Source organism: Staurois parvus, unplaced genomic scaffold (assembly GCF_062004578.1).
Source record: "Staurois parvus isolate SC_StPar_1 unplaced genomic scaffold, SC_StPar_1.0 ptg001138l, whole genome shotgun sequence".
NCBI lineage: Eukaryota > Metazoa > Chordata > Amphibia > Anura > Ranidae > Staurois > Staurois parvus.
The window spans coordinates 172,360-244,268 of NW_028318934.1; positions in this window are offsets into that span (position 1 = coordinate 172,360).

A 71,909-nucleotide genomic window follows, 5' to 3' on the forward strand; every position below is an offset into this window, starting at 1 on the left:
TAACTTCATTTCCAGGGACCTCCAGCACGGCAGTAATTATAAGGCATTCCAAATACCAGATGAAAGGTCCAATCCCCCCCTCCCCCCCACCCAAACACAACCTCATACACCAAATTCCTCTATAGCATTAAGCAATTCACTTACTAATGCCATAAGCAGGGGAAAGATACATGCCTTTAATCAGCTGGGTTACAAAAAAAAAAGTCTGCTGAGCTATTTATGACACCTTCCGCATGCGCGCGCGGCTGTTTCCATGCATTTTGGTCCATGTTATTAAATGTACTGAGGATAAGTTTGCTTAAAGCTGCCCTTTAAGACCGAACAAACAATGTAAAGATATACGCCTTCAATCAGCTGGGTTGCAAAGAAAAAAAGTCTGCTGAGCTATTTATGACACCTTCCGCCAGCGCGCGCACCACTGCTTGCCCTGTCATAAATAGCTCAGCAGAATTTTATCTCCCATACATTTTGGTCCATGTTACTAAATGTACTAAGAATAAGTTTGCTTAAAGCTGCCTTTTAAGACCGAACAAATGATATAAATATATACGCCTTTACTCAGCTGGGTTGCTGAAAAAAAAAAAGTCTGCTGAGCTATTTATGACACCTTCCGCCAGCGCGCGTGGCTGTTTGCATGCATTTCGGTCCATGTTACTAAATGCATTAAGATTAAGTTTGCTTAAAGCTTCCTTTTAAGACCAAACAAATTATATTAAGATATACGCTTTTTATCAGCTGGGCGCGCGCTGGCGGAAGGTGTCATAAATAGCTCAGCAGACTTTTTTTCCATACAGTTCAGTCCATGTTACCAAATGTACTAAAGGATACATTTGCTTAAAGCTTCCTTTTATGACCAAGCAAACAATAAAAAGATATACGCCTTTAATCAGCTGGGTTGCAAAAAAAAAAAAGTCTGCTGAGTTATTTACGACACCTTCCGCCAGCGTGCGTGGCTGTTTCCATGTATTTCGGTCCATGTTACTAAATGTACTAAGGATAAGTTTGCTTAAAGCTGCCCTTTAAAACCGAACAAACGATTATAAAGATATACGCCTTTAATCAGCTGGGTTGCAAAAAAAAAAAAGGAAAAAATTCTGCTGAACTATTTATGACACCTTACGCCAGCGCGCGTGGCTGTTTCCATGCATTTCAGTCCACCTTACTAAATGTACTAAGGATCAGTTTGCTTAAAGTTGCCTTTTCAGACCAAACAAATGATATAAAGATATGCGCCTTTAATCAGCTGGGCGCGAGCTGGTGGAAGGTGTCATAAATAGCTCAGCAGACTTTTTTTTTCCATACATTTCGGTCCATGTTACTAATTGTACTAAGGATAAGTTTGCTTAAACCTGCCCTTTAGGACCGAACAAACGATATAAAGATATACTCCTTTAATCAGCTGGGTTGCATAAAAAAAAGGTTTGCTGAGCTATTTGTGACACCTTCCGCCAGCGCGCGGCTGGCAGAAGGTGTCATAAATAGCTTAGCAGACTTTTTTTTTACATACATTTCGGTCCATATTACTAATTGTACTAAGGATCAGTTTGCTTAAAGCTGCCTTTTAAGACCGAACAAACGATATAAAGATATACGCCTTTAATCAGCTGGGTTGCAAAAAAAAAGTCTGGTGAGCTACTTATGACACCTTCCACCAGCGCGAGCACAGCTGCGCACGCTGGCAGAAGGTGTCATAAATAGCTCAGCAGACTTTTTTTCCCATACATTTCGGTCCACGTTACTAATTGTACTATGGATAAGTTTGCTTAAAGTCGCCCTTTAAGACCAAATAAACGGTATAAAGATATACCCCTTTAATGAGCTGGGTTGCAAAAAAAAAAAAAAGTCTGCTGAGCTATTTATGACACTTTCCGCCAGTGCGCTCGGTTGTTTCCATGCATTTCGGTCCACCTTACTAAATGTACTAAGGATCAGTTTGCCTAAAGCTGCCCTTTAAGGCCGAACAAACGATATAAAGATATACGCCTTTAATCAGCTGGGTTGCAAAAAACAAAAAAACTCTGCTGAGCTATTTATGACACCTTCCGCCAGCGCGCGGAGCTGTTTCCATGCATTTCAGTCCACGTTACTAAATGTACTAAAGGATAAGTTTTAAGACCGAACAAATGATATAAAGATATACGCCTTTAATCAGCTGGGTTGCAAAAAACAAAAAAAGTCTGCTGAGCTATTTATGACACCTTCTGCCAGCGCGCGGCTGTTTCCATGCATTTCGGTCCATGTTACTAAATGTACAAAGGATACGTTTGCTTAAAGCTGCCCTTTAAGACAACAAATGATGGTTTCAAAAAAAAAAGTCTGCTGAGCTATTTATGACACCTTCCGCCAGCGCGCGCACAGCGCACGCACAGTCGCGCGTGCTGGTGGAAGGTGTCATAAATAGCTCAGCAGACTTTTTTTCCCATACATTTCGGTCCATATTACTAAATGTATTACGGATCAGTTTGCTTAAAGCTGTCCTTTAGGATGATATAAAGATATACGCCTTTAATCAGCTTGGTAACAAAAAAAAGGTCTGCTGAGCTATTTATGACACCTTCCGCTAGCGCGCGCGGCTGTTTCCATGCATTTCAGTCCATGTTCCTAAATGTACTAAGGATAAGTTTCCTTAAAGCTGCCCTTTAGGACCGAACAAACGATATAAAGATATATGCCTTTAATCAGCTGGGTTGCAAAAAAAAAATTCTGCTGAGCTATTTAGGACACTTTCCACCAGCATGCACTGCTGTGCGCGCGCTGGCGGAAGGTGTCATAAATAGCTCAGCAGACTTTTTTTCCCATACATTTCGGTCCATGTTACCAAATGTACTATAGGATAAGTTTGCTTGAAGTTTCCATTTAAGACCAAACAAACGATATAAAGATATACGCCTTTAATCAGCTGAGTTGCAAAAAAAAAAAAAGTACAATTAGTAACGTGGACCGAAATGTATGTAAAAAAAAGTCTGCTGAGCTATTTATGACACCCTCCACCAGCGCGCGTGCCTGTTTCCATACATTTCGGTCCACGTTACTAAATGTACTAAGGATACATTTGCATAAAGCTGTCCTTTGAGACAACAAATGATGGTTGCAAAAAAAAAAAAAGTCTGCTGAGCTATTCACGACACCTTCCGCCAGTGCGCGCATAGCGCACGCACAGTCGCGCGCGCTGACGAAAGATGTCATAAATAGCTCAGCAGACTTTTTCCATGCATTTTGGTCCATTGTACTAAATGTACTAAGGATAAGTTTGCTTAAAGCTGTCCTTTAGGATGTTATAAAGATATATGCCTTTAATCAGCTTGGTAACAAAAAAAAGTCTGCTGAGCTATTTATGACACCTTCTGCCAGCGCGCGCGGCTGTTTCCATGCATTTCGGTCCACGTTACTAAATATACTAAGGATCAGTTTTCTTAAAGCTGCCTTTTAAGATTGAACAAACGATAAAAAGATATACCCCTTTAATCAGTTGGGTTGCAAGAAAAAAAAAAAAGTCTGCTGAGCTATTTATGACACCTTCCGCTAGCGCGCGCTGCCGGAAAGTGTCACAAATATCTCAGCAGACTTTTTTTTCCATACATTTCAGTCCATATTACTAAATGTGCTAAGGATAAGTTTGCTTAAAGTTGCCTTTTAAGACCGATCAAACGATAGAAAGATATACGCCTTTAATCAGCTGGGTTGCAAAAAAAAAAGTCTACTGAGCTATTTATGACACCTTCCGCCAGCGTGCGCTGCCGGAAAGTGTCACAAATATCTCAGCAGACTTTTTTTTCAATACATTTCAGTCCATATTACTAAATGTACTAAGGATAAGTTTGCTTAAAGTTGCCTTTTAAGACCGAACAAACGATATAAAGATATACGTCTTTAATCAGCTGGGTTGCAAAAAAAAAAAGTACAATTAGTAACGTGGACCGAAATGTATGTAAAAAAAAAGTCTGCTGAGCTATTTATGACACCCTCCGCCAGCGCGCGTGCCTGTTTCCATACATTTCAGTTCATGTTACTAAATGGACTAAGGATACGTTTGCGTAAAGTCGCCCTTTAAGACCGAACAAACGATATAAAGATACACGCCTTTAATCAGCTGGGTTGCAAAAAAAAAAAAAGTACAATTAGTAACGTGGACCGAAATGTATGTAAAAAAAAAGTCTGCTGAGCTATTTATGACACCCTCCGCCAGCGCGCGTCTTTGTTTCCATACATTTCGGTCCATGTTACTAAATGTACTGAGGATACGTTTGCTTAAAGTCGCCCTTTAAGACCGAACAAACGATATAAAGATATACGCCTTTAATCAGCTGGGTTGCAAAAAAAAAAAAGAAGTCTGCTGAGCTATTTATGACACCTTCCGCCATTGCTGTTTCCACGCATTTCGGTCCACGTTACTAAATGTACTAAAAGATAAGTTTTAAACCTAACAAATGAAGACGGAGGAATTTTACAAAAAGAAAATCACTTGAAAAGCGATGAAAAATTCCGTGTGCGCGGTGCAAACAAGGCGATGGCTATGTAGGTGACAGTACAAAGGCGCCGCGAGTTGACATGAACAAGGAGCGATTTAGTCTGCGGATATAATAGAACGCACGCGGCAGCACCCACTTAATGCAGTCATTTCGCAGCACTTTGGTAACAGTTATCGCACACTCTCCGCTGTGATCAATCAGGTTAAGGTAATGGAGCCTATGTATGGAAGGTTCTGCAAATGCACGGCGCGGAGACTGCGGCGCGGCCTAAGTGGAGCGACTCGGCAGCGGCTGACTAAGATTTCATTATAGGAGATCGCTTCTAATTTCTAAAATAAGCATTCAGCGCAAAAACGGAGAAACCTCGAGTAGTCCTGAAGCCTCCCAATTTTTTATTACATCTACATCCCTCTCTCCACCTAATAATCGCCTTCCAGTTAGAGCGGAACTGAAAACTCGCTCAATCAGCGCTGATTATTTGTAATCCTTAGGCTCCGCGCACACTGGGGGCGCTTTAACCGTTTCCATACCGGGCACTTTTACCCCCCTTCCTGCCCAGGCCATTTTTCAGGTCTCAGCGCTCTCACACTTTGAATGACAATTGCGCGGTCATGCAACGCTGTACCCAAACTAAAATGTTATCATTTTCTTCACACAACTTTCTTTTGGTGGTATTTAATCACCGCTGGGGTTTTTATTTTTTTGTTAAATTAACAAAAAAAGACCGAAAGTTTTGAAAAAAAACTCACGTCTTTCTTTGTTTCTGTTATAAAAGTTTACAAATAAATAATTGTTCTTCATAAATTTATTCCGAGATGTATTCTGCTACATGTCTTTGGTGAAAATAACCCAAATTAGGATGTATTATTTAGTTTGTAGGAAAGTTATAGAGTTCACAAACTATGGTATAGATCTGAAAATTGATCAATCCTGAAGTACTGACGACCAATCTAATTTCTTGAGGTCCAAGAATGTCAGAACAGTACAGATATCCCCCAAATGTCAGGACAGTACAGATATCCCCCAAATGTCAGGACAGTACAGATATCCCCCAAATGTCAGGAGAGTACAGATATCCCCCAAATGTCAGAACAGTACAGATATCCCCCAAACGTCAGGATGGTACAGATATCCCCCAAATGTCAGGACAAGACAGATATCCCCCAAATGTCAGGACAAGACAGATATCCCCCAAACGTCAGGACAGATATTCCCCAAATGTCAGGGCGGTACAGATATCCTCCAAATGTCAGGACAGTACAGATATTCCCCAAATGTCAGAACGGTACAGATATCCCCCAAATGTCAGGACAAGACAGATATCCCCCAAAAGTCAGGACAGTACAGACATCCCCCCAATGTCAGGACAGTACAGATATCCCCCAAATGTCAGGACAGTACAGATCCCCCCCAAATGCCAGGACAGTACAGATCCCCCCCAAATGTCAGAACAGTACAGATATCCCCCAAATGTCAGAACAGTACAGATATCCCCCAAATGTCAGGACAGTACAGATATCCCCCAAATGTCAGGAGACTACAGATATCCCCGAAATGTCAGGACGGTACGGATATCCCCCAAATATCAGGACGGTATGGATATCCCCCCAAATGTCAGGACGGTACAGATATCTCCCCAAATGTCAGGACAGTACAGATATCCCACAAATGTCAGAACAGTACAGATATCCCCCAAATGTCAGAACAGTACAGATATCCCCCCAAATGTCAGGACAGTACAGATATCCCCCCAAATGTCAGGACAGTACAGATATTACCCCAAATGTCAGAACAGTACAGATATCCCCCAAATGTCAGAACAGTACAGATATCCCCCAAATGTCAGGATAGTACAGATATCCCCCAAATGTCAGGACAGTACAGATATCCCCCAAATGTCAGGACAGTACAGATATCCCCCAAATGTCAGGACAGGACAGATATTTCCCCAAATGTCAGGACGGTACGGATATCCCCCAAATGTCAGGACAGTACATATATCCCCCAAATGTCAGGAGAGTACCGATATCCCCCAAATGTCAGGACAGTACAGATCCCCCCCAAATGTCAGAACAGTACAGATATCCCCCAAATGTCAGGACAGTACAGATATCCCCCAAATGTCAGAACAGGACAGATATCCCCCAAATGTCAGGGCAGTACAGATATCCCCCAAATGTCAGGACAGTACAGATATCCCCCCCAAATGTCAGGACAGTACAGATATCCCCCAAATGTCAGAACAGGACAGATATCCCCCAAATGTCAGGACAGTACAGATATCCCCCACATGTCAGGACAGTACAGATATCCCCCCAAATGTCAGAACAGTACAGATATCCCCCAAATGTCAGGACAGGACAGATATCCCCCAAATGTCAGGACAGTACAGATATCCTCCAAATGACCCCTTTTTGCAGAGTAGACAGTCCGACGTACTTCATAAGAGGAATGGCGAGTTGTTTGAAGTTGTATTTTTTTTGTCATAATTTTTCGGAAAATAAAAAAATGAAAAAAATTATTTTCACAATTGTTTTTACATATTGTCACCAGTGCAGTACAGCGTCATCATATAACTGGCATGGCGGTGATCAGGGACACTGACTGGTGACAGTATGAAAAAAAAAAAAAATTTTTTTAAAAACATTTTTATTTTTAATTTTTTATTACATTTTTTTTTTTTTTTTTAAGATTTTTTTCATATTTCACTTTGACCAAAGTAGTACAATGTTACCATAGTAACATTGTACTACTCTGGGGAAGTGATCAGTATTTTTTTTTTTTTTTTACACAATTTGCTTACAGCAAAGAATTACTCTGCTATAAGCAAGCATTTACCTGAATGACATCAATTTTTTTTTTTTTTTGTGCTTAGCTGTGATTTGGCCATGGCTAATAACATGGCACAACTGGGCTGTGATTGGCCCAGCTTGTGCATGTGATCGCTGTGACCATTCACAGCTACACACACTAGTATACAATGGATGGCATGAATGAAGCCATCCATTGTATACAACTGTCATGTGACCTGCTGTGATTGGTCACAGCAGGTCACATGGTACCGGCAATGGGGCCGGTATTCAGATCTGTCATCGGCCGTGTCTGAGGTACACGGCCGATGACAGATCGCGCCGCTGCGCGGCTCTGCAGGTGCGCAAACTGCGCATGTGCGGGAGGATGCCATATGGTGTCCACCCGGAACGCTGAGGGATTTTGCCGGCCGCCATTCGGCCATAGGGCGAGCGGCAAGAGGTTAATAATGCCGGTGGTGCTAGCTGTGTAATATCATGTTACAAATGCAAGTTTTTCAGATTTTTTTTGTGTTTTTGTATTAGTGTTTTCCCACGTTTGCCACTTTTGCGTTTTTTTACACACAAAAAAAATGTTTGCCCCAAAAAAGTCCAAAAATGCCGGTTTACCGCATCTTACCGTTAGAGCGTTTTTACAGTTAAAAAGCTCCTCTAGAAACCTGCTAATTCTGGGGGTTTTTTCCATTTGAAAACTTGGCCACTGCTTGAGGGCCCGGGGTCAGTAGGGGGCCCCATGAGATGCCCCTGGTACCTTTTTCATAGGCTTTTTTGAGTTTGAGCAAGGACACAGGGGCCCCATGATCCCCTATTGCCCGGGGGACCCATGAGTTGTCAGTTCACCCCTGGCAAGGGGTTAATTATAGAGGAGTAAGCCGGCCATAGAGTGATCGAAATTTGTCTGGTTCTGCAGGGGCCGGCTGGATTCAGATCCAAGTACGGGCAGGCTGGTTGTACAGAAGTCGATCTACTGATTGACTGTCAGGTTTTTTTCCAATGGATCGGTGCTGTAGGCTATAGCCAGCAGCACTGATCAGTGTATTCTGATGGCAGGGAAGTCTGCGCGCTGTCAGAGTACAATTGCCCAATGGGAGTGATTTCCCCATCCACATTGAATGTATGGATGGGGGAATCGGGTCGATTTTTTTTTTTATACAATCCACTGGTATTATCATGTTTTAACTTTGCATTATATCTATGCTGCATGTTGTATTTTTAGCCATCTGAATTACATGCACCCCATACACATAGCTACCAACTTTCTCTGATTTCGAGGGACTGTCCCTGATTTGGAACAAAGTCCCTCTGTCCCTCTTTCCTCCTCAATTGTCCCTCATTTTGGTCTGATCCATACACACTATATTGCCAGAAGTCCCCGCCCTCCAAATCATGTGATTCAATCCATATGAATTTTTTAGCATTTTTTGAGACAGATAAAGCTTTATTTTGGTGGTATTTATTCACCGCTGGGATTTTTATTTTTTTTGCTATATAAATGAAAAAGTCCAAAAATTTTGAAAAAAGTGTTTTATAAAATTTTGCAAATAAATAATATTTCAGCATAAATCTTGGCCAAAATGTAATCCGTTATCTTTTTAGTAAAAAAAAAAAATAACCCAAATTAGTTTATAACCAAAACTTGTAATTGTTAAACATTTTTTTTACATTTTTATTTTTTTTTTTATATTATTTATGTTTTTTTTTTCTACATACTGTCACCCTAGCAGTGCAGTGTTACCATGGTGACACTGTACTACTTGTGGGGGGTGATGAAGATTTTTTTTTTTTTTACACGGATTGCTTTTACATCCATAAAGGCTGTAAATCAATAATTTCTCCTTCTCTCTGGCTGCATTCTTGCAGCCATTGAGAAATACTGAGTGAGCTGTGATTGGTCACAGCTTGTCACATGGTACAAGGCTGTTGTGAATAGCCCTGTACCATGTGATCTCTGTGATCATTCACAGATTTCACAAGTAGTAAGCAATGATGTCAGAAGTGACATCTTGCTTACTACTCTGCATGTGATCACTGATTGGCCAATTAGTGATCACATGATTGGAACCTCACACAGAGGTCCCGTACGTCGATCGGTGTTCCATTGTGTCTGGAGGACACAGCGGTCACCGGATTGCGGTGCTGCGCACTCCCAGGGCGTTTATGCGTGTTTGCGTTTTGCAGCGTTTTTTAGCCATTAGGTTAGGTTTCCTCCGGGTACTCTGGTTTCCTCCCACTTTCCAAAGACATGCTGATAGGTCTCCTGTCTAAATTGTCCCTATTATGTGTATGTATGAATGCGAGTTAGGGACCTTAGATTGTACGCTCCTCGGGGGCGGGGACTGATGTGAATGTACAATATACAGTGGGGATCAAAAGTTTGGGCACCCCAGCTAAAAATGTGTATTAATGTGCATAAAGAAGCCAAGGAAAGATGGAAAAATCTCCAAAAGGCATCAAATTACAGATTAGACATTCTTATAATATGTCAACAAAAGTTAGATTTTATTTCCATCATTTACACTTTCAAAATAACAGAAAACAAAAAAATGGCATCTGCAAAAGTTTGGGCCCCCTGCAGAGTTAATATCTTGTACTGCCCCCTTTGGCAAGTATCACAGCTTGTAAACGCTTTTTGTAGCCAGCCAAGAGTCTTTCAGTTCTTCTTTGAGGTATCTTTGCCCATTCTTCCTTACAAAAGTCTTCCAGTTCTTTGAGATTTCTGGGCTGTCTGTCACGCACGGCTCTTTTAAGGTCTATCCATAGATTTTCAATTATGTTGAGGTCAGGAGATTGTGAAGGCCATGGCAAAACCTTCAGTTTACGCCTCTTGATGTAATCCCCCGTGGATTTCGAGGTGTGTTTAGGATCATTATCCATTTGTAGAAGCCATCCTCTCTTTAACTTCAGCTTTTTCACAGATGGCATGAAGTTACCATCCAAAATTTGCTGAAATTTTATTGAATCCATTTTTCCTTCTACTCGTGAGATGTTCCCTGTGCCACTGGCTGCAACACAACCCCAAAGCATGATTGATCCAACCCCATGCTTCACAGTTGGACAGAGGTTCTTTTCATTAAATTCTGTGCCCCTTCTTCTCCAAACGTACCTTTGCTCATTCCGGCCAAAAAGTTAAATTTTAACCTCATCGGTCCACAGAACTTGTTTCCAAAATGCATCAGGCTTGTCTATATGTTCATTTGCAAAGTTCAAACGATGATTTTTGTGGTGAGGACATAGAAGAGGTTTTCTTCTGATGACTTTTCCATGAAGACCATATTTGTACAAGTATCTCTTTATAGTGGAATAGTGACCACAACTCCAGTGTCTGCCAGATCTTTCTGGAGGGATCGTGCAGTCAAACGTGGGTTTTGAATTGTTTTTCTCACAATCCTGCGAGCTGTTCTGTCTGATATTTTTCTTGGTCTTCCAGATCTTGCTTTAACTTCCACTGTTCCTGATGACTGCCATTTCTTAATGACATTCCGAACAGAGGATATTGACATCTGAAAACGCTTTGCTATCTTCTTATAGCCTTCTCCAGCTTTGTGAGCGTCAATTATTTTCAGTTTCAGTTTTCTAGACAACTGCTTAGAAGAACCCATGGTGCTGATTGTTGGGGCAAGGTCAGATGAGTCGGGGCATTTAAAACCTTTGAGATTGACATCACCTGGTCTTCCCAGACGATGATTGAGAACAATCCATGACACTGGCAGGTCTCAGCTTGGCAAAGGGGGCAGTGCATGCTATAAATTCTGCAGGGGGCCCAAACTTTTGCAGACGCCATTTTTTTGTTTTCTGTTATTTTGAAAGTGTAAATGATGGAAATAAAATCTAACTTTTGTTGACATATTATAAGAATGTCTAATCTGTAATTTGATGCCTTTTGGAGATTTTTCCATCTTTCCTTGGCTTCTTTATGCACATTAATACACATTTTTAGCTGGGGTGCCCAAACCTTCGATCCCCACTGTATATGTAAAGCGCGGCGTAAATTGACGGCGCTATATAAGTACCTGAAATAAATAAATAAATACTCCTGAATGCAAGTTTGGTGCGTTCAAAAAAACGACTGTAAACTCAACTGCATGTAAAGGACGATGTGTACACGGACCAGGGGCGGACTGACAACTCATGGGGCCCCCGGGCAATAGGGGATCATGGGGCCCCTGTGTCCTTGCCCAAACTCAAAAAAGCCTATGAAAAAGGTACCAGGGGCATCTCATGGGGCCCCCTACTGACCGAGTTTCCAAATGGTCAGTCTGCCCCTGACACATAGGAGAACATTAGGGAGAGTTCAGGGTCTGCTGAAAAAGGCGCAGAAAAGCTCCCGAATGTCCATTTATCAGCCGCAGTGTTCACGGAGCCCTAACTCCATGCGATTGTGTTCAGGACCCTCATAATTGGCTAGGAGGGGCGCTAGGCTTCCTTTTATTTTTCACGTCCTCAGCACAGGCTAGAAGCCGCTTAGGTGCCTTCAGTATTCCTTCCCCGGCGCTGGGCCGCGCGGCCGCTTGCGAGGTATAATTGCGAGTCGTGTTAAGAAACATCTGATAACATACTGTTATGAATTCACCATGAGCCCCTCGGAAATATAACTAGAAGGATATACAAGGCAGGGAAGTCGGAGACATAAGTAGAGGCATGCATGCGGAATGGGAATGAGGTGCGGCGAGGGTTTCTTTCTTTTTCTTTTTTTTTTCCCTCCTCTAGAAAGGTACTTTACTACATCTCTACGAAATGGAAATAACATCTCCCCGCTGACTCCGAGGCGCATTCACATGGCTGAAGAATATAAAATCTGTCTAAACATATTGATTAGAGTTTTATGCCGCGGATTTGTGCTGTGATTTTTAGAAGCCCGATCCATCCAGCGGGAGGGTGAGGAGGACGGAGATTCCTAAAGCGCGTTGTTTTGTCAAGGAAATGTTATTTATTTATTGCTCCTTAAAGCATGTATCGGCGCGGCCTTGCGTTAGGTTTGGACGCATTTCCTCATGTGTAGAACGGTAGAGGAAAGCGCAGAATTTACGGCCTTAAACACCATCACGCACGCCCCCACCCCGCGCAGAATATCGGAAAGCCGTCAGGCCGCCCTCATAACAACGCGCTTTAATATTTAACACGACCTTCTGTGTTTCGTCCCAAACCGCCTAAGATCTACGCAAATATCAAAAAGGTTGTTATTATACAAAGCAGGAACATCTTTCACGGCGGTCTGTACAGAACGAGGCGTAGGGGTGACTCCGCTGTATCTGCACATCTGTTTTAGTAAAGGTCTGTGCCGGCTGGGATATTCATCATAGAGATCTAAACACGCGATAGCGCCCGGGTTCGGCTTACCGTCCACCCTTCGGTTTTCCTTGCACGTGACGACGAGAATGAGGATAAAAAGCAAAATAAAGCCGCCGGAAAAAAAAAAAAAGGAACTCCAATCTGAAGGAACAAAATCGCAATTACGGACAGAACTGATGGGCCGCGTGCGGGAAATGTCAGAGAGAAATGAGCCGTGACAACAAGCACTCTGATGTGAGGGTTCTCAAAGTGACACGTGTCAACGAACTACTTCTAAAGAGGCCAAATGGATATCTGACTTACGGAAAATTTAAACGTGGAGGTGAAGAAATATTTAGGCCCAAAAAGGTCCATCAGGTTGTAGGAAGAACAAAGTAGCTCACTTTGTTCTGTAGCGCAATGGTGTACACCGATCAGCTATAGCCTCATGTGGAGTAGGTCCCCATTTGGCGGCCAAAGCAGCCCTGATCCATCAAGGCATGGGCCCCACTAGACTTCTGAGGGTATGCTGTGGTATCTGGCACCAAGTCATCAGTAGCAGGTCCTTTAGGTTGGGAGGTGGAACCTCCATGAATTGGACTTGTTTTTCCAGCACATCCCGCAGATACTCATTTGGATTGAGATCTGGGAAATTGAGGCATGGTCAACATCTCAAAGACGTTGTTGTGTTCCTCAAACCATCCCTGAACTGTTCTTGCAGTGTGGCAGGGCCAGGGGCGGACTGACCATTTGGAAACTCGGGCACTGCCCGAGGGCCCGGGGTCAGTAGGGGGCCCCATGAGATGCCCCTGGTACAGTTGTGTCCAAAATTATTCAACCCCCACTGAAATTGAGTGTTTTGGCCAGTTTGACATTGCTTTTGATCATTCAGTCATCTTGCTTACATTTACATTAAAGAGGCACTTGTAGGTCAGACAAATATAACATAACAGTTATAATGAAATAACCACAAATGTCTTTTCTGTGCTCACAGCATTATCAGTTTTATTCAACCCCCAAGTGACATTCAATCTTAGTACTTAGTACAGCATCCTTTTACAGTTATAACAGCTTTTAAACGTGAAGCATAGCTTGACACAAGTGTCTTGCAGCGATCTACGGGTATCTTCGCCCATTCTTCATGGGCAAAGGCCTCCAGTTCAGTCACATTCTTAGGCTTGCGCACTGCAACTGCTTTCTTTAAGTCCCACCAGAGGTTCTCAATCGGATTTAAGTCTGGTGACTGCGATGGCCACTCCAAAATGTTCCAGCCTTTCCTCTGCAACCATGCTCTAGTGGACTTGGAGGTATGCTTGGGATCATTGTCCTGTTGAAAGGTCCAACGTCTCCCAAGCCTCAGGTGTGTGACGGACTGCATCACGTTTCCATCCAATATCTCCTGGTACTGAAGAGAATTCATGGTACCTTGCACACGCTGAAGCTTCCCTGTACCTGCAGAAGCAAAACAGCCCCAAAGCATGATTGACCCTCCACCATGCTTCACAGTAGGCAAGGTGTTCTTTTCATCATAGGCCTTGTTCTTCCTCCTCCAAACATAGCGTTGATCCATGGGCCCAAACAGTTCTAATTTTGTTTCATCAGTCCACAGAACACTATCCCACAACTTTTGTGGTTTGTCCACATGGCTTTTGGCATACTGCAGTCGACTCTTCTTATTCTTTGGAGACAGCAAGGGGGTACGCCTGGGAGTTCTGGCACGGAGGCCTTCATTACGCAGTGTGCGTCTTATTGTCTGGGCTGAAACTTCTGTACCCACATCTGACAAATCTTTTCTCAGTTCCTCAGCAGTCACACGGGGACTTCTCTCCACTCTACGCTTCAGGTAGCGCACAGCAGTCGAAGTCAGCATCTTCTTTCTGCCACGACCAGGTAGCGTTTCAACAGTGCCCTTTGCCTTGAATTTGCGAATGATGCTTCCTAAGGTGTCTCTTGGTATGTTTAACATCTTTGCAATCTTCTTATAGCCATTGCCCTTCCTGTGAAGAGAAATCACCTCTTCTCTTGTCTTCCTGGACCATTCTCTTGCCTTCACCATGTTTGTAACCACACCAGTAAATGTCTAGAAGGAGCTGAGTATCACAGTCATTTTAAAGCTGCCTAATTGGTGCTTATTATGCTTGATTGCTGCTCGGTGACATCCACAGGTGTTTTCAATACCTGATGGAAAGCACCTGTATGAACCTCTGTTCTTCAGAGTGGTAGTCTTTAAGGGGTTGAATAATTGTGGCAATGAAGAAACCACATAAGAACCATTTACTACTGTATTACATAAACAATTGATGTCATTTTAGTTGCATTTGGGTAGTTACAACGTCCTTGTAGGATTTGATTCTGAATACAATTCCAAATGTACACTATAGTCCCTAAACCCCTTTACAGCATTGGGGGTTGAATAATTTTGGACACAACTGTACCTTTTTCATAGGCTTTTGAGTTTGGGCAAGGACAAAGGGGCCCCATGATCCCCATGAGTTGTCAGTCTGCCACTGGGCAGGGCGCATTACCCTGCTGGAAGAGGCCACTGTCATCAGGGAATACCGTTTCCATGAAAGGTCGCATTTGGTCACCAACAATGTTTAGGTAGGTGGTGCATGTCGGAGTGCTGGGGCGAGGTCATCTAGAGCCCAGGGTATGCTGTGGTATCTGGCACCAAGCCATCAGTAGCAGATCCTTTAAGTTGTGAGGTGGGACCTCCATGGATCAGACTTGTTTTTCCAGCACACCCCACCGATGCTCATTTGGATTGAGATCTTGGAAATTGAGGCAAGGTCAACATCTCAAAGACGTTGTTGTGTTCCTCAAACCATCCATGAACTGTTATTGCAGTGTGGCAGGGTGCATTACCCTGCTGGAAGAGGCCACTGCCATCAGGAAATGCCATTTCCATGAAGGGGTGCATTTGGTCACCAACAATGTTTAGGTAGGTGGTACGTGTCGGGCAGTGCTGGGACAAGGTCATCTAGAGCCCAGGGTATGCTGTGGTATCTGGCACCAAGCCATCAGTAACAGATCCTTTAAGTTGTGAGGTGGGATCTCAATGGATCGAACTTGTTTTTCCAGCACATCCCACGGATGCTCATTTGGATTGAGATCTGGAAAATTTTGAGGCAAGGTCAACATCTCAAAGACGTTGTTTACAGTCTCCAGTGGGCAAGGTCTGAAGAAAATGTCTGGTTGTGCAGGACTACACGGGGACCCAAAACTCAGCAACTCTTAAGGGGGTAGTGCTAGCTACAATAGTGAGTGCTCGTTGTCACACCAGAGGGGCGAATCTTAGTGACAAAAGGCAGGCAGATTAGTTTGGATCCTGGATGTGGTCATGGTTTGTAGAGGTACATAGCCAGCGTGTATCAGGATGATTTCAGTGTCCTCTTCATCGGGGCAGTTTGTTAGTTTGCAGGTAATAGATTTGCACAAAGGATTTGGACTGTAGAGAACATCAATTTGTTATCAGAAGATGTTTATACATGACAGGGTTTGAGTTTCATCAGAAACGGAGATTCCATACATACAACCCTGATGAAGAGGGCACTGTAATGGTCATGAAACGTGTTGGCTATAAAGCTTGAAGAAGAATGAACACTTCCATAATCAAGAATGATCTCTTCAGATGATCTTTGACCCCTAACTTACTTTCTAGGTCTAAGTATGGTTGAACTTCCTATAAAGTGTGGGGAACTCTACCTCCTCTTAGATGATAGACACCACATCGACCGCATCGAGGATAGTGGGTCCTAGTGTGCCTATCCCAGTGTTCTAGACATGGTGCAGTGCTAACAATGGTCCCGGCAGGAGAGTTTCTGGGATGGATCCAAAAGTTATCTCTGGGCCCAGATAAGTCATTTAATGTGAGTAGTGATGGGCAGAACCCCCCCCCCCCCCGTCGGTCGAACATTTCAAACCTAACAAATGTTCGACCAAGAACTTTGAACAGAGGGGACAATTTGCTAAGCTGCATCTTACGGCATCTGAGTATGTGGTGCAATCCCGCTCAGCTACTACAATCCGGCGTGAATTCTATGATGAAGTCATGTGGTATTTTAGTAGTGAGACATTCATTCATGTCTCAGCTGTCAGTGGGGTTCCAAGCTGACAGCTGAATGGAAAAAAAACTGCTGGCAATTCAATTTTTTTTTAAAGAACGGCGTTTGGTCCCCCCCATCCATACCAAGGCCTTCAGGTCTGGTATGGATTTTGAGGTAAACCCCCACGCCAAAATAAAAAAAAAATGGTCTGGGGGTCCCCCCAAAATCCATACTTATGACCCTTATCTGATCATGCAGACCAGCAGGTGAGGAAAGGAGGGGGGGAGATGAGCAAGCACCCCCTTCCTGAACCATACCAGGCCACATGCCCTCAACATGAGGGGGTGCGTTGGGGCAGGGGGCCCCCTCCCCCAAAAGCATCTTGCCCCCATGTTGATGGGGGCCTCTCTCAACAACCTTGGTTGTTGTGGGGGTCTGCGGGCAAGGGGCCTTTTGGAATCTGGAATCTTTAACAAGGGGGGACCACAGAGCCTGGTTACCTCCCCCCATCATGTGAATGAGTATGGGGTACATTGTACCACTATTCATTCACAAAAAAAAAGTGTAGTGTAAAAAATGACAGCAGACAGTCTCTGACAAGTCCTTTATTAAAACAAAAATGTAAAAAAAGTCCCCCCGAAGTAGATCCAACATCCAATCACGATGCCTGCCGCCACCACCGACCCGAAAAAAGAAAAAACGCTCTGCTCTCAACACTGGCTCCCGCCACGTGGCTGCTGCACCGGCCTGAAAATTCTTAAATACTGTGATGAGGTCACACCGAGGCAGGGCGCCCGGTTGACTTCACCAGGTGGCCCAATCCCCCTGGTGATGTCATAATGCGCTATGATTGGCCAAAGCATTGCACGTGACCTGTTCAGGTGCATTGCTTTGGCCAATCACAATGCACCGTCAGGGCGCAGTACATTGTGGGGCAAGGCGGGCGATAAGCGCTCTGAACGCCCAGACCGTAGGTTACATAGTTACATACAGTAGTTAGCCTGGCTGAAAAAAGACAAAAGTCCATCCAGTTCAACCATTAAAAAAAAAAAAAAAGTTATAATCCTACACCCCCAGTTGATCCAGAGGAAGACAAAAAACCCAGCAAAGCACGATCCAATCTGCTCCTGCTGGGAAAAAAATCCCTTCCTGATCCCCCGAGAGGCAATCGGATATTCCCTGGATCAACTTTCCCTACAAATGTTATATCCAGTTATATTCTGTGTATCTAGGTGTGTTCACGAATGGCCGATGTTCAAGTCGAACTTATCTTTGACTCAAATATCAAGCCCAACCCTACTTGTGAGAGCATATCACATACGGGTATGAGGGGCTTGGGATGAGGAGGGTGGCCCTTTGCACAATTCCCATCTGACTACCCTTGGATGTTGAGACCGGAACTGCTAGGACAACAGAAGGGAGCAGTTGCCAGGAAGACTTGATCTTGGAAGCATTGGGGTCACGTAAGCAGAAGCACAGTGATGAGGGCACCATGACTTCACCCAGACCAGTGGAGAGCAGAACCAGGTCACGAGATGAGTTTGGGAACAGCCGGGTAGGAAGGCACCAGATCAAGATGAAGGTCAGAGACGAGCGGAGGTTGACAACATGCAGGCAGCGAGTTACAGAATTGATAGGCGGAGTCCTGGTCAAGAGCCCAGGCTGGGGTCGGTAACACAAGTAGGCAGCAGGCAGGGGTAGTTCAGAGGCAGGTCAGAGTAAATTCAATCAAGCAGTTTCAGGATCAAAAATAACAGATACGAGCTGGAAGACCATCCAACACTCATCCCATGGAGGACCCAGGTTTAAACGGTCCACTAGGCACCAGCATCTGTGGTGGACATCGCCATGCGTCCATGTGTACACCGTTGTGCACGTGCGCATGAACATAAGTATTCTGTGGCCAGAGCCTGTGATCAGAGTCAGCAGTCTGTGGTCAGAGTCAGGAGTCTGGGGTCAGAGTCAGGAGTCTGGGGTCAGAGTCAGGAGTCTGGGGTCAGAGTCGGGACTTTGTGATCAGAGTCAGGAGTATGTGGTCAGTGTCAGAAGTCTGTGGCCAGAGTCAGGAGTAAGTGTCAGGAGTCTTTGGTCCTGGTAGGGAGTCTGTGTTCTGTGTCAGGAGTCTGTTGTCAGTGTCAGGAATCTGTGGTCAGTGTCAAGAGTTTATGGTTAGTGTCAGTAGTGTGGGATCAGAGTCAGGAGTCTGTATTCAGATTCAAGAATCTGTGGTCAGTGTCAGGAGGGTGTGGTCAGTGTCAGGAGTCTGTGGTCAGTGTCAGAATCTGTGGTCAGTGTCAAGAATCTGTGGTCAGTGTCAAGAGTCTATGGTTAGTGTCATTAGTGTGGGATCAGAGTCAGGAGTCTTTATTCAGATTCAAGAATCTGTGGTCAGTGTCAGGAGGGTGTGGTCAGTGTCAGGCATCTGTGTTCAGTGTCAGGAATCTGTGGTCAGTGTCAGAAATCTGTGGTCAGAGTCAAGAGTCTATGGTTAGTGTCAGAAGTCTGTGGTCAGTGTCAGGAGTCTGTGGTCAAAGTCAGGAGTCTGTGCTTAGTGTCAGGAGTCTGTGGTCAGTGTCAGGAGTCTGTGGTCAGTGTCAGGAGTCTGTGGTCAGAGTCAGGAGTCTGTGGTCAGAATCAGGAGTCTGTGATCAGTGTCAGGAGTCTGTGGTCAATGTCGGGAGTATGTGGTTAGTGTCAGGAGTCTGTGGTCAGTGTCAGCAGTCTATGGTCAGAGTCAGCAGTCTGGGGTCAGACTCAGGAGTCTGGCGTTAGAGTCAGGGTTTTGTGATCAGAGTCAGGTGTCTGTGGCCAGAGTCTGTGGTCAGTGTCAGGAGTCTGTGGTCAGTGTCAGGAGTCTGTGGTTAGTTTCAGTGACTGATCTAAGTATCAGGAGTCTGTGGTCAGTGTCAGGAGCCTGGAGTAAGATTCAGGAGCCTGTGGTTAGTGTCAGGAATCTGTGGTCAGAGTAAAGAGACTGTGGTCAGAGTCAAGAATCTATGGCCAGTGTCAAGAATCTATGGTCAGTGTCAGGAGTCTGTGGTCAGTGTCAGAAGTCTGTGGACAGAGTCAGGAGTATGTGGTCAATGTCAGGAGTCTGTGAATAGTGTCAGGAGTGTGGTATCAGAGTCAGAAGTCTGTGATCATAGTTAGGAGTCTGTGGTCAGAGGCAGGAGTCAGTGTCAGGAGTCTGTGGTCAGTGTCAGGAGTCTGTGGTCAGTGTCAGGAGTCTGTGGTCAGTGTCAGGAGTCTGTGTTCAGAGTCAGGAGTCTGTGATCCTGGTCAGGAGTCTATGGTCAGAGTCAGGAGTCTGTAGTTAGTGCCAGGAGTCTGTGATCAGTGTCAGAAGTCTGTGGACAGAGTCAGGAGTATGTGGTCAGTGTCAGGAGTCTGTGGTCAGAGTCAGGAGTCTGTAGTTAGTGCCAAGAGTCTGTGGTCAGTGTCAGGGGTCTGGGATTAGAGTCAGGAGTCTGTGGTCAGTATCAAGAGTCTATGGTTAGTGTCAGGAATCTGTGGTCAAAGTTAGGAGTCTGTGGTCAGTTTCAGGAATCTGTGGTCAGTTTCAGGAGTCTGTGATCAGTGTCAGGAGTCTGGGGTAAGAGTCATGAGTCTGTGGTCAGTGTCAGGAGTCTGCGGTCAGTGTCAGGAGTCTGTGATCAGTGTCAGGAGACTGTGGTCAGTGTCAGGATCTACAGTCAGTGTCCGAAATCTGCAGTCAGTGTGATGAGTCTGTGGTCAGAGTCAGCAGTCTATGGTCAGAGTCAGCAGTCTGGGGTCAGACTCAGGAGTCTGGCGTTAGAGTCAGGGTTTTGTGATCAGAGTCAGGTGTCTGTGGCCAGAGTCTGTGGTCAGTGTCAGGAGTCTGTGGTCAGTGTCAGGAGTCTGTGGTTAGTTTCAGTGACTGATCTAAGTATCAGGAGTCTGTGGTCAGTGTCAGGAGCCTGTAGTAAGATTCAGGAGCCTGTGGTTAGTGTCAGGAATCTGTGGTCAGAGTAAAGAGACTGTGGTCAGAGTCAAGAATCTATGGCCAGTGTCAAGAATCTATGGTCAGTGTCAGGAGTCTGTGGTCAGTGTCAGAAGTCTGTGGACAGAGTCAGGAGTATGTGGTCAATGTCAGGAGTCTGTGAATAGTGTCAGGAGTGTGGTATCAGAGTCAGAAGTCTGTGATCATAGTTAGGAGTCTGTGGTCAGAGGCAGGAGTCAGTGTCAGGAGTCTGTGGTCAGTGTCAGGAGTCTGTGGTCAGTGTCAGGAGTCTGTGGTCAGTGTCAGGAGTCTGTGTTCAGAGTCAGGAGTCTGTGATCCTGGTCAGGAGTCTATGGTCAGAGTCAGGAGTCTGTAGTTAGTGCCAGGAGTCTGTGATCAGTGTCAGAAGTCTGTGGACAGAGTCAGGAGTATGTGGTCAGTGTCAGGAGTCTGTGGTCAGAGTCAGGAGTCTGTAGTTAGTGCCAAGAGTCTGTGGTCAGTGTCAGGGGTCTGGGATTAGAGTCAGGAGTCTGTGGTCAGTATCAAGAGTCTATGGTTAGTGTCAGGAATCTGTGGTCAAAGTTAGGAGTCTGTGGTCAGTTTCAGGAATCTGTGGTCAGTTTCAGGAGTCTGTGATCAGTGTCAGGAGTCTGGGGTAAGAGTCATGAGTCTGTGGTCAGTGTCAGGAGTCTGCGGTCAGTGTCAGGAGTCTGTGATCAGTGTCAGGAGACTGTGGTCAGTGTCAGGATCTACAGTCAGTGTCCGGAATCTGCAGTCAGTGTGATGAGTCTGTGGTCAGAGTCAGGAGTCTGTGGTCAGAGTCAGGAGTCTGTGGTCAGTGTCAGGAATCTGTGGGTAGAATCAGGAGTCTGTGATCATTTTCAGAAGTATGTGGTCAGAGTCAGGAGTCTGTTGTCAGTGTCAGGAGTGTGGGGTAAGAGTCAGGAGTCTGTGGTCAGTGTCGGGAGTATGTGGTTAATGTCAGGAGTGTGGGGTAAGAGTCAGGAGTCCGTTGTCAGTGTCAGGAATCTGTGGTCAGTGTCAGGAATCTGTGGTCAGTGTCAAGAGTCTATGGTTAGTTTCAGTAGTGTGGGATCAGAGTCAGGAGTCTGTATTCAGATTCAAGAATCTGTGGTCAGTGTCAGGAGGGTGTGGTCAGTGTCAGGCATCTGTGGTCAGTGTCAGGAATCTGTGGTCAGAGTCAAGAGTCTATGGTTAGTGTCAGTGTCAGGAGTCTGTGCTTAGTGTCAGGAGTCTGTGGTCAGTGACAGGAGTCTGTGGTCAGTGTCAGGAGTCTGTGGTCAGTGACAGGAGTCTGTGGTCAGTGTCAGGAGTCTGTGATCAGTGTCAAGAGTCTGTGGTCAATGTCGGGAGTATGTGGTCAGTGTCAGGAGTCTGTGGTCAGTGTCAGCAGTCTGTGGTCAGAGTCAGCAGTCTGGGGTCAGACTCAGGAGTTTGTGATCAGAGTCAGGAATCTGTGGCCAGAGTCTGTGGTCAGTGTCAGGAGTCTGTGGTCAGTGTCAGGAGTCTGTGGTTAGTTTCAGTGACTGATCTAAGTATCAGGAGTCTGCGGTCAGTGTCAGGAATCTGTGCTCAGAGTCAAGAGACTGTGGTCAGAGTCAAGAATCTATGGTCAGTGTCAGTAGTCTGCGGTCAGTGTCAGGAGTCTGTGGTCAGTGTCAGAAGTCTGTGGACAGAGTAAGGAGTATGTGGTCAGTGGCAGGAGTCTGTGGTTAGTGTCAGGAGTGTGGTATCAGAGTCTGAAGTCTGTGATCAGAGTTAGGAGTCTGTGGTCAGAGGCAGGAGTCAGTGTCAGGAGTCTGTGGTCAGTGTCAGGAGTATGTGTTAAGAGTCAGGAGTCTTTGGTCCTGGTCAGGAGTCTGTGGTCAGTGTCAGGAGTCTGTGGTCAGTGTCAGAATCTGTGGTCAGAGTCAGGAATCTGTGGTCAGAGTCAAGAGTCTGTGGTCAGAGTCAGGAGTCTGTGGTCGGTGTAAGGAGTCTGCTTAGTGTCAGGAGCCTGTGGTCAGTGTCAGGAGTCTGTGGACAGAGTCAGGAGTCTGTGATCAGTGTCAGGAGTCTGTGGTCAGTGTCAGGAGTCTGGGGTCAGAGTCAGGACTTTGTGATCAGAGTCAGCAGTCTGTGGTCAGAGTCAGGAGTCTGGGGTCAGAGTCAGGAGTCTGGGGTCAGAGTCAGGAGTCTGGGGTCAGAGTCGGGACTTTGTGATCAGAGTCAGGAGTGTGTGGTCAGTGTCAGAAGTCTGTGGCCAGAGTCAGGAGTAAGTGTCAGGAGTCTTTGGTCCTGGTAGGGAGTCTGTGTTCTGTGTCAGGAGTCTGTTGTCAGTGTCAGGAATCTGTGGTCAGTGTCAAGAGTTTATGGTTAGTGTCAGTAGTGTGGGATCAGAGTCAGGAGTCTGTATTCAGATTCAAGAATCTGTGGTCAGTGTCAGGAGGGTGTGGTCAGTGTCAGGAGTCTGTGGTCAGTGTCAGAATCTGTGGTCAGTGTCAAGAATCTGTGGTCAGTGTCAAGAGTCTATGGTTAGTGTCATTAGTGTGGGATCAGAGTCAGGAGTCTTTATTCAGATTCAAGAATCTGTGGTCAGTGTCAGAAGGGTGTGTTAAGTGTCAGGCATCTGTGTTCAGTGTCAGGAATCTGTGGTCAGTGTCAGAAATCTGTGGTCAGAGTCAAGAGTCTATGGTTAGTGTCAGAAGTCTGTGGTCAGTGTCAGGAGTCTGTGGTCAAAGTCAGGAGTCTGTGCTTAGTGTCAGGAGTCTGTGGTCAGTGTCAGGAGTCTGTGGTCAGTGTCAGGAGTCTGTGGTCAGAGTCAGGAGTCTGTGGTCAGAATTAGGAGTCTGTGATCAGTGTCAGGAGTCTGTGGTCAATGTCGGGAGTATGTGGTTAGTGTCAGGAGTCTGTGGTCAGTGTCAGCAGTCTATGGTCAGAGTCAGCAGTCTGGGGTCAGACTCAGGAGTCTGGCGTTAGAGTCAGGGTTTTGTGATCAGAGTCAGGTGTCTGTGGCCAGAGTCTGTGGTCAGTGTCAGGAGTCTGTGGTCAGTGTCAGGAGTCTGTGGTTAGTTTCAGTGACTGATCTAAGTATCAGGAGTCTGTGGTCAGTGTCAGGAGCCTGTAGTAAGATTCAGGAGCCTGTGGTTAGTGTCAGGAATCTGTGGTCAGAGTAAAGAGACTGTGGTCAGAGTCAAGAATCTATGGCCAGTGTCAAGAATCTATGGTCAGTGTCAGGAGTCTGTGGTCAGTGTCAGAAGTCTGTGGACAGAGTCAGGAGTATGTGGTCAATGTCAGGAGTCTGTGAATAATGTCAGGAGTGTGGTATCAGAGTCAGAAGTCTGTGATCATAGTTAGGAGTCTGTGGTCAGAGGCAGGAGTCAGTGTCAGGAGTCTGTGGTCAGTGTCAGGAGTCTGTGGTCAGTGTCAGGAGTCTGTGGTCAGTGTCAGGAGTCTGTGTTCAGAGTCAGGAGTCTGTGATCCTGGTCAGAAGTCTATGGTCAGAGTCAGGAGTCTGTAGTTAGTGCCAGGAGTCTGTGATCAGTGTCAGAAGTCTGTGGACAGAGTCAGGAGTATGTGGTCAGTGTCAGGAGTCTGTGGTCAGAGTCAGGAGTCTGTAGTTAGTGCCAAGAGTCTGTGGTCAGTGTCAGGGGTCTGGGATTAGAGTCAGGAGTCTGTGGTCAGTATCAAGAGTCTATGGTTAGTGTCAGGAATCTGTGGTCAAAGTTAGGAGTTTGTGGTCAGTTTCAGGAATCTGTGGTCAGTTTCAGGAGTCTGTGATCAGTGTCAGGAGTCTGGGGTAAGAGTCATGAGTCTGTGGTCAGTGTCAGGAGTCTGCGGTCAGTGTCAGGAGTCTGTGATCAGTGTCAGGAGACTGTGGTCAGTGTCAGGATCTACAGTCAGTGTCCGGAATCTGCAGTCAGTGTGATGAGTCTGTGGTCAGAGTCAGCAGTCTATGGTCAGAGTCAGCAGTCTGGGGTCAGACTCAGGAGTCTGGCGTTAGAGTCAGGGTTTTGTGATCAGAGTCAGGTGTCTGTGGCCAGAGTCTGTGGTCAGTGTCAGGAGTCTGTGGTCAGTGTCAGGAGTCTGTGGTTAGTTTCAGTGACTGATCTAAGTATCAGGAGTCTGTGGTCAGTGTCAGGAGCCTGTAGTAAGATTCAGGAGCCTGTGGTTAGTGTCAGGAATCTGTGGTCAGAGTAAAGAGACTGTGGTCAGAGTCAAGAATCTATGGCCAGTGTCAAGAATCTATGGTCAGTGTCAGGAGTCTGTGGTCAGTGTCAGAAGTCTGTGGACAGAGTCAGGAGTATGTGGTCAATGTCAGGAGTCTGTGAATAGTGTCAGGAGTGTGGTATCAGAGTCAGAAGTCTGTGATCATAGTTAGGAGTCTGTGGTCAGAGGCAGGAGTCAGTGTCAGGAGTCTGTGGTCAGTGTCAGGAGTCTGTGGTCAGTGTCAGGAGTCTGTGGTCAGTGTCAGGAGTCTGTGGTCAGTGTCAGGAGTCTGTGTTCAGAGTCAGGAGTCTGTGATCCTGGTCAGGAGTCTATGGTCAGAGTCAGGAGTCTGTAGTTAGTGCCAGGAGTCTGTGATCAGTGTCAGAAGTCTGTGGACAGAGTCAGGAGTATGTGGTCAGTGTCAGGAGTCTGTGGTCAGAGTCAGGAGTCTGTAGTTAGTGCCAAGAGTCTGTGGTCAGTGTCAGGGGTCTGGGATTAGAGTCAGGAGTCTGTGGTCAGTATCAAGAGTCTATGGTTAGTGTCAGGAATCTGTGGTCAAAGTTAGGAGTCTGTGGTCAGTTTCAGGAATCTGTGGTCAGTTTCAGGAGTCTGTGATCAGTGTCAGGAGTCTGGGGTAAGAGTCATGAGTCTGTGGTCAGTGTCAGGAGTCTGCGGTCAGTGTCAGGAGTCTGTGATCAGTGTCAGGAGACTGTGGTCAGTGTCAGGATCTACAGTCAGTGTCCGGAATCTGCAGTCAGTGTGATGAGTCTGTGGTCAGAGTCAGGAGTCTGTGGTCAGAGTCAGGAGTCTGTGGTCAGTGTCAGGAATCTGTGGGTAGAATCAGGAGTCTGTGATCATTTTCAGAAGTATGTGGTCAGAGTCAGGAGTCTGTTGTCAGTGTCAGGAGTGTGGGGTAAGAGTCAGGAGTCTGTGGTCAGTGTCGGGAGTATGTGGTTAATGTCAGGAGTGTGGGGTAAGAGTCAGGAGTCCGTTGTCAGTGTCAGGAATCTGTGGTCAGTGTCAGGAATCTGTGGTCAGTGTCAAGAGTCTATGGTTAGTTTCAGTAGTGTGGGATCAGAGTCAGGAGTCTGTATTCAGATTCAAGAATCTGTGGTCAGTGTCAGGAGGGTGTGGTCAGTGTCAGGCATCTGTGGTCAGTGTCAGGAATCTGTGGTCAGAGTCAAGAGTCTATGGTTAGTGTCAGTGTCAGGAGTCTGTGCTTAGTGTCAGGAGTCTGTGGTCAGTGACAGGAGTCTGTGGTCAGTGTCAGGAGTCTGTGGTCAGTGACAGGAGTCTGTGGTCAGTGTCAGGAGTCTGTGATCAGTGTCAAGAGTCTGTGGTCAATGTCGGGAGTATGTGGTCAGTGTCAGGAGTCTGTGGTCAGTGTCAGCAGTCTGTGGTCAGAGTCAGCAGTCTGGGGTCAGACTCAGGAGTTTGTGATCAGAGTCAGGAATCTGTGGCCAGAGTCTGTGGTCAGTGTCAGGAGTCTGTGGTCAGTGTCAGGAGTCTGTGGTTAGTTTCAGTGACTGATCTAAGTATCAGGAGTCTGCGGTCAGTGTCAGGAATCTGTGCTCAGAGTCAAGAGACTGTGGTCAGAGTCAAGAATCTATGGTCAGTGTCAGTAGTCTGCGGTCAGTGTCAGGAGTCTGTGGTCAGTGTCAGAAGTCTGTGGACAGAGTAAGAAGTATGTGGTCAGTGGCAGGAGTCTGTGGTTAGTGTCAGGAGTGTGGTATCAGAGTCTGAAGTCTGTGATCAGAGTTAGGAGTCTGTGGTCAGAGGCAGGAGTCAGTGTCAGGAGTCTGTGGTCAGTGTCAGGAGTATGTGTTAAGAGTCAGGAGTCTTTGGTCCTGGTCAGGAGTCTGTGGTCAGTGTCAGGAGTCTGTGGTCAGTGTCAGAATCTGTGGTCAGTGTCAAGAATCTGTGGTCAGTGTCAAGAGTCTATGGTTAGTGTCATTAGTGTGGGATCAGAGTCAGGAGTCTTTATTCAGATTCAAGAATCTGTGGTCAGTGTCAGAAGGGTGTGTTAAGTGTCAGGCATCTGTGTTCAGTGTCAGGAATCTGTGGTCAGTGTCAGAAATCTGTGGTCAGAGTCAAGAGTCTATGGTTAGTGTCAGAAGTCTGTGGTCAGTGTCAGGAGTCTGTGGTCAAAGTCAGGAGTCTGTGCTTAGTGTCAGGAGTCTGTGGTCAGTGTCAGGAGTCTGTGGTCAGTGTCAGGAGTCTGTGGTCAGAGTCAGGAGTCTGTGGTCAGAATCAGGAGTCTGTGATCAGTGTCAGGAGTCTGTGGTCAATGTCGGGAGTATGTGGTTAGTGTCAGGAGTCTGTGGTCAGTGTCAGCAGTCTATGGTCAGAGTCAGCAGTCTGGGGTCAGACTCAGGAGTCTGGCGTTAGAGTCAGGGTTTTGTGATCAGAGTCAGGTGTCTGTGGCCAGAGTCTGTGGTCAGTGTCAGGAGTCTGTGGTCAGTGTCAGGAGTCTGTGGTTAGTTTCAGTGACTGATCTAAGTATCAGGAGTCTGTGGTCAGTGTCAGGAGCCTGTAGTAAGATTCAGGAGCCTGTGGTTAGTGTCAGGAATCTGTGGTCAGAGTAAAGAGACTGTGGTCAGAGTCAAGAATCTATGGCCAGTGTCAAGAATCTATGGTCAGTGTCAGGAGTCTGTGGTCAGTGTCAGAAGTCTGTGGACAGAGTCAGGAGTATGTGGTCAATGTCAGGAGTCTGTGAATAGTGTCAGGAGTGTGGTATCAGAGTCAGAAGTCTGTGATCATAGTTAGGAGTCTGTGGTCAGAGGCAGGAGTCAGTGTCAGGAGTCTGTGGTCAGTGTCAGGAGTCTGTGGTCAGTGTCAGGAGTCTGTGGTCAGTGTCAGGAGTCTGTGTTCAGAGTCAGGAGTCTGTGATCCTGGTCAGGAGTCTATGGTCAGAGTCAGGAGTCTGTAGTTAGTGCCAGGAGTCTGTGATCAGTGTCAGAAGTCTGTGGACAGAGTCAGGAGTATGTGGTCAGTGTCAGGAGTCTGTGGTCAGAGTCAGGAGTCTGTAGTTAGTGCCAAGAGTCTGTGGTCAGTGTCAGGGGTCTGGGATTAGAGTCAGGAGTCTGTGGTCAGTATCAAGAGTCTATGGTTAGTGTCAGGAATCTGTGGTCAAAGTTAGGAGTCTGTGGTCAGTTTCAGGAATCTGTGGTCAGTTTCAGGAGTCTGTGATCAGTGTCAGGAGTCTGGGGTAAGAGTCATGAGTCTGTGGTCAGTGTCAGGAGTCTGCGGTCAGTGTCAGGAGTCTGTGATCAGTGTCAGGAGACTGTGGTCAGTGTCAGGATCTACAGTCAGTGTCCGGAATCTGCAGTCAGTGTGATGAGTCTGTGGTCAGAGTCAGGAGTCTGTGGTCAGAGTCAGGAGTCTGTGGTCAGTGTCAGGAATCTGTGGGTAGAATCAGGAGTCTGTGATCATTTTCAGAAGTATGTGGTCAGAGTCAGGAGTCTGTTGTCAGTGTCAGGAGTGTGGGGTAAGAGTCAGGAGTCTGTGGTCAGTGTCGGGAGTATGTGGTTAATGTCAGGAGTGTGGGGTAAGAGTCAGGAGTCCGTTGTCAGTGTCAGGAATCTGTGGTCAGTGTCAGGAATCTGTGGTCAGTGTCAAGAGTCTATGGTTAGTTTCAGTAGTGTGGGATCAGAGTCAGGAGTCTGTATTCAGATTCAAGAATCTGTGGTCAGTGTCAGGAGGGTGTGGTCAGTGTCAGGCATCTGTGGTCAGTGTCAGGAATCTGTGGTCAGAGTCAAGAGTCTATGGTTAGTGTCAGTGTCAGGAGTCTGTGCTTAGTGTCAGGAGTCTGTGGTCAGTGACAGGAGTCTGTGGTCAGTGTCAGGAGTCTGTGGTCAGTGACAGGAGTCTGTGGTCAGTGTCAGGAGTCTGTGATCAGTGTCAAGAGTCTGTGGTCAATGTCGGGAGTATGTGGTCAGTGTCAGGAGTCTGTGGTCAGTGTCAGCAGTCTGTGGTCAGAGTCAGCAGTCTGGGGTCAGACTCAGGAGTTTGTGATCAGAGTCAGGAATCTGTGGCCAGAGTCTGTGGTCAGTGTCAGGAGTCTGTGGTCAGTGTCAGGAGTCTGTGGTTAGTTTCAGTGACTGATCTAAGTATCAGGAGTCTGCGGTCAGTGTCAGGAATCTGTGCTCAGAGTCAAGAGACTGTGGTCAGAGTCAAGAATCTATGGTCAGTGTCAGTAGTCTGCGGTCAGTGTCAGGAGTCTGTGGTCAGTGTCAGAAGTCTGTGGACAGAGTAAGGAGTATGTGGTCAGTGGCAGGAGTCTGTGGTTAGTGTCAGGAGTGTGGTATCAGAGTCTGAAGTCTGTGATCAGAGTTAGGAGTCTGTGGTCAGAGGCAGGAGTCAGTGTCAGGAGTCTGTGGTCAGTGTCAGGAGTATGTGTTAAGAGTCAGGAGTCTTTGGTCCTGGTCAGGAGTCTGTGGTCAGAGTCAGGAGTCTGTAGTTAGTGCCAAGAGTCTGTGGTCAGTGTCAGGGGTCTGTGGTCAGAGTCAGGAGTCTGTGGTCAGAGTCAGGAGTCTGTGGTCAGTGTCAGGAATCTGTGGTCAGTATCAAGAGTCTATGGTTAGTGTCAGGAATCTGTGGTCAAAGTTAGGAATCTGTGCTCATTTCAGGAATCTGTGGTCAGTTTCAGTAGTCTGTGATCAGTGTCAGGAGTCTGGGGTAAGAGTCAGGATCTACAGTCAGTATCGGGAATCTTCAGTCAGTGTGATGAGTCTGTGGTCAAAGTAAAGAGTCTGTGGTCAGAGTCAGGAGTCTGTGGTCAGAGTCAGGAGTCTGTTGTCAGTGTCAGGAGTCTGTTGTCAGTGTCAGGAGTCTGTGGTCAGTGTCAGGAGTCTGTGGTCAGAGACAAGAGTCTATGGAGAGTGTCAGGAGTCTGTGGTCAGAGTCAACGAGTCTGTGGTCAGAGTCAAGGAGTCCGTGCTCAGTGTCAGGAACCTGTGGTCAGAGTCAGGAGTCTGTGATCATTTTCAGGAGTTTGTGGTCAGAGTCAGGAGTTTGTGGTCAGTGTCAGGAGTCTGTGGTCAGTGTCAGCAGTGTGGGGTCAGAGTCAGGAGTCTGGGATCAGAGTCAGGAGTCTGTGGTCCTGGTCAGGAGTCTGTGGTCAGAGTCAGAAGTCTGTGATCAGTGTCAGAAGACTTTGGTCAGTATCTGGAGTCTTTGGTCAGAGTCTGGAGTCTGTGGTCAGTTTCAGGAGTCTGTGGTCAGTGTCAGGAGTCTGTGGTCAGTGTCAGATGACTGTGGTCAGTGTCAAAAGACTGTGGTCAGTGTCAGGAGTCTGTGATCAGAGTCAGGAGTCTGTGATCAGTGTCAGAAGTCTGTGGTCAGAGTCAGGAGGATCATTTTCAGAAGTATGTGGTCAGAGTCAGGAGCCTGTTGTCAGTGTCAGGAGTCTGTTGTCAGTGTCAGGAGTCTGTGGTCAGAGTCAGGAGTCTGTGGTCAGTGTCAGGAGTCTGTGGTCAGAGTCAAGAATCTATGGAGAGTGTCAGGAGTCTGTTGTCAGAGTCAACGAGTCTGTGGTCAGAGTCAAGGAGTCCGTGCTCAGTGTCTGGAATCTGTGGTAAGAGTCAGGAGTCTGTGATAATTTTCAGAAGTCTGTGGTCAGAGTCAGGAGTTTGTGGTCAGTGTCAGGAGTCTGTGGTCAGTGTCAGCAGTGTGGGGTCAGAGTCAGGAGTCTGTTGTCAGAGTCAACGAGTCTGTGGTCAGAGTCAAGGAGTCCGTGCTCAGTGTCTGGAATCTGTGGTCAGTGTCAGGAGTCTGTGGTCAGTGTCAGGAATCTGTGGTCAGTGTCAAGAGTCTATGGTTAGTGTCAGGAATCTGTGGTCAGTATCAAGAGTCTGTGGTTAGTGTCTGGAATCTGTGGTCAAAGTTAGGAGTCTTTGCTCAGTTTCAGGAGTCTGTGCTCAGTTTCAGGAGTCTGTGGTCAGTGTCAGGAGTATGTGCTTAGTGTCAGGAGTGTGGGGTAAGAGTCAGGAGTCTGTTGTCAGTGTCAGGAATCTGTGGTCAGTGTCAAGAGTCTATGGTTAGTGTCAGTAGTGTGGGATCAGAGTCAGGAGTCTGTATTGAGATTCAAGAATCTGTGGTCAGTGTCAGGAGGGTGTGGTCAGTGTCAGGCATCTGTGGTCAGTGTCAGGAATCTGTGGTCAGTGTCAGGAATCTGTGGTCAGAGTTAAGAGTCTATGGTTAGTGTCAGTGTCAGGAGTCTGTGGTCAGTGTCAGAAGTCTTTGGTCAGTGACAGGAGTCTGTGGTCAGTGTCAGGAGTCTGTGGTCAGTGTCAGGAGTCTGTGGTCAGTGTCAGGAGTCTGTGCTTAGTGTCAGGAGTCTATGGTCAGTGACAGGAGTCTGTGGTCAGTGTCAGGAGTCTGTGGTCAGTGACAGGAGTCTGTGGTCAGTGTCAGGAGTCTGTGGTTAATGTTGGGAGTATGTGGTTAGTGTCAGCAGTCTAGGGTCAGAGTCAGGAGTTTGTGATCAGAGTCAGGAGTCTGTGGTTAATGTTGGGAGTCTGTGGTTAGTTTCAGTGACTGATCTAAGTATCAGGAATCTGTGGTCAGAGTCAAGAAACTGTGGTCAGAGTCAAGAATCTATGGTCAGTGTCAGTAGTCTACGGTCAGTGTCAGGAGTCTGTGGTCAGTGTCAGAAGTCTGTGATCTGAGTCAGTAGTCTGTGAGCAGTGTCAGAAGTCTGTGGACAGAGTAAGGAGTATGTGGTCAGTGTCAGGCGTCTGTGGTTAGTTTCAGTGACTGATCTAAGTATCAGGAGTCTGCGGTCAGTGTCAGGAATCTGTGGTCAGAGTCAAGAAACTGTGGTCACAGTCAAGAATCTATGGTCAGTGTCAGTAGTCTGCGGTCAGTGTCAGGAGTCTGTGATCTGAGTCAGTAGTCTGTGGTCTGTGACAGGAGTCTGTGGTTAGTGTCAGGAGTGTGGAGTCAGGAGTCTGTGATCAGTATTAGGAGTCTGTAGTCAGGAATCTGGGGTCAAGAGTTTATGGTTAGTGTCAGCCTGAGATCAGAGTCAGGAATCAGAGTCAGGAGTTTGTGGTCAGTGTCAGGAGTCTGTGATCAGAGTCAGAAGACTGTGATCAGAGTCAGAAGACTGTGGTCAGAGTCAGAAGTCTGTGGTCAGAGTCAGGAGTCTGTGGTCAGAGTCAGTAACCTGTGTTCAGAGTCAGTAGTCTGTGGTCAATGTCAGGAGTCTGTGGTCAATATCAGGAGTGTGGGTTCAGAGTCAGGAATCTGTGGTAAGTGTCAGGAGTCTGCGATCAGTGTCAGGAATCTGTGGTCAGTGTCAGAAGTCTGTGATCAGAGTCAGAAGTCTGTGGTTGGTGTCAGGAGTCTGTGCTCAGTGTCAGTAATCTGTGTTCAGAGTCAGTAGTCTGTGGTCTGTGTCAGGAGTCTGAGGTCAATGTCAGGTGTCTGTGGTCAATATAAGGAGTGTGGGTTCAGAGTCAGGAGTCTGTTATCAGTGTCAGGAGTCTGTGGTCAGTGTCAGGATCTACAGTCAGTGTCCGGAATCTGCAGTCAGTGTGATGAGTCTGTGGTCAGAGTCAGGAGTCTGTGGTCAGAGTCAGGAGTCTGTGGTCAGTGTCAGGAATCTGTGGGTAGAATCAAGAGTCTGTGATTATTTTCAGAAGTATGTGGTCAGAGTCAGGAGTCTGTTGTCAGTGTCAGGAGTCTGTGGTCAGTGTCAGGAGTGTGGGGTCAGAGTCAGAAGTCTATGGTCAGAGTCAACGAGTCTGTGGTCAGAGTCAAGGAGTCCGTGCTCAGTGTCTGGAATCTGTGGTAAGAGTCAGGAGCCTGTGATAATTTTCAGAAGTCTGTGGTCAGAGTCAGGAGTCTGTGATCATTTTCAGAAGTCTGTGGTCAGTGTCAGCAGTGTGGGGTAAGAGTCAGGAGTCTGTGATCATTTTCAGGAGTCTGTGGTCAGTGTCAGGAGCCTGGGGTCAGAGTCAGGAGTCTGTGGTCAGTGTCAGGAGTCTGGGATCAGAGTCAGGAGTCTGTGGTCCTGGTCAGGAGTCTGTGGTCAGAGTCAGAAGACTGTGGTCAGTATCTGGAATCTATGGTCAGATTCAGGAGTCTGTGGTCACTTTCAGGAGTCTGTGGTCAGTTTCAGGAGTCTGTGGTCACTTTCAGGAGTCTGTGGTCAGTTTCAGGAGTCTGTGGTCAGTGTCAGGAGTCTGTGGTCAGTGTCAGGAATCTATGGTCAGTGTCAAGAGTCTATGGTTAGTGTCAGGAATCTGTGGTCAAAGTTAATAGTCTGTGCTCAGTTTCAGGAGTCTGTGTTCAGAGTCAGGAGTCTGTGGTCAGTGTCAGGAGTATGTGGTAAGAGTCAGGAGTCTGTTGTCAGTGTCAGGAATCTGTGGTCAGTGTCAGGAATCTGTGGTCAGTGTCAAGATTCTATGGTTAGTGTCAGTAGTGTGGGATCAGAGTCAGGAGTCTGTATTGAGATTCCAGAATCTGTGGTCAGTGTCAGGAGGGTGTGGTCAGTGTCAGGAGTCTGTGGTCAGAGTCAGGAGTCTGTGGTCAATGTTGGGAGTATGTGGTTAGTGTCAGGAGTGTGGGGTCAGTGTCAGCAGTCTGTGGTCAGAGTCAGCAGTCTGGGGTCAGAATCAGGAGTCTGGGGTCAGAGTCAGGAGTTTGTGATCAGAGTCAGGAGTCTGTGGCCAGAGTCTGTGGTCAGTGTCAGGAGTCTGTGGTCAGTGTCAGCTGTCTGCGGTTAGTTTCAGTGACTGATCTAAGTATCAGGAGTCTGTGGTCAGTGTCAGGAATCTGTGGTCAGAGTCAAGAGACTGTGGTCAGAGTCAAGAATCTATGGTCAGTGTCAGTAGTCTGCGGTCAGTGTCAGGAGTCTGTGGTCAGTGTCAGAAGTCTGTGATCTGAGTCAGTAGTCTGTGAGCAGTGTCAGAAGTCTGTGGACAGAGTCAGGAGTATGTGGTCAGTGGCAGGAGTCTGTGGTCAGTGTCAGGAGTATGTGTTCAGAGTCAGGAGTCTTTGGTCCTGGTCAGGAGTCTGTGGTCAGAGTCAGGAGTCTGTAGTTAGTGCCAAGAGTCTGTGGTCAGTGTCAGGGGTCTGTGGTCAGAGTAAGGAGTCTGTGGTCGAAGTTATGAATCTGTGGTCAGTTTCAGTAGTCTGTGGTCAGTTTCAGTAGTCTGTGATCAGTGTCAGGAGTCTGGGGTCAGTGTCAGGATCTACAGTCAGTATCGGGAATCTGCAGTCAGTGTGATGAGTCTGTGGTCAGAGTCAGGAGTCTGTGGTCAGAGTCAGGAGTCTGTGGTCAGAGTCAGGAGTCTGTTGTCAGAGTCAGGAGTCTTTTGTCAGAGTCACGAGTCTGTTGTCAGTGTCAGGAGTCTGTGGTCAGTGTCAGGAGTCTGTGGTCAGTGTCAGGAGTATGTGTTCAGAGTCAGGAGTCTTTGGTCAGAGTCAGGAGTCTGTTGTCAGTGTCAGGAGTCTGTTGTCAGTGTCAGGAGTCTGTGGTCAGTGTCAGGAGTTTGGGGTCAGAGTCAGGAGTCTGTGGTCAGTGTCAGGAGTCTGTGGTCAGAGACAAGAGTCTATGGAGAGTGTCAGGAGTCTGTGGTCAGAGTCAGCGAGTCTGTGGTCAGAGTCAAGGAGTCCGTGCTCAGTGTCAGGAACCTGTGGTCAGAGTCAGGATTCTGTGATCATTTTCAGGAGTTTGTGGTCAGTGTCAGGAGTCTGTGGTCAGTGTCAGCAGTGTGGGGTAAGAGTCAGGAGTCTGTGGTCAGAGTCAGGAGTCTGTGGTCAGAGTCAAGAGTCTGTTGTCAGTGTCAGGAGTCTGTTGTCAGTGTCAGGAGTCTGTTGTCAGAGTCAGGAGTCTGTTGTCAGTGTCAGGAGTCTGTTGTCAGTGTCAGGAGTCTGTGGTCAGTGTCAGGAGTTTGGGGTCAGAGTCAGGAGTCTGTGGTCAGTGTCAGGAGTCTGTGGTCAGAGACAAGAGTCTATGGAGAGTGTCAGGAGTCTGTGGTCAGAGTCAGCGAGTCTGTGGTCAGAGTCAAGGAGTCCGTGCTCAGTGTCAGGAACCTGTGGTCAGAGTCAGGAGTCTGTGATCATTTTCAGGAGTTTGTGGTCAGTGTCAGGAGTCTGTGGTCAGTGTCAGCAGTGTGGGGTAAGAGTCAGGAGTCTGTGGTCAGTGTCAGGAGTCTGGGATCAGATTCAGGAGTCTGTGGTCTTGGTCAGGAGTCTGTGGTCAGAGTCAGAAGTCTGTGATCAGTGTCAGAAGACTGTGGTCAGTATCTGGAGTCTTTGGTCAGAGTCTGGAGTCTGTGGTCAGTTTCAGGAGTCTGTGGTCAGAGTCAGTAGTCTATAGTCATAGTCAACAATCTGTGGTCAGAATCAAGAATCTGTGGTCAGTGTCAGGTGTGTGTTGTCAGTGTCAGGAGTCTGTGGTCAGAGTCAGGAGTCTGTGCTCAGTGTCTGGAATCTGTTCTCAGTGTCAGGAATCTGTTCTCAGTGTCAGGAATCTGTGGTCAGAGTCAGGAGTCTGTGATTTGTGTCAGAAGTCTTTGGTCAGAGTCCGGAGTCTGTGGTCAGTGGCAGGAGTCTGTGGTCAGTGTCAGGAGTCTGTGGTCAGTGTCAGGAGTCTGTGGTCAGAGTCAGGAGTCTGTGGTCTGTGACAGGAGTCTGTGGTTAGTGTCAGGAGTGTGTAGTCAGGAGTCTGTGATCAGTATTAGGAGTCTGTAGTCAGGAATCTGGGGTCAGTGTCAGGAATTTGTGGTCAAGAGTTTATGGTTAGTGTCAGCCTGAGATCAGAGTCAGGAATCAGAGTCAGGAGTCTGTGGTCAGTGTCAGGAGTCTGTGCTCAGTGTCAGTAACCTGTCTTCAGAGTCAGTAGTCTGTGGTCAATATCAGGAGTGTGGGTTCAGAGTCAGGAATCTGTGGTCAGTGTCAGAAGTCTGTGGTCAGAGTCAGAAGTCTGTGGTTAATGTCAGGAGTCTGTGCTCAGTGTCAGTAATCTGTGTTCAGAGTCAGTAGTCTGTGGTCTGTGTCAGGAGTCTGAGGTCAATGTCAGGTGTCTGTGGTCAATATGAGGAGTGTGGGTTCAGAGTCAGGAGTCTGTTATCAGTGTCAGGAGTCTGTGGTCAGTGTCAGGAGTCTGTGGTCAGTGTCAGGAGTCTGTGGTCAGTGTCAGGATCTACAGTCAGTGTCCGGAATCTGCAGTCAGTGTGATGAGTCTGTGGTCAGAGTCAGGAGTCTGTGGTCAGTGTCAGGAATCTGTGGGTAGAATCAAGAGTCTGTGATCATTTTCAGAAGTATGTGGTCAGAGTCAGGAGTCTATTGTCTGTGTCAGGAGTCTGTGGTCAGTGTCAGGAGTCTGGGGTCAGAGTCAGAAGTCTATGGTCAGTGTCAGGAGTCTGTGGTCAGAGTATAGAGTCTATGGAGAGTGTCAGGAGTCTGTTGTCAGAGTAAACGAGTCTGTGGTCAGAGTCAAGGAGTGCGTGCTCGGTGTCTGGAATCTGTGGTCAGAGTCAGGAGCCTGTGATAATTTTCAGGAGTTTGTGGTCAGTGTCAGGAGTCTGTGGTCAGTGTCAGCAGTGTGGGGTAAGAGTCAGGAGTCTGTGGTCAGTGTCAGGAGCCTGGGGTCATAGTCAGGAGTCTGTGGTCAGTGTCAGGAGTCTGGGATAAGAGTCAGGAGTCTGTGGTCCTGGTAAAGAGTCTGTGGTCAGAGTAAGATGTCTGTGATCAGTGTCAGAAGACTGTGGTCAGTATCTGGAGTCTATGGTCAGAGTCAGGAGTCTGTGGTCAGTTTCGGGAGTCTGTGGTCAGAGTCAGGAGTCTGTGGTCAGTATCAGGAATCTGAGGTCAGTGTCAGGAATCTGTGGTCAGTGTCAGGAATCTGTGGTCAGTATCAAGAGTCTATGGTTAGTGTCAGGAATCTGTGGTCAAAGTTAGGAATCTGTGCTCAGTTTCAGGAATCTGTGGTCAGTTTCAGGAGTCTGTGGACAGTGTCAGGAGTCTGTGATCAGTGTCAGGAGTCTGTGATCAGTGTCAGGAGTCTGTGCTCAGAGTCAGGAGTCTGTTGTCAGTGTCAGGAGTCTGTGGTCAGTGTCAGGAGTCTGTGGTCAGTGTCAGGAGTGTGGGGTCAGAGTCAGGAGTCTGTGGTCAGTGTCAGGAGTCTGGGATCAGAGTCAGGAGTCTGTGGTCAGAGTCAGAAGTCTGTGATCAGTATCTGGAGTCTATGGTAAGAGTCAGGAGTCTGTGGTCAGTTTCAGGAGTCTGTGGTCAGTGTCAGGAGTCTGTGGTCAGTGTCAGGAGTCTGTGGTCAGTGTCAGGAATCTGTGGTCAGTGTCAGGAATCTGTGGTCAGAGTCAAGAGTCTATGGTTAGTGTCAGAAGTCTATGGTCAGTGTCAGGAGTCTGGGGTCAGAGTCAGGAGTCTGTGATCAGTGTCAGGAGTTTGTAGTCAATGTCGGGAGTATGTGGTTAGTGTCAGGAGTGTGGGGTAAGAATCAGGAGTCTGTGATCAGAGTCAGGAGTTTGTGATCAGAGTCAGGAGTTTGTGATCAGAGTCAGGTGTCTGTGGCCAGAGTCTGTGGTCAGTGTCAGGAGTCTGTGGTCAGTGTCAGGAGTCTGTGGTTAGTTTCAGTGACTGATCTAAGTATCAGGTGTCTGTGGTCAGTGTCAGGAGTCTGTAGTCAGATTCAGGAGCCTGTGGTCAGTGTCAGGAATCTGTGGTCAGAGTCAAGAGACTGTGGTCGGAGTCAAGAATTTATGGTCAGTGTCAGGAGTATATGTTCAGAGTCAGGAGTGTGTAGTTAGTGCCAAGAGTCTGTGGTCAGTGTCAGGGGTCTGTGATTAGAGTCAGGAGTCTGTGGTCAGAGTCAGGAGTCTGTGGTCAGAGTCAGGAGTGTGTGGTCAGAGTCAGGAGTCTGTGATCAGTGTCAGAAGACTGTGGTCAGTATCTGGAGTCTTTGGTCAGAGTCTGGAGTCTGTGATCAGTTTCAGGAGTCTGTGGTCAGTGTCAGATGACTGTGGTCAGTGTCAAAAGACTGTGGTCAGTGTCAGGAGTCTGTGCTCAGAGTCAGGAATCTGTCGCCAGAATCAGGAGTCCGTGATCAGTGTCAGAAATCTGTGGTCAGAGTCAGTAGTCTGTGGCCACAGTCTGTGGTCAGTGTCAGGAGTCTGTGGTCAGTGTCAGGAGTCTGTGGTCAGAGTCAGGAGTCTGTGCTCAGTGTCAGGAATCTGTTCTCAGTGTCAGGAATCTGTGGTCAGAGTCAGGAGTCTGTGATTAGTATCAGAAGTCTTTGGTCAGAGTCCAGAGTCTGTGGTCAGTGTCAGGAGTCTGTGGTCAGAGTCAGGAGTCTGTGGTTAGTGTCAGGAGTGTGGAGTCAGGATTCTGTGATCAGTATTAGGAGTCTGTGGTCAGGAATCTGGGGTCAGTGTCAGGAAATTGTGGTGAAGAGTTTATGGTTAGTGTCAGCCTCAGATCAGAGTCAGGAATCAGAGTCAGGAGTCTGTGATCAGTATCAGAAGACTGTGGTCAGAGTCAGAAGTCTGTGGTCAGTGTTAGAAGACTGTGGTCAGAGTCAGTAGTCTGTAGTCTGTGTCAGGAGTCTGTGGTCAATGTCAGGAGTCTGTTGTCAATATCAGGAGTGTGGGTTCAGAGTCAGGAGTCTGCGATCAGTGTCAGAAGTCTGTGGTCAATGTCAGGAGTCTGTGGTCAATGTCAGGAGTCTATGGTCAATATCAGGAGTGTGGGTTCAGAGTCAGGAGTCTGCGATCAGTGTCAGGAGTCTGTTATCAGTGTCAGGAGTCTGTTATCAGTGTCAGGAGTCTGTGGTCAGTGTCAGGAGTGTGGGGTCAGAGTCAGGAGTCTGTGGTCAGTGTCAGGATTCCGGGGTCAGGAGTCCGGGGTCAGTGTCAGGAGTCTGGGGTCAGGAGTCTGGGGTCAGGAGTCTGGGGTCAGTGTCAGGAGTCTGTGGTCAGTGTCAGGAGTCTGGGGTCAGGAGTCTGTTATCAGTGTCAGGAGTCTGGGGTCAGTGTCAGGAGTCTGTGGTCAGTGTCAGGAGTCTGGGGTCAGTGTCAGGAGTCTGGGGTCAGTGACAGGAGTCTGTGGTCAGTGTCAGAAGTCAGGGTCAGTAGTCAAAATCAGGAATCAGTAGTCCGTGTCAGGTGTGTAGAGTCAATATTAAGAGTTAGGAGTCAGGGATCAGAGTCAGAAATCAACAGTCAGCGCTGGGTGTCAGAGTTAAGAGTCAGTATTGGAAGTTAGGAGTCCTAAGTCAGGGACCAGAGTAAAGAATCCATAGTCAATGTTGGGTGTCAGAATGAAGATCAGAGTCAGGAATCAAGAGTCAGCGTTGGGATTCAGAGTCAATAGTCGGGTTCAGGAGTCGGAGTTTTTAAGATTTTTGTTGCTCTGCCTCGGCTTTCTGGTAGAGCCCTGATGTCTCCATAAAGAGTACCTGTCACTTTCCCGAAGCTATCACTGGGGGCTTATGTTCCCCCTTCGATAGTAATAAAGTTAAATGAAAAAAAAAAGGAAAAAGCTAACAGATAAGTAAATAATAAAAATAAAAAATTAAGGTAAAAAAAAGACTTTGTGCCTGGGATAACCCTCAGCCCCTCCCCTTTATACTCACCGGAAACCTATTATGATCCAGCTCTGTGCATGAGAGTCGCTGCTCTCCCAGCTGTGTCCCTCCTCACAGGGCAGATCAATAACAGTGGGAGGCATTGGCTCCCATTGCTGTCAATCAAACTCTGCGATGAGGGAGCAGGGGGCGGGGCTGTGTATGTCTATGGACACAGGCAGAAGGGTTTGGGAGTGAACCCGCAAAAGTGCCCTCATAGGAAGCGGCTTCTTATGGGACAACTGATTAGAGAGGAGGAGCTGCCAATCAAACTCTGTGACGATGGTGAATAGGGGGTGGGGTCTTGCCCTGCTTTCTGTGTCTATGGATGCATGTAGCAGGGCTCTGAAGCGAGCCAGCATGAGTGCCTCCATAGGAAGCTGCTTCCTATGGGGGCATTTATTGAAGAGTAGGAGCTGTCAATCAAACTGTGTGACAAGGGAGCAGGGGGTGGGGCTTTGCCACGATTCCTGTGTCTATGGATGCAGGCAGCAGGGCTCAGAAGCCAACCCCCATGATTGCCCCTATTAGAAGAGGCACCCTATTAGGGCACTGAATGAAGAGGAGGAGCTGTCAATCGAACTCTGTGATGAGGGAGTGGGGGGTGGGGCCGTACCCTGCTTTCTGTGTCTATGGATGCAGGCAGCAGAGCTCAGAAGCGAGCTTGCATGAGTGCTCCCATAGGAAGCTGCTTCCTTTGGGGACACTGAATGAAGAGGAGGAGCCAGGAGCGCCAGCAGGGGACCCCGAGAAGAGGAGTATCGGGGCTGCTCTGTGCAAAACCAAGAAGAGGAGCTGTCAATCAACATCTGTGATGAGGGAGCAGGGGGGGGGGCCTTGCCACACTGCCTGTGTCTATGGATGCAGGTAGCAGGGCTCAGAAGCCAACCCCCATGACTGCCCTTCCTATAGAGGCTTCCTATGAGGGCACTAAATGAAGAGGAGGAGCTGTCAATCAAACTGTGTGACGAGGGTAAGCGGTGGGTGGGGCCTTGTCCTGCTATCTGTGTCTATGCATGCAGGCAGCAGGGCTCCGAAGCAAGCCCAGATGAATGCCCCCATAGGAAGCTGCTTCCTTTGGGGGCACTGAATGAAGAGGAGGAGCCAGGAGCGCCAGCAGGGGACCTCGAGAAGAGGAGTATTGGGGCTGCTCTGTGCAAAACCAAGAAGAGGAGCTATCAATCAAACTCTGTGATGAGGGAGTGGGGGGTGGGGCTGTGCCCTGCTTTCTGTGTCTATGGATGCAGGCTGCAGAGCTCAGATGCGAGCTTGTATGCTTGCCCCCATAGGAAGCTGATGCCTATGGTGGCACTGAATCACCTTCCTATGAGTGCACTTATTGAAGAGGATGAGCTGTCAATCAAACTGTGTGACGAGGGTAAGCGGTGGGTGGGGCCTTGTCCTGCTATCTGTGTCTATGGATGCAGGCAGCAGGGCTCCGAAGCAAGCCCACATGAATGTCCCCATAGGAAGCTGCTTCCTTTGGGGGCACTGAATGAAGAGGAGGAGCTGTCAATCAAACTCAGTGACGAGGGTAAGCGGTAGGTGGGACCTTGTCTTGCTATCTGTGTCTATGGATGCAGGCAGCAGGGCTCAGAAGCAAGCCCACATGAATGCCCCCATAGGAAGCTGCTTCCTTTGGGGGCACTGAATGAACAGGAGGAGCCAGAAGCGCCAGCAGGGTACCCCCAAGAAGAGGAGGATCGGGGCTGCTCTGTGCAAAACCAAGAAGAGGAGCTATCAATCAAACTCTGTGATGAGGGAGTGGGGGGTGGGGCTGTGCCCTGCTTTCTGTGTCTATGGATGCAGGCAGCAGAGCTCAGAAGCGAGCTTACATGAGTGCACTGATTGAAGAGGAGGAGCTGTCAATCAAACTGTGTGATGAGGGTAAGCGGTGGGTGGGGCCTTGTCCAGCTATCTGTGTCTATGCATGCAGGCAGCAGGGCTCCAAAGCAAGCCCACATGAATGCCCCCATAGGAAGCTGCTTCCTTTGGGGGCACTGAATGAAGAGGAGGAGCCAGGAGTGCCAGCAGGGGACCTCGAGAAGAGGGGGATCTCGGGGCTGCTCTGTGCAAAACCAAGAAGAGGAGCTATCAATCAAACTCTGTGATGAGGGAGTGGGGGGTGGGGCTGTGCCCTGCTTTCTGTGTCTATGGATGCAGGCAGCAGAGCTCAGAAGCGAGCTTACATGAGTGCACTGATTGAAGAGGAGGAGCTGTCAATCAAACTCTGTGATGAGGGTAAGCGGTGGGTGGGGCCTTGTCCAGCTATCTGTGTCTATGCATGCAGGCAGCAGGGCTCCAAAGCAAGCCCACATGAATGCCCCCATAGGAAGCTGCTTCCTTTGGGGGCACTGAATGAAGAGGAGGAGCCAGGAGCGCCAGCAGGGGACCTCGAGAAGAGGAGGATCTCGGGGCTGCTCTGTGCAAAACCATTACACAGAGCACATAAGTATAACATGTTTATTATTTTAATAAAAAACAAAAGACGGTTTACAATCACTTTCATGCTTCAACAAAGTATCTCTTCCCACCATGCTCAGACTATAGGCTCGGGGTCCTTTTTTTTTTTCAAGCTAACTATGTAACAACGCACATCTCTTCCTCAATGTGATTCTCTACATGGCCGGCTACATCCCCGTATCATTTCACACAACACGGTATCTCATTTTTTATTTTTTATTTTTTCCCCAATCTGTAAACTCCACTTAAAATATGTGCATTTCCTAAAAATAAAAATGGAATCACTTTTTCCCCGCAATGCCACAGCTTGTAAAAAAAAACAAAAAAAAACAAACGCAAGGCACGAGCCAGGAATGCATGAATATCATTTCAGTGTAACACATTTTTTTTTGTGTGTGTGTGTCGAATCTCATAAACCACACTCAAAAAAAAAAAAAAAATCTGGGAGGAAGAGGAATGGGTAGTAAGCATGAATTGAGTGCCCATCCCCCTGCCTCCAGCGACATTACCATAAGCTAAAAAGCCGAAGCTGCTGGTCAGAGCGCTTCTTAATAAATATATATATATATATATATATATATATGTATAGAGCAGAGCGTGAGCATTAACAAAAGATGCTGTAATGGCCTGGTAACACCACTGCGGTATTGTGTGCTCCTCGCGTATATCCCGATGTGTTCCCAGGCTCACGCCGCTGCTATGGCGCAGCTTCTAAAATTCGATTTTGGAAGCGAGTATCTGGTTGCTTTCTGCATTAATGCCTGCATTAGCTCCCTGCTGCTGCGGATTTCATGCTCTATAAATTGCTGATTTTAAGGTCCCTGATTTTTATTCCTCTGCATCCCGGCTTTTATTTTTTTTAATGGTTTCATTTGGTGATAAAGTCGTTGTAGATTTTATAGATATTGATTTGGATTCTGGGCGTGCGGAGAAGGGCGGTCACTGACACCGCGTGGAAGGTTTTTTTTTTTTTTTCCCCTCTTCTCTTCACTCCTGCAGTGACCGTGAACACCTTTTTTTTTTTTTTTATGCTATGTAATCATTCTCAGGTGTTAATGGGACAGTAATTGGTGGAAAGACTAAGGAGAGGGGGGGGGGGGGGGGGATGGTGGGAGACGAATTTATGGAATTGAAATCTTTTTTCATTCTCTTCTTCCAGTTTTTTCAATCTCTAAAGTCCTCCGCGTACTGATTGGCTGTCACTATGGAGATTTAGGCTGCTGTATTCCCTTTTCGTTTCGAGAGATGTGCCTTCGCAGCGTGTTCTGTGTCTTTTCATATACATTAAAACACACCAAACCAAGGCGCTATACATAGTGAGGCGCATAGGTGACGAGGGAGGCTGACGACTCTGGGAATGGGGTCCCCTCTCTGCAGTATGGCCACCGCTAAGAAAAAAAAATCTAAATTAAATGTAAAAATTAAAAGATTTTGCACATTATACAGAATATATATGTAAGGGGGGGGGGGGGGCTACAGCCTTGCTCAATAAATCAGCAACCTATACAATCTCAAGGCTCTTTCATTTTGCTTTTGTTTAGGAATAGGTAGGCAGCTTCTAGAATGATCAGAGGTGCCTCAGTAGCTGCCCTCCCTGTATACATATGAACAGTATTTATAAAAAAAGAAAAAATCGCAAATAATGCAACACAGAGAAGAGCCGCCATGTATATAAAAGTATCAAATTGTTATTTTTTTTTTTAATGATATTTTACCAGATGAAGGATCCTTGGGGGTCGCAAACTGTTGTGTGGATGAGTATGTTGCCCGAAATCATTCATTCTCTACATGGAACCCCAGAGTTCCTCCAGAGGTTGTTGAGGGTTCCTTGAGCTGAGGCTGATGGACCTTGTATTTGATGGTGTCTTCATAGTTCTGGGGTCAATGCCACTTGGTAGAACCAGTTGCATGAAGACAATGATCTTTTCTAGCCATTTGTAGGGATTTAATTTTGACCACCAATGACCACAAATGTAAGGAGCATTCTTCCCACTGACCCCCAATGTAAGGGACATTCTTCCCACTGACCCCCAATGTAAGGGACTTTCTTCCCACTGACCCCCAATGTAAGGAGCATTCTTCCCACTGATCACCAATGTAAGGGACATTCTTCCCACTGACCTCCAATGTAAGGGACATTCTTCCCACTGATCACCAATAAAAAGGGACATTCTTCCCACTGACCCCCAATGTAAGGGACATTCTTCCCACTGACCCCCAATGTAAGGGACATTCTTCCCATTGACCACCAATAAAAAGGGACATTCTTCCCACTGACCCCCAATGTAAGGGACATTCTTCCCACTGACCACCAATGTAAGGGACATTCTTCCCCCTGACCATCAGTGTAAGGGACATTCTTCCCACTGATCACCAATGTAAGGGACATTCTTCCCACTGACCCCCAATGTAAGGGACATTCTTCCCACTGACCCCCAATGTAAGGGACATTCTTCCCACTGACCCCCAATGTAAGGGACATTCTTCCCACTGACCCCCAATGTAAGGGACATTCTTCCCACTGACCACCAATGTAAGGGACATTCATCCCACTGACCCCCAATGTAAGGGACATTCTTCCCACTGATCACCAATGTAAGGGACATTCTTCCCACTGACCACCAATGTAAGGGACATTCTTCCCACTGACCACCAATGTAAGGGACATTCTTCCCACTGACCCCCAATGTAAGGGACATTCTTCCCACTGACCCCCAATGTAAGGGGCGTTCTTCCCACTGATCACCAATGTAAGGGACGTTCCTCCCACTGACCCCCAATGTAAGGGACATTCCTCCCACTGACCCCCAATGTAAGGGACGTTCCTCCCACTGACCCCCAATGTAAGGGACATTCTTCCCACTGACCCCCAATGTAAGGGACATTCTTCCCACTGACCACCAATGTAAGGGACATTCTTCCCACTGACCCCCAATGTAAGGAGCATTCTTCCCACTGATCACCAATGTAAGGGACATTCTTCCCACTGACCCCCAATGTAAGGGACATTCTTCCCACTGATCACCAATGTAAGGGACATTCTTCCCACTGACCACCAATGTAAGGGACATTCTTCCCACTGACCCCCAATGTAAGGGACATTCTTCCCACTGACCCCCAATGTAAGGGACATTCTTCCCACTGACCTCCAATGTAAGGGACATTCTTCCCACTGATCACCAATGTAAGGGACATTCTTCCCACTGACCTCCAATGTAAGGGACATTCTTCCCACTGACCACCAAGGTAAGGGACATTCTTCCCACTGACCACCAATGTAAGGGACATTCTTCCCACTGACTACCAATGTAAGGGGCATTCTTCCCACTGACCACTAATGTACAGGGACCCTTCCCTCCGAGCCAGGGTGTGGCTGCAAGTGAGACCTTTGTGACCCTGATAGTTCCGCCACTAGTGTCATTAGTTATTATTTTATTTTTTTTCTATTATTTTTCTTTTATCTTTTTTTCTGCAATTTTTATAATATTATTAATTACACTTTTTTTTTAGGAACCCCGTTGGGGGGGTGCGCTTTGTTGAGATATCAGGGGTCTAAACAGACCTCTGATGTTCCACGTTTGACACAGAGAAAGAAGATTGAGGACGCAGCCCTCAATCTCCATCTCTGCAACCTCAGCTGCACAGAATGAATGGACAGAGCTTCCCCTCCATTCACAAACTGAAGCATAGACCCCTTCCCCAATCTCCATCCTGTCAGATCCCCTGCAGGAGTCAGTGGGAGAGGGGAGGGGGTGTGGCCAGGAGAGAGCACAGGGGGCTGGGAAAGAGCTCAGGGGGGCTGGAGAGCACATGGGGGGTAGCAGAAAGAAGCTGGATAGGAGGAGTGGTTGGGTCGGCTGCATGAAGAGGAACTGATCTATCTATGTTCCTCCTGCAGCTGCTGAATGCCTGCTTCTCCTCCTCTCCCTCCCGCAGGTATTCAGCGGCTGCAGGAGGAACAAGGAGAGATTGGTTCCTCTATATACAGCTGCCCCGAAGCTCCTCCTATCCAGGCATAATGGGGGAGGGAGGGGTGCATGGGCTCCCTGCAACATGGGGCCTGGGTCTCGATTGCGACCCCTGCAATCCCTGTAGGTATGCCCCTATGTTCCTCCTGAAGCTGCTGAATGCCTGCTTCTCTTCCTTTCCCTCCCGCAGGTATTCAGTGGCTGCAGGAGGAACATGGAGATTGGTTCCTCTATATACAGCTGCCCCACTGCTCCTCCTATCCAGGCATAACGGGGTTGGGAGGGGCGTATGGGCTCCCTGCAGCATGGGGCCTGGGTCTCGATTGCGACCCCTGCAGTCCCTGTAGGTATGCCCCTGGCTACCACATCTAATTGCTAAGCTGCAATATATATTTTTGGTTTTGGAGTTTAATAAAGCTCTAAGGTAAGACAGAAAGTTTATTCAGACAGGAGCAAAGAAATCGGCTCGGGGTTCAGCATTCTCTTCTGCAGAAAGGGTCGTCTCTCATGTGGCCAGCACTAAAGGGAGCCTAGAGCAGCACTTTCTCCAGGAAGGGCATATTGTCCTCTCTTTCACTCTTTATTGATCTATCCAAGCAAACCTGTTAACATAGTTTATGAGGGAACTTGTCTCGGGAATGTTACATTCGTCTTATCCCAATGGTTGTTAAACAGTGAAGAAGAATCATTGTAGAAGTTAATCTTTCCGGCTTCTAGCGGGTAATCTATAATTCCTGTATTTAATCCTTCTTAACCCTCTTGTATTGTACTGTAACTGTACTGCCTGCATTGGAAGGCTCTGCGCAAACTGGTGGCACTATATAAATCCTGTATTATAATAATAATAATAACAACAATAATAACAATAATAATAATAACAACAATAATAATAACAATAATAATAATAACAACAATAATAACAATAATAATAATAACAACAATAATAATAACAACAATAATAACAATAATAATAATAACAATAATAATAATAACAACAATAATAATAACAATAATAACAATAATAATAATAATAATAATAACAATAATAATAATTCCAATAATAATAATAATAACAATAATAACAATAATTCCAATAACAATAATTTTAATAATAATAACAGCAACCATAATTCTAATAATAATAATAACAATAATAATAATAACAACAATAATAATAACAATAATAACAATAATAATAATAATAACAACAACAATAATAATAATTCCAATAACAATAATTCTAATAATAATAATAACAATAATTCCAATAACAATATTATTAATAATAATAAAAAAACAATAATTCTAATAATAATAATAATAACATCAACAATAATTCTAATAATAATAACAATAATAATAATAGTTCCAATAACAATAATTTTAATAATAATAACAACAGCAACAATAATTCTAATAATAATAACAATAACAATAATTCCAATAACAATAATATTAATAATAATAATAATAAAAAAAACAATAATTCTAATAATAATAATAACAATAACAATAATTCCAATAACAATAATATTAATAATAATAACAGCAACAATAATAATTCCAATAATAATAACGATAATAATAATAATAATAATATAATATAATAATTATAAATCTGCCCCAAATTACATCACCGCTCTTGTCTCTAAATATCACCCAAACCGTACTCTCCTCTCCTCGCAAGACCTCCTGCTCTCTAGCTCCCTTGTCTCCTCCTCCCATGCTCGTCTCCAGGACTTCTCCAGAGCTTCCCCCATCCTCTGGAACTCTCTACCCCAATTTATCAGACTATGGTCTACTCTGCTCACTTTTAGGCGATCTCTGAAAACCGATCTCTTCAGGGAAGCCTATCCTGCCCTCAGCTAGTAATGGAATCTTCTACTCCTCCTACCAGTCCATCCCCCACAGTTACTACCATTTGTACCACTAGCCCCTCCCTCCTAGATTGTAAGCTCCCAGGATCAGGGCCATCCTATCCCTCTTGTATTGAACTGTATTGTTGCTGTATTGTCTCCCGTTATATTGTAAAGTGCTGAGCAAACTGTTGGCGCCATAAATCCTGTATAATAATAATAACAATAATAATATTTTAATATATTTTTTGTTATTAATATATTTTATTAAATTTTATTTCAGTACAAATTAAAACAATACATACATTATCAAACATAAACAACATTAACTGTCCTTTTCCTATACCCCCACCCCTTCTCAACCCCTCCCCCTATCCCCATAACTCCCCCTGTCAATCTATATTCTACCTATCCCTTTCTAAAACTTTCTCCTAAATACCTCTAGTCAGTCTTCATGATTACCACCAACAGTTCAGTTTAAATCCCTAAATTGACCTACTTGGTACCCATCATCCTGACATATTTTTCTGATGATTTAAAAACATACCACATATTCCAATCTTTTCTACATTTTTTCCATTTTATCTCCCTCCATGTGATATAACTCCTCCATCGTGCATATATATTCAATGCTCCTCATCCAATCTCTCATTGTTGGGGGATCTGGAAATTTAGGGATTAATCCTTTTGCAGCGCTAATTAGCCAGGTCCAGTCCGGACACTTTCACCCCCTTCCAGTCCGGACACTTTCCCCCCCTTCCAGTCCGAACACTTTCCCCCCCTTCCAGTCCGGACACTTTCCCCCCCTTCCAATCCGGACACTTTCCCCCCCTTCCAGTCCGGACACTTTCACCCCCTTCCAGTCCGGACACTTTCACCCCCTTCCAGTCCGGACACTTTCCCCCCCTTCCAGTCCGGACACTTTCACCCCCTTCCAGTCCGGACACTTTCACCCCCTTCCAGTCCGGACACTTTCCCCCCCTTCCAGTCCGGACACTTTCCCCCCCTTCCAGTCCGGACGCTTTCCTCCCCTTCCAGTCCGGACACTTTCCTCCCCTTCCAGTCCGGACACTTTCCCCCCCTTCCAGTCCGGACACTTTCCTCCCCTTCCAGTCCGGACACTTCCCCCCCCTTCCAGTCCGGACGCTTTCCTCCCCTTCCAGTCCGGACACTTTCCCCCCCTTCCAGTCCGGACACTTTCCCCCCCTTCCAGTCCGGACACTTTCACCCCCTTCCAGTCCGCACACTACCCCCCCTTCCAGTCCAGACACTTTCTCCCCCTTCCAGTCCGGACACTTTCTCCCCCTTCCAGTCCGCACACTACCCCCCCTTCCAGTCCAGACACTTTCTCCCCCTTCCAGTCCGGACACTAACCCCCCCCCCCCGCCTTCCAGTCTGGACAATTTCCCCCCTTCCAGTCCGGACACTCCCCCCCCTTCCAGTCCGGACACTTTCACCCCCTTCCAGTCTGGACACTCCCCCCCCCCTTCCAGTCCAGATAATTTCACCCCCTTCCAGTCCGGACACTTTCACCCCCCTTCCAGTGCGGACACTTTCCCCCCCTTCCAGTCCGGACACTTTCCCCCCCTTCCAGTCCGGACACTTTCCCCCCTTCCAGTCCGGACACTTTCACCCCCCTTTAAGTTGGGACACTTTCCCCCCCTTCCAGTCCGGACACTTTCCCCCCTTCCAGTCCGGACACTTTCCCCCCCTTCCAGTCTGGACACTTCCCCCCCCCCTTCCAGTCCAGATAATTTCACCCCCTTCCAGTCCGGACACTTTCCCCCCTTCCAGTCCGGACACTTTCACCCCCCTTCCAGTCCGGACACTTTCCCCCCCTTCCAGTCCGGACACTTTCCCCCCCTTCCAGACCGGACACTTTCCCCCTCTTCCAGACCGGACACTTCCCCCCCCTTCCAGTCCGGACACTTTCACCCCCTTCCAGTCCGGACACTTTCACCCCCTTCCAGTCCGGACACTTTCCCCCCCTTCCAGTCCGGACACTTTCACCCCCTTCCAGTCCGGACACTTTCCCCCCCTTCCAGTCCGGACACTTTCACCCCCTTCCAGTCCGGACACTTTCACCCCCTTCCAGTCCGGACACTTTCCCCCCCTTCCAGTCCGGACACTTTCCCCCCCTTCCAGTCCGCACACTACCCCCCCTTCCAGTCCAGACACTTTCTCCCCCTTCCAGTCCGGACACTTTCTCCCCCTTCCAGTCCGCACACTACCCCCCCTTCCAGTCCAGACACTTTCCCCCCCTTCCAGTCCAGACACTCCCCCCCCCTTCCAGTCCGGACACTTTCACCCCCTTCCAGTCTGGACACTTCCCCCCCCCCCTTCCAGTCCAGATAATTTCACCCCCTTCCAGTCCGGACACTTTCACCCCCTTCCAGTCCGGACACTTTCCCCCCTTCCAGTCCGGACACTTTCACCCCCCGTTAAGTTGGGACACTTTCCCCCCCTTCCAGTCTGGACACTTTCCCCCCTTCCAGTCTGGACACTTTCCCCCCCTTCCAGTCTGGACACTTCCCCCCCCCCCTTCCAGTCCAGATAATTTCACCCCCTTCCAGTCCGGACACTTTCACCCCCCTTCCAGTCCGGACACTTTCCCCCCCTTCCAGTCCGGACACTTTCACCCCCCTTCCAGTCCGGACACATTCCCCCCCTTCCAGTCCGGACACTTTCCCCCCCTTCCAGAACGGACACTTTCCCCCCCCTTCCAGACCGGACACTTCCCCCTCCTTCCAGTCCGGACACTTTCCCCCCCTTCCAGTCCAGACACTTTCACCCCCTTCCAGTCCGGACACTTTCCCCCCCCCTTCCAGTCCGGACACTTTCCCCCCCTTCCAGAACGGACACTTTCCCCCCCTTCCAGACCGGACACTTCCCCCCCCTTCCAGTCCGGACACTTCCCCCCCCCTTCCAGTCCAGATAATTTCACCCCCTTCCAGTCCGGACACTTTCACCCCCTTCCAGTCCGGACACTTTCCCCCCCTTCCAGTCCGGACACTTTCCCCCCTTCCAGTCTGGACACTTTCCCCCCCTTCCAGTCTGGACACTTCCCCCCCCCCCCCTTCCAGTCCAGACACTTTCCCCCCCTTCCAGTCCGGACACTTTCACCCCCCTTCCAGTCCAGGCCAATTTTCAGCTTTCAGCGCTATCACACTTTGAATGACAATTGCGCGGTCATGCAACACTGTACCTATATGAATTTTATAGCAATTTTTTGAGACAGATAAAGGTTTATTTTGGTGGTATTTATTCACCGCTGGGATTTTTATTTTTTTTGCTATGTAAATGAAAATGTCCAAACATTTTGAAAAAAAGTGTTTTTCTTATAAAATTTTGCAAATAAATAGTATTTCATTATAAATCTTGGCCAAAATGTATTCCGTTATCTTTTTAGTAAGAAAAAAAAAAACCAAATTAGTTTATAACCAAAACTTATAATTTTTAAACTTTTTTTTTACATTTTTATTTTTTTTTTTATATTGTTATTTATTTATTTTTTTTACATACTAGCAGTATAGTCACCATGGTGACACTGTACTACTTGTGGGGGGTGATGAAGATTTTTTTTTTTATACTGATTGCTTTTACACCCATAAAGGCTGTAAGAGGAATCATTTCTCCTTCTCTCTGGCTGCATTCTTACAGCCACTGAGAAATACTGTGTGAGCTGTGATTGATCACAGCTTGTCACATGGTACAAAGCTGTTGTGAATAGCCCTGTACCATGTAATCTCTGTGATCATTCACAGATTTCACATGTAGTAAGCAATGATGTCAGAAGTGACACATTGCTTACTACTCTGCATGTGATCACTGATTGGTCAATCTGTCCCGTACAGCAATTGGTGTTCCACTGTGTCCAGAGGACACAGCTGGCACTGGATCACGGTGCTGCGCGCTTCCAGGGAGCGCGCACAATCAGGGGGCGGGGAGGCCGTTTATAAACGGCCACCTGACCCTGCACTGCCACCGTCTGGCTGTTCATATACATGGGTCGGATAGGATGTGGTTAAAAAAACTGAGGCGTTGACATACCAGGGCTTATTTACTAAAGCCGGAGAGTGCAAAATCGGGTTCACTTCTGCATAGAAACCAATCAGCTTCCAGGTTTTATTGCCAAAGCATAACCCCTCCCCCTCCAGAGGATTCCCCCCCCCCATCATGACCAGGCCATTTTTTTGTGTTATGGCACTGCGTTACTTTAACTTGACAATTGCGCGGCCATGCAACGCTGCACCCAGATGAAATTGGCGTCCTTTTTTCCCACAAACGGAGCTTTCTTTAGGTGGTATTTGATCGCCTGTGCGATTTTTATTTTTTGCGCTATAAACAAAAAAGACCGACAATTTTGAGAAAAAAAACAATATTTTGGACTTTTTGCTATTAAACATGTCCAGTAAAAACATTTTAAAAATCAAATTTTGTCATCAATTTCGGCCAAAATGTCTCCCGCTCCGTGTCTTCACTAATAAAAAATCTCAATATGTGTAAATTAATTGGTTTACGTGAAAGTTATAGCGTTTACAAATGGCGGTATATATAACGGGATTTTTTTTTCCTACTAGTCATGGCGGCGATCAGCGACTTTTAGTGGGACTGCGGCAGGCATTCTGACACTGGGGGGGAACTGACTTGGTGTCACTGACATCCCCAGTGAAACCAATACAGTGATCAGTCCTAAAAAACAGCACTGACACTCTACTAATGGCACTGGGCAGGAAGGGGTTAACATGAGGGGCGATCAAAGGGTTAACTGTGTGCTGAGAGTGTATTACTAGGAGGCGGGGTCTGTGTGCTTCACTGTAATCACACTGCTCTGGATGACTTGATGATTTGTACAGATAAAACTTTTTTTGACTTTTTTCTGACCTCTGGAACGGATTAATTGGTTTTCACTGCATTTCCGAATTAATTTTTAATCACGTCCCTGTACAGTATTGATGCCTTTAAAGTGCACTTTATAAAGAGTTTTGAACAGATAAAACTTTATTGACTTTTTTTTCTGACCTCTGGAACAGATTAATTGGTTTTCAATGCATTTACAAATTTTTTTTTATGTCCCTGTACAGTATTTATGCTTTTAACCATTTGCTGCCCGCCCTATGGTCGAATGGCGGCCGGCAAATGTCATCAGCGTTCCGGGTGGACGCCATATGGCGTCCTCCCGCACATGCGCAGATTGCACTCCTGCAGAGCCGTGAAGCAGCGCGATCTGTCACCGGCCGTGTACCTCGGACACGGCCGATGACAGATCTGAGTATCGTCCCCTGTTGCCGGTACCATGTGACCTACTGTGACCAATCACAGCAGGTCACATGACAGTTGTATACAATGGATGGCTTCATTCATGGCATCCATTGTATACTAGTGCCTAGCTGTGAATGGTCATAGCTAATCACATGCAGATGTCATGTGATTAGCTGTGGCCAAATCACAGCTAAGCACAAAAAAGAAAAAAACCCTGAATGAATCGATGTCATTCAGGTAAATGCTTGCTTATAGCAAAGTAATTTTTTGCTATAAACAAATTGTGTATAAAAAAAAAATAAAAAAATACTGATCACTTCTCCAAAGTAGTACAATGTTACTGTGGTAACATTGTGCTACTTTGGTCATAGTGAAATATGATAAAAAAATCTTAAATAAATTTTAATAAAAAATAATAAAAAAATATTTTTTTTTTCATACTGTCACCAGTCAGTGTCCCTGATCACCGCCATGCCAGTTATATGATGACGCTGTACTGCACTGGTAACAGTATGTAAAAAAAAATAGTGAAACTAATTTTTTTAATTTTTTCATTTTCCGAAAAATTATGACAAAAAAAATTCAACTTCAAAAAACTCGCCATGCCTCTTATGAAGCACGTCGGACTGTCTACTCTGCAAAAAGGGGTCATTTGGAGGATATCTGTCCTGTCCTGACATTTGGGGGATATCTGTACTGTTCTGACATTTGGGGGATATCTGTAATGTCCTGACATTTGGGGTATATCTGTACTGTTCTGACATTTGGGGGATATCTGTAATGTCCTGACATTTGGGGTATATCTGTACTGTTCTGACATTTGGGGGATATCTGTCCTGTCCTGACATGTGGGGGATATCTGTACTGTCGTGACATTTGGGGGGATATCTGTCCTGTCCTGACATGTGGGGGATATCTGTACTGTCCTGACATTTGGGGGATATCTGTCCTGTCCTGACATGTGGGGGATATCTGTACTGTCGTGACATTTGGGGGATATCTGTCCTGTCCTGACATGTGGGGGATATCTGTACTGTCCTGACATTTGGGGGATATCTGTACTGTCCTGACATTTGGGGGATATCTGTACTGTCGTGACATTTGGGGGATATCTGTACTGTCCTGACATTTGGGGGATATCTGTCCTGTCCTGACATTTGGGGGATATCTGTCCTGTCCTGACATGTGGGGGATATCTGTACTGTCGTGACATTTGGGGGATATCTGTCCTGTCCTGACATGTGGGGGATATCTGTACTGTCCTGACATTTGGGGGATATCTGTACTGTCCTGACATTTGGGGGATATCTGTACTGTCGTGACATTTGGGGGATATCTGTACTGTCCTGACATTTGGGGGATATCTGTACTGTCCTAACATTTGGGGGATATCTGTCCTGTCCTGACATGTGGGGGATAACTGTCCTGTCCTGACATGTGGGGGATATCTGTACTGTTCTGACATTTGGGGGATAACTGTACTGCCCTGACAATTGGGGGATATCTGTACTGTCCTGACATTTGGGGGGATATCTGTACTGACCTGACATTTGGGGGGATATCTGTACTGTCCTGACATTTGGGGGATATCTGTACTGTCCTGACATTTGGGGGGATATCTGTACTGACCTGACATTTGGGGGGATATCTGTACTGTCCTGACATTTGGGGGATATCTGTACTGTCCTGACATTTGGGGGGATATCTGTACTGAACTGACGTTTGGGGGGATATCTGTACTGTCCTGACATTTGGGGGATATCTGTACCGTCCTGACATTTGGGGGATATCTGTACTGTCCCGACATTTGGGGGATATCTGTCCTGTCCTGACATTTGGGGGATATCTGTACTCTCCTCACATTTGGGGGATATCTGTACTGTCCTGACATTTGGGGGATATCTGTACTCTCCTCACATTTGGGGGATATCTGTACTCTCCTCACATTTGGGGGATATCTGTACCGTCCTGACATTTGGGGGATATCTGTACCGTTCTGACATTTGAGGGATATCTGTACTGTCCTGACATTTGGGGGATAACTGTACTGTTCTGACATTTGGGGGATAACTGTACTGTTCTGACATTTGGGGGATAACTGTACTGCCCTGACATTTGGGGGATATCTGTACTGTCCTGACATTTGGGGGGATATCTGTACTGACCTGACATTTGGGGGGATATCTGTACTGTCCTGACATTTGGGGGATATCTGTACCGTCCTGACATTTGGGGGGATATCTGTACCGTCCTGACATTTGGGGGATATCTGTACCGTCCTGACATTTGGGGGATATCTGTACCGTCCTGACATTTGGGGGGATATCTGTACTCTCCTCACATTTGGGGGATATCTGTACTCTCCTCACATTTGGGGGATATCTGTACTGTCCTGACATTTGGGGGATATCTGTACTGTTCTGACATTTGGGGGATATCTGTACCGTTCTGACATTTGGGGGGATATCTGTACCTTCCTGACATTTGGGGGATATCTGTACCGTCCTGACATTTGGGGGGATATCTGTCCTGTCCTGACATTTGGGGGATATCTGTACTCTCCTCAAATTTGGGGGATATCTGTACTGTCCTGACATTTGGGGGATATCTGTACTGTTCTGACATTTGGGGGATATCTGTAACATTTTGACATTTGGGGATATCTGTACTGTCCTGACATTTGGGGGATATCTGTACTGTCCTGACATTTGGGGGGATATTTGTACTGTTCTGACATTTGGGGGGATATTTGTACTGTTCTGACATTTGGGGGATATCTGTACCGTCCTGACATTTGGGGGATATCTGTACCGTTCTGACATTTGGGGGATATCTGTACCGTTCTGACATTTGGGGGATATCTGTACCGTCCTGACATTTGGGGGATATCTGTACTGTGCTGACCTTTAGGGGGATATTTGTACCGTCCTGACATTTGGGGGATATCTGTACTGTCCTGACATTTGGGGTATATCTGTACTGTTCTGACATTTGGGGGATATCTGTCCTGTCCTGACATTTGGGGGATATCTGTACTGTCGTGACATTTGGGGGATATCTGTCCTGTCCTGACATGTGGGGGATATCTGTACTGTCCTGACATTTGGGGGATATCTGTACTGTCCTGAGATTTGGGGGATATCTGTACTGTCCTGACATTTGGGGGATATCTGTACTGTCCTGACATTTGGGGGATATCTGTATTGTCCTGACATTTGGGGGATATCTGTCCTGTCCTGACATGTGGGGGATATCTGTCCTGTCCTGACATGTGGGGGATATCTGTACTGTTCTGACATTTGGGGGATAACTGTACTGCCCTGACAATTGGGGGATATCTGTACTGTCCTGACATTTGGGGGGATATCTGTACTGACCTGACATTTGGGGGGATATCTGTACTGTCCTGACATTTGGGGGATATCTGTACTGTCCTGACATTTGGGGGGATATCTGTACTGACCTGACATTTGGGGGGATATCTGTACTGTCCTGACATTTGGGGGATATCTGTACTGTCCTGACATTTGGGGGGATATCTGTACTGACCTGACGTTTGGGGGGATATCTGTACCGTCCTGACATTTGGGGGATATCTGTACTGTCCCGACATTTGGGGGATATCTGTCCTGTCCTGACATTTGGGGGATATCTGTACTCTCCTCACATTTGGGGGATATCTGTACTGTCCTGACATTTGGGGGATATCTGTACTCTCCTCACATTTGGGGGATATCTGTACTCTCCTCACATTTGGGGGATATCTGTACTGTCCTGACATTTGGGGGATATCTGTACTGTCCTGACATTTGGGGGATAACTGTACTGTTCTGACATTTGGGGGATAACTGTACTGCCCTGACATTTGGGGGATATCTGTACTGTCCTGACATTTGGGGGGATATCTGTACTGACCTGACATTTGGGGGGATATCTGTACTGTCCTGACATTTGGGGGATATCTGTACCGTCCTGACATTTGGGGGGATATCTGTACCGTCCTGACATTTGGGGGATATCTGTACCGTCCTGACATTTGGGGGATATCTGTACCGTCCTGACATTTGGGGGGATATCTGTACTGTCCTGACATTTGGGGGATATCTGTACTCTCCTCACATTTGGGGGATATCTGTACTGTTCTGACATTTGGGGGATATCTGTACCGTTCTGACATTTGGGTGATATCTGTACCGTCCTGACATTTGGGGGATATCTGTACCGTCCTGACATTTGGGGGGATATCTGTCCTGTCCTGACATTTGGGGGATATCTGTACTGTCCTGACATTTGGGGGATATCTGTACTGTCCTGACATTTGGGGGATATCTGTACTGTTCTGACATTTGGGGGATATCTGTACCGTTCTGACATTTGGGGATATCTGTACTGTCCTGACATTTGGGGGATATCTGTACTGTCCTGACATTTGGGGGGATATTTGTACTGTTCTGACATTTGGGGGGATATTTGTACTGTTCTGACATTTGGGGGATATCTGTACCGTCCTGACATTTGGGGGATATCTGTACCGTTTTGACATTAGGGGGATATTTGTACCGTCCTGACATTTGGGGGATATCTGTACTGTCCTGACATTTGGGGGATATCTGTACCGTTCTGACATTAGGGGGATATTTGTACCGTCCTGACATTTGGGGGATATCTGTACCGTTCTGACATTTGGAGGATATCTGTACCGTTCTGACATTTGGGGGATATCTGTACCGTCCTGACATTTGGGGGATATCTGTACCGTTCTGACATTAGGGGGATATTTGTACCGTCCTGACATTTGGGGGATATCTGTACTGTCCTGACATTTGGGGGATATCTGTACCGTCCTGACATTTGGGGGATATCTGTACTATTCTGACATTTGGGGGATATTTGTACCGTCCTGACATTTGGGGGATATCTGTACTGTCCTGACATTTGGGGGGATATCTGTACTGTTCTGACATTTGGGAGGATATCTGTACTGTGCTGACATTTGTGGGATATCTGTACTGTCCTGACATTTGGGGGATATCTGTACTGTCCTGACATTTGGGGGATATCTGTACTGTCCTGACATTTGGGGGATATCTGTACTGTCCTGACATTCTTGGACCTCAAGAAATTAGATTGGCTGTCAGTACTTCAGGACTGATCAATATTCAGATCTATACCATAGTTTGTGAACTCTATAACTTTCCTACAAACTAAAAAATACATCCTAATTTGGGTTATTTTCACCAAAGACATGTAGCAAAATACATCTCGGCCTAAATTTATGAAGAACAATTATTTATTTGCAAACTTTTATAACAGAAACAAAGAAAAACATGTTTTTTTCCAAATTTTTTTTTTTTTTGTTATTTAGCAAAAAATAAAAACCCCGGCGATGATTAAATACCACCAAAAGAAAGCTCTAGTTGTGTGAAGAAAATGATAAAATTTTAGTTTAGGTACAATGTTGTATGACCGCGCAATTGTCATTCAAAGTGTGAGAGCGCTGAAACCTGAAAACTGGCCTGGGCAGGAAGGGGGAAAAGTGCACTTTATAAAGAGTTTTGAAAAGATAAAATATTTATTTTAGCTTTTTTCCTGACATCCAGAACGGATTAATTGGCTTACTTCATTCACTCCGGCCACTCCCTCACTCGATGTTCGTGTTGCCGCTTGGCTCCGCCTCCTCACCGGTGATTGGGCGCCAGAACTGTAGCTCAGGAAAGGCACACAGTCGGCCAATCACCTGCGAGCAGACGGAGCCGAGCGGCCCCGCGAACATCGAGTGAGGGAGAGGCCGGAGTGAAGAAGGACAGCTGACAGGTAAGTGTGCCGTGCAGATGGTGCTGCTGCAACCAGGTGTGCTGGAACAGGGGTCAGCAAGTTATGTGTCACTGGTGTCATTGATACTAATGATGGGGCATTATTCCTCCCACTGACACCAACGATGGGGCACTATCCCCCCCCCCACTGACACCAACGATGGGGCACTATTCCTCCCCCCCACTGATACCAATGATGGGACACTATTCCTCCCACTGACACCAATGATGGGGCACTATTCCTCCCACTGATACCAATGATGGGGCACTATTCCTCCCACTGATACCAATGATGGGGCACTATTCCTCCCAGTGACACCAATGATGGGGCACTATTCCACCCACTGACACCAACGATGGGGCACTATTCCTCCCACTGACACCAATGATGGGGCACTATTCCTCCCACTGATACCAACGATGGGGCACTATTCCTCCCAGTGACACCAATGATGGGGCACTATTCCACCCGCTGACACCAACGATGGGGCACTATTCCTCCCGCTGACACCAATGATGGGACACTATTCCTCCCGCTGACACCAACGATGGGGCACTATTCCTCCCGCTGACACCAATGATGGGACACTATTCCTCCCGCTGACACCAACGATGGGGCACTATTCCTCCCGCTGACACCAACGATGGGACACTATTCCTCCCGCTGACACCAACGATGGGGCACTATTCCTCCCACTGACACCAATGATGGGACACTATTCCTCCCGCTGACACCAACGATGGGGCACTATTCCTCCCACTGACACCAACGATGGGGCACTATTCCTCCCGCTGACACCAACGATGGGGCACTATTCCTCCCACTGACACCAACGATGGGGCACTATTCCTCCCGCTGACACCAACGATGGGGCACTATTCTTCCCACTGACACCAACGATGGGGCACTATTCCTCCCACTGACACCAACGATGGGGCACTATTCTTCCCACTGACACCAATGATGGGGCACTATTCCTCCCACTGACACCAATGATGGGGCACTATTCCTCCCACTGACACCAATGATGGGGCACTATTCCTCCCACTGACACCAATGATGGGGCACTATTCCTCCCACTGACACCAATGATGGGGCACTATTCCTCCCACTGACACCAACGATGGGGCACTATTCCTCCCACTGACACCAATGATGGGGCACTATTCCTCCCACTGACACCAACGATGGGGCACTATTCCTCCCACTGATACCAACGATGGGGCACTATTCCTCCCGCTGACACCAACGATGGGGCACTATTCCTCCCACTGACACCAACGATGGGGCACTATTCCTCCCACTGACACCAACGATGGGGCACTATTCCTCCCACTGACACCAATGATGGGGCACTATTCCTCCCACTGACACCAATGATGGGACACTATTCCTCCCGCTGACACCAATGATGGGACACTATTCCTCCCGCTGACACCAACGATGGGGCACTATTCCTCCCACTGACACCAACGATGGGGCACTATTCCTCCCACTGACACCAATGATGGGGCACTATTCCTCCCACTGACACCAACGATGGGACACTATTCCTCCCACTGACACCAACGATGGGGCACTATTCCTCCCACTGACACCAACGATGGGGCACTATTCCTCCCACTGACACCAACGATGGGGCACTATTCCTCCCAGTGACACCAATGATGGGGCACTATTCCTCCCACTAACACCAATGACGGGGCACTATTCCTCCCACTGACACCAATGATGGGGCAGTATTTCGCTCCATATGACACACTTGGGGGGAAATGTCTGTGCGTCTTATGGAGCGGCCGGCCCAGTATTCCCGCCGCCGTTGTATGTCCGCAGTCTCTGGTCATCTCCTGTACTGTCTGCAGTCTCTGGTCATCTCCTGTACTGTCCGCAGTCTCTGGTCATCTCCTGTACTATGTCTGCAGTCTCTGGTCATCTCCTGTACTATGTCCGCAGTCTCTGGTCATCTCCTGTACTATGTCCGCAGTCTCTGGTCATCTCCTGTACTATGTCCGCAGTCTCTGGTCATCTCCTGTACTGTGTCCGCAGTCTCTGGTCATCTCCTGTACTGTGTCCGCAGTCTCTGGTCATCTCCTGTACTGTCCGCAGTCTCTGGTCATCTCCTGTACTGTGTCCGCAGTCTCTGGTCATCTCCTGTACTATGTCTGCAGTCTCTGGTCATCTCCTGTACTATGTCCGCAGTCTCTGGTCATCTCCTGTACTGTCTGCAGTCTCTGGTCATCTCCTGTACTGTCCGCAGTCTCTGGTCATCTCCTGTACTATGTCTGCAGTCTCTGGTCATCTCCTGTACTATGTCTGCAGTCTCTGGTCATCTCCTGTACTATGTCCGCAGTCTCTGGTCATCTCCTGTACTATGTCTGCAGTCTCTGGTCATCTCCTGTACTATGTCTGCAGTCTCTGGTCATCTCCTGTACTGTGTCCGCAGTCTCTGGTCATCTCCTGTACTGTGTCCGCAGTCTCCGGTCATCTCCTGTACTGTGTCCGCAGTCTCTGGTCATCTCCTGTACTATGTCCGCAGTCTCTGGTCATCTCCTGTACTGTCCGCAGTCTCTGGTCATCTCCTGTACTGTCTGCAGTCTCTGGTCATCTCCTGTACTGTGTCCGCAGTCTCTGGTCATCTCCTGTACTATGTCCGCAGTCTCTGGTCATCTCCTGTACTATGCCTGCAGTCTCTGGTCATCTCCTGTACTGTGTCCGCAGTCTCTGGTCATCTCCTGTGCTGTGTCCGCAGTCTCTGGTCATCTCCTGTACTATGTCCGCAGTCTCTGGTCATCTCTTGTACTGTCCGCAGTCTCTGGTCATCTCCTGTACTATGTCCGCAGTCTCTGGTCATCTCCTGTACTATGTCCGCAGTCTCTGGTCATCTCCTGTACTATGTCCGCAGTCTCTGGTCATCTCTTGTACTGTCCGCAGTCTCTGGTCATCTCCTGTACTGTGTCTGCAGTCTCTGGTCATCTCCTGTACTGTCCGCAGTCTCCGGTCATCTCCTGTACTATGTTCGCAGTCTCTGGTCATCTCCTGTACTGTCCGCAGTCTCTGGTCATCTCCTGTACTGTCCGCAGTCTCTGGTCATCTCCTGTACTGTGTCCGCAGTCTCTGGTCATCTCCTGTACTGTCCGCAGTCTCTGGTCATCTCCTGTACTGTGTCTGCAGTCTCTGGTCATCTCCTGTACCTCATCCGCAGTCTCTGGTCATCTCCTGTACTGTCCGCAGTCTCTGGTCATCTCCTGTACTGTGTCCTCAGTCTCTGGTCATCTCCTGTACTGTGTCTGCAGTCTCTGGTCATCTCCTGTACTATGTCCGCAGTCTCTGGTCATCTCTTGTACTGTCTGCAGTCTCTGGTCATCTCCTGTACTATGTCCGCAGTCTCTGGTCATCTCTTGTACTATGTCCGCAGTCTCTGGTCATCTCCTGTACTGTGTCTGCAGTCTCTGGTCATCTCTTGTACTGTCCGCAGTCTCTGGTCATCTCCTGTACTATGTCCGCAGTCTCTGGTCATCTCCTGTACTGTGTCCGCAGTCTCTGGTCATCTCCTGTACTATGTCTGCAGTCTCTGGTCATCTCCTGTACTGTCTGCAGTCTCTGGTCATCTCCTGTACTGTCTGCAGTCTCTGGTCATCTCCTGTACTGTCCGCAGTCTCTGGTCATCTCCTGTACTGTCTGCAGTCTCTGGTCATCTCCTGTACTATGTCCGCAGTCTCTGGTCATCTCCTGTACTATGTCCGCAGTCTCTGGTCATCTCCTGTACTGTGTCTGCAGTCTCTGGTCATCCCTTGTACTATGTCCGCAGTCTCTGGTCATCTCCTGTACTGTGTCCGCAGTCTCTGGTCATCTCCTGTACTGTGTCCGCAGTCTCTGGTCATCTCCTGTACTGTCTGCAGTCTCTGGTCATCTCCTGTACCGTGTCTGCAGTCTCTGGTCATCCCCTGTACTATGTCCGCAGTCTCTGGTCATCTCCTGTACTGTCCGCAGTCTCTGGTCATCCCCTGTACTATGTCCGCAGTCTCTGGTCATCTCCTGTACTATGTCCGCAGTCTCTGGTCATCTCCTGTACTATGTCCGCAGTCTCTGGTCATCCCTGTACTATGTCCGCAGTCTCTGGTCATCCCTGTACTATGTCCGCAGTCTCTGGTCATCCCCTGTACTATGTCCGCATTTGTTCATAGTTTTTTTTTTTAAACTATAGTCCGGCCCTCCAACGGTCTGAGGGACAGTGAACTGGCCCCCAGTTTAAAAAGTTTGAGGGCCCCTGCTGTACAGTATTTATGCCTTTAAAGTGCACTTTATAAAGAATTTTGAACAGATAGAAACCTTTTTTGACTTTTTTCGGACCTCCGGATTGGATTCATTGGTTTTCAATGCCTTTCTATTTTCACAATACGAAACGTCCCGCAGAATGCATTAAATTCATAAACCGAGGTACGCCCGTACGTGATTTTGCGCACCCGTACCGTCGCGTAGCTATAGATCCTCTATACGGCGGCGGGTTATGCGGTGGATTGAACAAGCTGAAGTTAGAACCTGATTGGTGTTTATCGGACAGATTGTATCATCTAAAGCACTGCGCCTTTCTACCTGCCTTGATCATGGCGATCCTTTCGATATCCCCTCTATGTTGTACTTTGATTTGTTCTGTCTCTTTGATCCTAAGAAACGTTCTGGAATAAAACAAGAACCTGATCGGTTTCTGGCAGAAGTGATCCTGATGCAGGGGCGGACTGACCATTTGGAAACTCGGGCACTGCCTGAGGGTCCGGGGTCCGTAGGGGGCCCCATGAGATGCCCCTGGTACCTTTTTCATAAACTTTTTGAGTGTGGGCAAGGACACAGGGGCCCCGTGATCCCCAATTGCCCGGGGGCCCCATGAGTTGTCAGTCCGCCCCTGTCCTGATGTTGCACTCCCCGTCTTTAGTAAATAAGCCCCTCTGTGACACCAAGGTCATTGACAACAAACCAACAAATGTCATTGAGAATAACACCATCCACGGTCCAAGACAAAATCTTTTGTATCTTTTTTTTTTCTGTGGCTCGAGGTTTCTCCCGGACACTCTATGATTGTATGCCGAGTTCATTAATTTTATCTCCCGGAATCCGATAATAGGCTGCCGGACCAGATCCTCCGTCTTCACCTTAAAGCAGAACTGCAGATGAATGCAAAGAAAAAAAAAAAAAAAAAATTCCGCACTTTGGATATGAATTCATCGACAAATCATTCAATTTAATTGAACATACTGCCGGCACGTGTGATGACGGCCTGAAATATGGCTTCCTATTAACACAATCCCCCAGGCGGAGGAAATTGAACCGCCGGTGGGAGGTGATGTGAACCCCACCTATTGTGCAGGGCTGTCGATCTAACGAGGTTTCGTGGGGGTGCTGTGGGCGTTTAGGCAGGTTCCGGGTCAGGGGACCGGAGCGAGACTTCGCTGGTGTCATGATGTTCATTAGTAGTCTAAGGTGACGCAGGAAGGTGCAAAGGTTTGTCACCAGGAAAGGATGGTGTCAGCTTTCGGTGTGACAAAATGATGCGAATCAGGCCGGGTTCGCCCCTATGCATTTTTTTTATTGCTTTTTGCGTGTTGGCAGAAACACACTGCAGCAGGGGAGGACTGACAACTCATGGGGCCCCTGGGCAATAGGGGATCATGGGGCCCCTGTGTCCTTGCCCAAACTCAAAAAAGCCTATGAAAAAGGTACCAGGGGTATCTAATGGGGTCCCCTACTGACCCCGGCCCTCAATAGGGGATCATGGGGCCCCTGTGTCCTTGCCCAAACTCAAAAAAGCCTATGAAAAAGGTACCAGGGGTATCTCATAGGGTCCCTTACTGACCCCGGGCCCTCAATAGGGGATCATGGGGCCCCTGTGTCCTTTCCCAAACTCAAAAAAGCCTATGAAAAAGGTACCAGGGGCATCTCATGGGGCCCCCTACTGACCCCGGGCCCTCGGGCAGTGCCCGAGTTCCCAAATGGTCAGTCCGCCCCTGCACTGCAGTCCGTTTCACATGGTTTCCTATGGGACACGTTCACATCCATGCATTTTCAGCTGCTGCATTTTTTGGTGAGGGTCGGGGACTTTTTTTTTTTCCTGCAGCAGATTGCAACACACATAGAGAAGGTTCGAATTCGGTTGGGAATTCAGTTGCAATCAGAATTTTCTAGGCTTCTAATTTGATTAGAATTCGAGGTGTGCCGAATTTTGATGCTGATTCATAATATCCTGCACACGCTTACCCTAGGATCACACGTATGCGGATTTCAGTGCGTTTTCCAGTTTGCAGAAACGCGCTACAGTTCGTTTAACCGCTTCCCCACCGCCCTATACCAAATATACTGCTACAGGGTGGCACCTGTGAACAGAACAAGGGCGGACTGACCATTCCGGCATTTGGGCACTGCCCGGGGGCCCGGGGTCAGTAGGGGACCCCATGAGATGCCCCTGGTACCTTTCATAGGCTTCTTTGGGTGTGGTTTGAGTGTGGGCAAGGACACAGGGGCCCCATAATTTCCTATTGCCCGGGGGCCCCACGAGTTGTCAGTTTGCCCCTGGCACAGAACCACGTATATATTTGATTTTGCATTTCCAGGCAGGGGGCGCGCGCGAGCTGCACGCTTGCCTTACCCGCACCGCCATTCGCGGCCACAGATGTCAATCACCAGGTCCTGGTCGGTGATTACCGAGCGTCTCCGATGGGGAGGAAGATTGTTTTGGTTTACAAACAATCTTCCTCCCTGTCCGCTCAGGCACACTGCACAGAACTGCCATCCCGATCAGTGTGCTTACAGTGAAGCACACAGACCCCTAGTAAAACACTCCCGGCACGCGGTTAACCCTTTGATCCCCCCAGACGTTAACCCCTTCCTGCCCAGTGCCATTAATGCAGTGTCAGTGCTTTTTTTTAGCACCGATCACTGTATTGGTGTCACTGGGATGTCAGTGACACCAAGTCAGTTCCCACTCCAATGTCAGAATGTCCGCCGCAGTCCCGCTATAAGTCGCTGATCGCCGCTATTACTAGTAGAAAATAAAAATCCCAGTATATACACCGCTATTTGTAAACGCTATAACTTCCACGTAAACCAATTAATTTACACGTATTGGGATTTTTTTTTTAGCGAAGACACGGAGCAGAATACATTCTGACCGAAATTTTTGATGAAATTTGATTTTGAAAAACTTTTTTTTCACTGGACACATTTAATAGGAAAAAGTCCAAAATATTGTTATTTCTCTCTCTCTCTATGAATGGAGGAGAGAGATACATTGTATCTCTCTAACTCCCGACATAGAGGGGAAAAAAATGTTTGTTAAAAAAAAAAAAATAATAAAAAAAAAAAATATTAAAAAATAAAAATTAAAGAAAAAATACCTAAATCAAGGTTTGATCTAGTACAGTGCCAGAGTTAGTGTTTGGGTCAAAGTCAGGGTCAAAGGTCAAGGTCAAAAGGTCAGGGTCAAAGGTCAGGATTTTTTCTTAAAACATTTGGTATCAGTGTCAGTTAGTGTCAGTGTGTTTTAGGGAAAAAAAAGACAAAAACAAAATGCGCACTATTGTTTCTGGGCGGGACTGCGGGTACAAACAACAAATGCCACACACATATATGGTATTGCTGCGATCGTCAAGAGCTGGAGAATTTATTTTGGGTTGTTCTTTGGTGGTAGGTTATGGTAGTAACAAGAAACACACAGCTAAATAAAAAAATGATTTTTTTTTTACTTTTTTGGGCCAGTTTTCCTTTGATAATAAAATAAAAATCAGGAGGTATCCATTTCCATTTACCACCAAATGAAAGCCCAATATGTCCTGAAAAAAACGCGGTATAATTCACTTGGATGTACAAAGTAGTTGTGGTGATATGGACAGTTTTACTAACAGATGCCAACGTTGAAAAATTGTGCTTAGGCATTTAGATTTGTTTTACCCTCAGGCGTGAAGGGGTTAAGTATGGGGAAACATGGAATTTACCTAGATATCCTCTTCAATTTATGTGTCCATTAAAACAATACATATTACCACGATCTTCATAGTTTTCTAGTTTTACAAATTTATATACACTCGATGCCTTGTTGTATTTCTAACATATTGTTACACATACAGTTGCAAGAAAAAGTATGTGAGGCCCTAGCTTAATGACTTCTCCCAGAGCTAATTGGAGCCAGGAGTGAGCCAACCTTGACTCCAATCAGTGTGATGATATTGGATGTGTTGCTGACACCTGTTTTGGGTTTACTGGTTTCAAGAAGCACTGTCTGATGTGAACCATGCCACGCAGAAAAGAGCTCTCAGAAAACCTACGATCAAGAATTGTTGACTTGCATGAAGCTGGAAAGGGTTACAAAAGTATCTCCTTGAGCCTTGATGTTCATGTGTCCACGGTAAGACAGACTGTCTACAAATGGAGAAAGTTTAGCACTGTTGCTACTCTCCCTAGGCGTGGTCGTCCTGTAAAAATGACTGCAAGAGCACAGCGCAGAATGCTGCATGAGGTAAAGAAGAACCCCAGAGTGTCGGCTAAAGACCTACAGAAATCTCTGGCACATGCTAACATTTTTGTTGACACATCTACAATAAGGAAAACATTAAACAAGAATGGAGTACATGGGAGGACACCACGGAGGAAGCCATTGCTGTCCAAAAAGAAGATTGCAGCACGTTTGAAGTTTGCAAAAGAGCACCTGGATGTTCCACAGCACTACTGGCAAAATATACTGTGGACAGATGAAACCAAGATTGAGTTGTTTGGGAAGAACACACAACACTATGTGTGGAGAAAAAAAGGCACAGCACACCAACATCAAAACCTCATCCCCACTGTGAAACATGGTGGAGGGAGCATCATGGTTTGGGGCTGCTTTGCTGCCTCAGGGCCTGGATGGATTGTTGTCATTGATGGGAAAATGAATTCCAGAGTTTATCAAGACATTTTGTAGGAAAACGTACGACCATCTGTCCGCCAACTGAAGCTCCGCAGAGGATGGGTGATGCAACAGGACAATGACCCAAAGCATACAAGTCATTCAACAAAACAATGGCTGCAACAGCACAGAATACGCCTTCTGGAGTGGCCCAGTCAGAGTCCTGACCTCAACCCCATTGAAATGCTGTGGCATGACCTTAAGAGAGCGATTCACACCAGACATCCCAAGAATATTGCTACACTGAAACAGTTTTGTGAAGAGGAGTGGTCCAAAATGACAGATTGTTGTGCAGGTCTGATCTGCAACTACAGGAAACGTTTGGTTGAGGTTATTGCTGCCAAAGGAGGGTCAACCAGTTATTAAGTCCAAAGGTTCACATACTTTTTCCTCCCTGCACTGTGAATGTTTACATGTTATGTGCAATTAAACCATGGCAACATCTAATGTTTGTGTAGTATTATGTTCAGCAGACTGTGTTCTTCTATTGTTGTGACATTTTATGCCCAATTCATGCAAAACTCCACATAATCCCAAGGGGTTCACATACTTTTTCTTGAAACTGTACACTCGATGCCTTGTTGTATTTCTAACATATTGTTACACATAACATTACATGTATATATATATATATATCTTCAGTTATGACAGGTTTGTGATGCGGCACCCGTGGTCCTTGCACATCAAACGATGGCCTCAGTTATGAGGGGAAACCCGCCTTCTGAAGACCGTGAAGCATTTTCTTTTGACTATTTTTGGTGTCTATGTAAGTCGTGTCCTACATGGTTAGTTTACCATTGCTCAATTATGAAGATATACACAGATAATTGATCGTTGACAATAATTATTGTTACAGAGTGGTATCCTTTCCCCAAGGAAGACTCTATACAAATGTATTTGAAACGTGTTGGATCCCGGGCTGAATATATCTGCAGTCAAACTTTGAGGCTGCAAGATGGAAGTCACCTTTTGGGGGGATACCACTGGATACATACTGCAATAACCACAATTTTGTGAAGTAAAGGTTGTGTCAAAAACTGTTGTATTTTATAGTGGCTAATATGTATTGCCTACATGTATTGATGTGTCAGATAAAAGAAATTTGTTCAAATAAAATTTTGATCTTTTACATAATTGGTTTCTTTGTATATACTTCAAGGTGGCCTTAAAAATCCCATAAAATTTAAGGTGTAACTTTCTCCTGAATGTTATTTTGCCATTGTTCCTGCTGTTCCCATTGCTGACCTGGATCGCTGGACCCTGCTTGTGTCTGCTGCCCTCGTTGCTGACTCTTTTGCTGACCGCCTGCCTCTACCTCTGCTGGGCACCTTCTACCTTTCCTTGACCTCAGCTTAGACACTAACCTTCTGTTATCTTGTCCTATCTTGTTCCCTTTATCCAGTCTCTATGGTGTAGCTTCTGCTACCCCTTGGTGGTGTGGTCCTGAGGGCCACAACCTGGTGTCAGCTTGCAGCAAAGTAGTCTGTGGGCCACTAGGGTCATAAGCCCATCACACCTTGTGGGGAATGATGGGCTGTGTCCTCTTGCCAGATACCCTGAATGTTATTTTGCCATTGTTCCTGTTGTTGACCCAATTTGCCTGATCCTACTTGTGTCTACTGTCCATGTTGTTGACTCTTCAGCCTACCACCTGTGTCTAACCTCTTCCTGGACACCTACTATTTGCTTGCCCACAGCTTTCCTCAATCTCAGTTCAAATACTGACCTTTCCGTTACCATGTCCTGCCTTGTTCTCTTCATCCAGCCTCCACAGTATAGCTTCTGCTACCCTTTGGTGGTGTGGTCCTGATGGCCACAACCTGGTGTCAGCTTGCAGCAAAGTAGTCTGTGGGCCACCAGGGTCATCAGCCCATCTCTCCTTGTGGGGAATGATGGGCTGTGTCTTCTTCTTGGCAGCTACCGTGAATGTTATTTTGCCATTGTTCCTACTGTTTCCATTGCTGACCTGGATTGCTGGACCCTGCTTGTGTCTACTGCCCTCGTTGCTGTCTCTTCTGCCGACCGCGTGCCTCTACCTCTGCTGGGCACCTTCTACCTGCTTGCCAGCAGCTTTCCTTGACCTCAGCTCAGACGCTAACCTTCTCTTATCTTGTGCTGTCTTGTTTTCTTCATCCAGCCTCCACAGTGTAGCTTCTGCTACCCTTTGGTGGTGTGGTCCTGAAGGCCACAACCTGGTGTCAGCTTGCAGCAAAATAGTCTGTCGGCCACCAGGGTCATCAGCCCATCTCTCCTTGTGGGGAATGATGGGCTGTGTCTTCTTCTTGGCAGCTACCCTGAATGTTATTTTGCCATTGTTCCTGCTGTTCCTGTTGCTGACCCAATTTGCCTGATCCTGCTTGTGTCTACTGTCCATGTTGTTGACTCTTTTGCCTGCCACCTGCCTCTAACCTCTTCCTGGACACCGACTACTTGCTTGCCCACAGCTTTCCTCAACCACAGTTCAAATACTGACCTTCCGTTACCATGTCCCGCCTGCCACCTGCCTCTAACCTCTTCCTGGACACCTACTACTTGCTTTCCCACAGCTTTCCTCAATCTCAGTTCAAATACTGACCTTCCGTTACCATGCCCTGTCTTGTTATCTTCATCCAGCCTCCACAGTATAGCTTCTGCTACCCTTTGGTGGTGTGGTCCTGAGGGCCACAACCTGGTGTCACCTTGCAGCAAAGTAGTCTGTGGGCCACTAGGGTCATCAGCCCATCACTGCTTGTGGGCATTGATAGGCTGTGTCTTCTTCTTGGCAGCTACCCTGTATGTTACTTTGCCATTGTTCCTACTGCTCCTGTTGCTGACATGGATTTCCTGATCCTGCTTGTGTCCACTGCCTTCGTTGCTGACTCTTCTGCTGACCACCTGCCTCTACCTCTGCTGGACACCTACTATTTGCTTGCCTGCAGCTATCCTTGACCTCAGCTCAGACACTGACTTCTGTTATCTTGTCCTATCTTATTCCCTTCATCCGGTCTCCACGGTGTAGCTTCTGCTACCCCTTGGTGGTGTGGTCCTGAGGGCCACAACCTGGTGTCAGCTTGCAGAAAAGTAGTCTGTGGGACACTAGGTTTGTCAACCCATCACACCTTGTGGGGAGCTGTCACATACCTTGGTTGGAAGCCAAAATGACAAGAGGGCTTCCCTTGTGGCTCTGGTTCAAGCACCTCTAAATGTGGTGACAAGGGTAGAAGGCTCAAAGAAGCACGGCTGCCAGAAGCTTGGTAGTAGGTGACTGCCAGGGTCAGAGAAGTAGTCAAGGTGAGCCAGGGTCGTATATGGTAGGGCAGATAGAAGTGCAGTCAGGTAGCAGGCAGGTAAGTACTAGAAGCAGTCAGTAGCAGGCTGAGGTCTGCACAAAGAAAGCAAGCAGAGCAAGGTCCAGTAGCAGGCCAGGGTCAGTACCAGGGAAGCAGACAGAACGTGGTTAGTGACAAGCCGAGGTAGGAATCCAGAACCCACAGAGCAAGGTCCAGTAGCAGGCCAAGGTCAGGTTCAGGGTAGCATGCAGAACGTAGTTAGAGGCAAGCCGAGGTCAGAATCCAGAATCCACAGAGCAAGATCAGGAGCATGCAGGGTGTAGTCTAGTAGCAGGTTGAGGTTGGTACCAAGAAGGCAAGCAGAGCCAGGACCAGTAGCAGGCCAAGGTCAGTACCAGGGAAGTAGGCAGAACATAGTCAGAGGTAAGCTGAGGATTCATGAATCCACACGCAAGTTCAGGAGCATACCAGGTGTAGTCCAGTAGCAGGCTGAGGTCTGTACCAAGAAAGCAAGCAGAGCAAGGTCCAGTAGCAGGCCAAGGTCAGTATCAGGGTAGCATGCAGAACGTAGTTAGAGGCAAGCCGAGGTCGGAATCCAAAATCCACAGAACATAGTCAGAGGTAAGCTGAGGATCCAAGAATCCACAGAGCAAGGCCAGGAGCATGCCAGGCGTAGTCTAGTAGCAGGCTGAGGTTGGTACCAAAAAGGCAAGCAGAGCAAGGACCAGTAGCAGGCCAAGGTCAGTACCAGGGAAGCAGGCAGAACGTAGTCAGAGGCAAGCCGCGGTTACAAGAGGAATTAGAAGGCCCTGCTCATTAGAGTTTACTATCTAAAAGATTATAATCTCTAACGAATAGGGCCCTCTGATTCCTCTTGTACCAAATTGTATTGTAACTGTAATGTCTGCCTTAATTTTGTACAGCGCTGCACAAACTGTTGGTGCCATATAAATCCTGAATAATAAGAATGATGTTCTTAAGCTTCCCCT